The sequence below is a fragment of the Alligator mississippiensis genome, chromosome 11 (assembly GCF_030867095.1).
Source record: "Alligator mississippiensis isolate rAllMis1 chromosome 11, rAllMis1, whole genome shotgun sequence".
Classification (NCBI taxonomy): domain Eukaryota; kingdom Metazoa; phylum Chordata; order Crocodylia; family Alligatoridae; genus Alligator; species Alligator mississippiensis.
The window spans coordinates 59,965,249-60,035,326 of NC_081834.1; the positions used below are offsets into that span (position 1 = coordinate 59,965,249).

The following is a 70,078-nucleotide window of genomic DNA, read 5'->3' on the forward strand; positions in this document are numbered from 1 at the left end:
ACCCTCCCTTAGATAACACGAATCAAAAATATGTGGAAGTGTATTTGAAGTCTTGTGGGAATATTACCGCTCTCAAGATTCATTAAAAAAAACAACACAGCGATCAAGTTTATAAATGCCTTAATAACCCACACTTGGCGTTGTATAGTACATAATGACATCTGGAAGGGCTTGTGATGAAGCTAGTAGGGTCTTCACATGCAAACAAGATGCACGTGGAAAGGAAATACATTACCGGTAAAAACTGACAATAAAACGGAGGAGGGACAGAAATGGCAGGTGCTTTGTGGGAAGAAAAATTACTGAAATACATGAGCAAACCTGCTTTTCCCTTAGCTTCCCGCAGGAGCCATGACTCGGTTTTACCTGCACTGCTGCCGTGCCCCGAGGTGTCACAGGGCTGCCCTCTGCCGACACGCGGTGTTCATCCACCCGGAGCTTAAAAGAAGAATTCAAATCCATATCACGCAAAACTAGTGTCACAGGCTTACTGAGACTACCGGAGTATGTAAGTGCAGGACGGGCTTTGCAAGAATTGAATCTCAAAGGAGCATCTCGGTTAGACACCTGTAGCAGGACTACAGCTCACTGGTTCAAACTCAGCTGTTTTGGTTTTTCATTCCAGTTTATACTTGACTAACACAGAGCTTGGACGCTGGAATGACATTTAAAACGAGGAGTCCAGCCATTGACCACGAACTTGGAAAAAACTCAGTTTAAGCAGAAGTCTGGGGGCAGAAGGATTAACATTTTATCTTTTGTATGTTAGGAGCTCATCTGACTCCATTACCATTGCACCCACGTGCCTTACAGCCTACGATGGATGTATCTTCACAACTTCCCCGTGAGGTAGAGAAGGAGCATTCCCACTCACGGTCAGGGCACTGAGGCACAGAGGGACAAAAGGATGTGCCCAAGGTCAGCAGGGCAGGCTGTGGCAGAGGGTGGAACGAAGCTCAGCTTTCCAAAGTCCTTAGGTAACCGGTGACTGTGTTACCTCTCGGTAGAGCTTGCGTCTCCTCTCCTTTGCATGAAATGTAGGAGTAACCACAAATGCATGAAATACACGCCAGAAAGATAAGATTGAGGGCCAATGTTTCTATGATGAGGAATAGGAATGACTGGATCATTTATTTTAAAAATTAAGGGAAAAACATCCATACGTTTCTCTTTCATACACCTCACTGCAGGATCACCATGCAATACAGCACAGCTTTGCTTCCCAAAGGCCAAAAAAACCCAACAATCTTTCTGCCTGCAAAACAATACAATTTAAGTCTTTTCAAAGGTTTGGCTTCATTCAAATGATTTACATGTGTTGTTTCAGTACAAGACACAAGAGGCATGCAGAGGAAATGTATGAACTCAACACAAGTCGCACCTTCGGCTAATTTAAGTTATAAAGTTAAAGTAAAAACAAAGAAAATGTTTTCTATCAATGACTAGACAGAGATCAATAGGATAATCAAGCTGCTTTAAAAGCCTACAGCAATCAACAGTAATTGAATATACTTTTGCTGTCATTTCATCATCTCTCATATTTTTAATTAGTCACCAAACTTCAACTAACCTTCAGCTGGCTTCTGGGTAAAAATTAACTTCCTTGGAAACCATGACAAGGTGGCTGACTGGTTAAGGCGATGGACTGCTAATCCACGTGTGGGTTCAAATCCTCGCCTTGTCATGCGTTACTTGTATAAGTCAGGGCTGAAGCACTAATGACCTGATTGTCCCTCTGCTCACCTCCCCGGGTGTATTGCCATTGACTTCGCCAGGGGACAGATTGTCAAACAGTGAAAGCTGGGCAATTTTGTGCACTGTGAGACCCTGGGCGTGTGTGTGTTTTGGGGGCTCTGGGCTCCAGGCAAGTGGGGAAATGTTAGCAGCAGGCTAGTGCAGCCACACCTGCCATGCCCACACCAGGCCAGCCCACATAACAGACATCCTACCTCAAAAAGTAGTCACTTCACAAGAGGTTGTGGTGGAGCAGCGCAGTGGGAACACCAAGTGGGCACTGTGCTCCCCACACACCTTGTCATCCCATTCCCAGTCTGGCCTTTCCCCTGGCGCGGCTTAGAAAGCCCCAGGAGTTTGGGGGATCTTGGGGCAGGGGGCACTTGGCAGCAAGCTGAGCAGCTGCCTGGACAGGCACCAGGAAGGAACAACCCTCCCCAGGAATGGGATTTCTCTGCCCTGCGGGCGGCAGGTCTCACCCAGCAGTGTTTTATCATGCACCCGCGTTCACCCCGCTGACCCTTTTGCTCCAGCCTGACCCTCTGATCCCTGCGCGGCTTGGGAATGTCTTCCATTTTCTGCCGCCCAGGGGGGATTCCCTACCCAAGACGGCTCCCGTGAAGAGCACGATACCGCGTGGATGAGCCCCTGTTGGTGATGGACAGGAGGGGTTTCGGAGCAGGGCGGACCAAAGGGGTCACCTCGGTGCAAGTCCTCCTGTCCTTCCCACCAAGGGGCGGAGAGGACATTGTGGGATGAGGCTTGTTCGGCTGACTGTTTAAATCTTTGACCTCAGAAAGTGCTCCCCAAACTTTGCCTCCATATGAAGGACGCTTACACCAGGAAACTACAGCTGTGGCCAGATTAACGGGCGCACTGTTGGACACAGGGTGAGAAGAGGTCTTGCCCGCTACGATTCAGCCGGTCTCTTGTCCTGGTAACGTCTGTCTGCTCCTGTCACCGAGCAAGCGAAGCTGAACGCTGGCAACTTGACCCAGGGCAGCTTACTTGTGAGTGACACGGGCTAAACTTGCACTTCTAGCAAGATTCATAGATTCATAGATTCATAGATGTTAGGGTCAGAAGGGACCTCAATAGATCATCAAGTCCGACCCCCTGCATAGGCAGGAAAAAAGATAGGAGGGGACAGATGACACGGGTAAATTCAGCTCAAGAGTGGTACATTCCTGACTTCGGACTTGCAGATCTGTCCACCCCCGAATATTCTGGTTGCTTTGTTTCTTTTCTTTCTTTTTTTTAAAGAGCTTCCCCACATCCTTTCCCAGCAAACCTCACCCTTGACAGTTTTGCCAGGCAAGCTTTTCCATTCAGGACGGACACCTGTCCAGTGGGAAGTGCACCAAGACGCTCCCCAGGGCGCCACGACAAGGCCCAGACAGCCATGCCTTTGGGGTCTCATTGACCTGCATGGGACCCCAGCCCTGAGCCAGAGGTGAACGTTTTTATAGCCACGTACTGAAATCCCCGGAGCCAGCCACCTCGCCTGGCATGAAACAACCTCCCATCCCACAGTATACTTTTAAGAAAGAAGAAAGAGTGGCTGGCTATCAACACACACTGCATCTCCAGGAGGAGATACCTACCCCTGCGCAGTGAGCCATGCATTTAGGTGCTCCTGTTGTACCAGACGATGAAGAGGGGATGAGTAAAAGGCAGCTGTTCGAACTCCAGCTGGGGAGCCTGGTCTCCTTTCCCGCCACCAAGGAAATCTAGGAATACACTGTGAAAATAAGAGGGGGAAAACATAGTGGAGCAAGACTCCATCCTTGGCAAAGTCTTTAAAAAATTATCAAGGCTCGCATATACGAGAGCCCGGCAAGACAAATTATGCTGAGGAGAAACCAGCACGGGTTCGTGGCAGACAGATCGTGCCTGCCCAATCTAGTCTATTTTTATGACCAGGTTACGAAACGCCTGGACACAGGAGGAGGGGTGGATGTCGTATACTTAGACTTCAGGAAGGCCTTCGAAACGGTATCCCACCCCATACTGGTGAACAAGTTAAGAGCCTGTGACGTGGATGACTACACAGACCGGTGGGTGGTGAATTGGCTGGAGGGTCGCACCCAAAGAGTCGTGGTAGATGGGTCGGCTTCAACCTGGAAGGATGTGGGCAGTGGGGTCCCGCAGGGCTCGGTCCTGGGACCGATACTCTTTAATGTCTTCATCAGCGACTTGGATGAGGGAGTGAAATGTACTCTGTCCAAGTTTCCGGATGACACAAAGCTATGGGGAGAAGTGGACACGCCGGAGGGCAGGGAACAGCTGCAAGCAGATCTGGACAGGTTCGACAAGTGGGCAGAAAACAACAGGATGCAGTTCAACAAGGGGAAATACAAAGTGCTGCACCTAGGGAGGAAAAATGTCCAGCACACCTACAGCCTAGGGAATGACCTGCTGGGTGGCACGGAAGTTGAAAGGGGTCTTGCAGTCCTAGTGGACTCCAAAATGAACGTGAGTCGGCAGTGTGACGAAGCCATCAGAAAAGCCAATGGCACTTCATCGTGCATCAGCAGATGCATGACGAATAGGTCCAAGGAGGTGATACTTCCCCTCTATCGGGCGCTGGTCAGACCGCAGTTGGAGTACTGCGTGCAATTCTGGGCGCCACACTTCAAGAGGGACGCGGATAACCTGCAGAGGGTCCAGAGAAGGGCAACTCGTATGGTCAAGGGCCTGCAGACCAAGCCCTACGAGGAGAGACTGGGGCACCTGGACCTTTTCAGCCTCCGCAAGAGAAGGTTGAGAGGCGACCTTGTGGCTGCCTATAAGTTCATCACGGGGGCACAGAAGGGAATTAGTGAGGTTTTATTCACCGAGGCGCCCCCAGGGGTTACAAGAAATAATGGCCACAAGCTAGCAGACAGCAGATTTAGATTGGACATTAGGAAGAACTTCTTCACAGTTCGAGTGGCCAAGGTCTGGAACGGGCTCCCAAGGGAGGTGGTGCTCTCCCCTACCCTGGGGGTCTTCAAGAGGAGGTTAGATGAGTATCTAGCTGGGGTCATCTAGACCCAGCACTCTTTCCTGCCTATGCAGGGGGTCGGACTCGATGATCTATTGAGGTCCCTTCCGACCCTAACATCTATGAATCTATGAATCTATGAATCTGACCCCAGCCTGCTGTGTAGGGCTCTGGGTTTGGGAATTTGGCAGCAGGGGCCAGGGTGGCACCATTTATTGTCAGTAACGTGTCCTAGGGAGCAGCCACGGCCTCACTCACTGCGGTCACCTCTAATGAGACGGTGCGACTCTATGGCTTTCCTGAGACAGACTTTTAAACTGGGACAAGAGCCCCATTTTTTAAAGTCATTTTATGTGCTGAGATAATCCTGGTTTTTCAAGCCAGGAGTGTCTCAGTGGAAGCAGCGCACTTAGCTTTAGCCAAGATCTCTCCATTCCCGACACAAAAGGCCTCTGGTTTCCTTTATTCCACATGTTCCCATCACGAGGTCTGGGGTCAGACGGCCTGCTCGTATTGAAGATGGCCAGGATTTCCCTGCAGCTTTTCAATTTGGATGTGAAGCTACACCCTTGAAAAGACAGATGTCACCTCCCACCCACAAGCAAACGCCTGCCCTAAATTCTCTGTCTGAGTGAAGCAAGGCACGAGACTCCACTGAAAGACACATTTCACACGGGACCTTTTGAAAGCCACTTGGCATTCATCCCAACCATCAGGGAATGGCCTGGAAAGAATGGTGAAAACCTCACTGATCCTGGGAAAAGGGGTAACTGGAAAGGAGTAATATAGGGGAGGGTGTCTCCTGGCCTGAGGGAGAATCTGCAGTGAAGTGGGAAGTTATTCTGCAGCTGGCCTGGGAGAGAAATGCAGGGGGAGGGGAGTGGGGGCGGGAAGGAATTGAAGGGGCTTCAGTCAAGGGCATGCCCTGATTTGACCAGATTTCTTCCCTTCCTGTGACAATCCTTGGTCACAACCTTCCCTACACACTTTGGGCCCTGCCCCGTGATGCCACGCAGCCCCTCTGCTGTTCAGCACATCTCCCACGATGAGCGGAGCACGCTGGCCTGGGGGCAGGCGGCACTGCGGTGGTTGCGCTCCTGGCAAAGCCGGGGCCCCTTGCCCAGACAGCCCGTCTCACTGCAGTGCTGCCTGCTGTCCTCCTGCTGCAGGGTGCATTATCTAAGTCAAAATCTGCCTTCTTTAGATGTCCCCTATTTGCCTTTCCAGCTTTACTCAAGCCAGGGCCGTATGGCAAGAATATGGGTGTCTTAGTATTTTCAGTCTTCCCAAAATTGTCCCTGCTGAAATCCCTTTCCTTCAGCAGTGCAGACACCAGGCAGGGGCAGGGACTGGCTTTTCCTCTCTGCTGCTCACAGGACAGTGCTTCTCCCAGGCTGGCTACAGAGCAGGGGCCTGGGCCTGGGCCAGGCTGGAGCTGGCCACTTCCCTCCCCAATGCCTGCTCCTGCTGCCCCGTCCAGCCAGGCTCTCCCTTCCCATCTCCTTCACCCCAGGCTGGGACATCTCCGCCCTTGCCCATTCCCGGGGATGTCCACTTCCTAGGACCTAGGTCAGCTCCTGCCAGGGCTACTGGGAACAAGATCCTGAGTGCACGAGTGGATCTAGGATTTTGAAGAGAGCGATGCAGACAGTGTGGCACGTCATCACACGGTACACGACACGCATTTTCCTCCAGCTAAAGCAAAACAAGAAGCTTCTCTAATACGGTAGGGCAGAGGTTCCCCAATTTAGGATTCTCCGGCTCAGGAGCCGGCGCCGGGCTGCCCTGGAGAGCTGGATCCAGCCAGTGCAGGAAGGCCCAGATGCCCTGGGCTGGGCACCGGGGGCTGCAGTGCAGGCGTCTCCCGGCATAGCCCCAGCAGCACCTGCCTGAGCACAACCCTGGACTGTGAACACCAAGGGACTTCACAGGCCCAGGCCCACCAAGGAAACTAGAAGGCCGCACGTGATGTGTTCCTGTTAGGACAGAGGTTCCTAAACTTTTTCTTATTGCGCACCCGCTTCCAGATTGACCAGCTGCCTACGTACCCTATCAGCATGCATTTTATAATTTAACCCCTTCGATGTCAAGGATTATGAGAATACACTGCTCTGTCCCCACCCTCCTGTGCATACACCCTAGCCCCTTTCCAAGTACCCCTGAGGGGTATGCATGCACCCAGTTGACAACCCCTATGCTAGAATATAGATCAGGTTTAAAAAACACAACAAACCAGGTTAAATTGTCAAAGGTCATTGCATCAAAAGCCCTGCTATCATTAAATTTAAATGTACATCATTTATTCAGATTCATGAAACAAAATCTAGCTTTCTTGAGGATTTTGACAGGGCCTCCAATACTTCACGGTCAGTCATTTCTACACCCAAGTTAAAATAAGATGTCCACACCTGAGTTGAAGTTTTTAGCTAATGCTAAACACAGTCTGCAGGGCTGTGAAACAGAAGAGAGTGGCTATCAGGCAGTGACATTGCAGAAGAAAGGATAGTTGGAAAAGTGGATCTTCAGGACCATTAAAAAGGAGAGAGGGTCATTGACACTTGTGGAGGGGAGGAAGATTAACAAGAATTAGGAAGATGATTACAGGCCATGAGATAGGTTGAGTCTCTCTGGGCAGATCTACATATTCATCAGTGCATGTTACATACTGGGCATTTAGGTTAGTACTTGTTTCTAAAATACTAACTAAAGGCACAGGAGCTAGCGTTACTGTGCAGTCGCACTGGAGCACGGTTATTTTGTGATGCTTCCTGCGCATGAGCCTAGTAATGCTGCACAGTAGGTTATTAGTACGGTTTTTAACCATCGTGCTACTGTGCAGTTTTAATAGGCCAATGCACAATAAGCACCTTGTATAGATGCACCCTCCAAGTAGAAATGATGCTGCCTCTCCCAGGCAGCTGGTTTGAAAGTTTGGGTGGAACAGGAACCAAAGCAGAGCAAGTGCGCCGCCTTGGATCTGCCCGTGCCCTGTATATCAGTGAGGGCAGCAGCTCTGGGATGCGCAGCCGTGCGGGGACCAGCGATGGGTGTGGAGGGGCCGCGTGTGCAGAGCCCCTGGGCTGCCAGCCCCCAGGTCTCTCCCCATGACTTGGAGTCTCTGGCTCAGGAGCTGGTGCCGGGCTGCCCGGGGCGCTGGTCCCAGCACTGCAGAAAGTGCCCCCAGGGCTGGGCATCGGGGGCTGCAGTGCAGGCGTCTCCCAGCACAGCCCCAGCAGCACCTGCCAGAGCACAACCCTGGGCTGTGAACACCAGGGGATGTCATAAGCCCAGGCCCATGGAGGAAACTATAAGGCCCTATTACTACTGGTGGCAGAGTGACATGTTACTAATACTTAGGACAAATTATAATGAAACCAGGCCCCAGAGTGGGGGTCAAAGGTTCAAAACCAGACTGCCAACACGGTTGTGTCTGGTTGTGTTTTCCTTGCACTGTCCCTTGAAGGCTAAAGCCTCATGCTCAGCACTGCAGGGCTCAGTTGCTTGTGGCACTTTTGCAGCACTGGGACTCCCTGTTCTCTGCCATGAGGAGCCAGAGGCATTTCTTGTTTCCTCTCCCTCCACAGGACTGGACTGAGTTGAGGCAGAGCAGGTCTCAGATCTGCATACATATACGGATGCAAATGTTAAGATCCACCCTGGATATGATTTCAGAGAGTGATAATAATAAATGACTCTTAGTTCAACACAGCAGGGTCCACAGTGCTGTTGCAGAACCCACAACACATCAAACACAGTTAAGGAAGCAGCCGCAGCAGCCGCTGAAGGAGGCTCAACTCCGGTCTCCTGAGCAGAGGCAAGGCAAAAGCAACCTCATCTCCTTCAGTGGCAGCCAGAGCCCCCTCCCCCACAGAGAGAGGCCAGCACTGGAAGCAGGAAGCAAGCTGGACCCCAGGGCACCCAGCTGGGCATGGGCTGGGAGAGCTGCCAGCATTGGGGTTGGCATTTTGAGTGGCATGGACCTTTTGCCCTGGGCTTTGCCTTCTGGGGTTGCTGGAGCAGCCCGAGTGAGGCTTTGGGGGCAGGGCTGGTGCACAGCCCTGTGCCTGGTCCCCTGCATCTGTTCGCACAAGGGAGCACAGAGCAAGCCCAGTGAGCCCGGCAGGGGTGCAGCTGTGAGAAGAGCCCCAGTGCCATGCGCACAGCTCCACACAGCGCACACCGTGCCTGTTTCTCGTGTTGGCACCAGTGGAAAAAAGTGGCTGTGGCAAAGTGGGCGACTGCACTGGGCATTTCCTCCCCTTGCCCTTGATTTGGGGAGTGCCCGGGCTGCCCTGAGGGACACCCAACCCCAGGTGCATGGGCAGTGGCCTCTGAAGAGCTGGGAATGTGATGGTGGTCTCCTGGGCCTGACCCCAAATAGAAGAAGTCTGTTCCCGTCCCCTCTGCCTTCACATGAACAAGGGACTGTGCCCCTGTCATGGGTGGAGCCAGGATCTGGCCAGGATTTCTTCTCATTGGTACCACTAAGGGGAGCTTGGCAGCCATAAAGAGAAAGGGATCCCAGGGCCAGAGCCTCAGGACAGATTTGGGAGCCTGAACCAAATGCAAAGAGGATTCGGAGACCCAATGTAAAAGGAGACGGCGAGTTCAGAGCTTACCATCAAGTTGGACAAGTTTAGCAGATGCCTTGTTTCTTTATTTGCTTTCTAGGGTCAAGAGCTGTCAGGGGCAAGGTTCCTACTGCTGCTGGTGCATTGCATGAGATGGGAGCTGAGCAAGGGGCCAGGCTGCAGCCAATAAGAAAGACCGGGAAGAGGAGAGCGGTGGGTGCAGATGACTGGCAGGCCTGGACGGCATATCATTCAAACTGCTGTGCTGAACTGGTCAGGAGGGTGCAGCAATGGCCAGGCTTGCAGAGATGTGCCGTGCACTTGCTGGACCACAGAGGCCACCAGCGAGGCTGAGGCATGGCGAGGCAGGCTGTGGAGATGCTGCTGGAGAGGGAAACGTAGCAGTCTCATAACAATCCTTACCCAGGAGTGCTGACCATCCTAAAGAGGTGCTTTGTATTAGCTCCCGTGCCCATACCTTCTTCCCTCTCCAGGCCCAGGCTGACTTACCCCAGGGTCAAGCTCAGGTTTCCCATGCTAGGGCTCGGCTGTAGTCAGCTTGCTCAGGGGCTCCTGCCGGAGGCTGCTGGAGCAGCCTGAACTGGGGCAGGGGCAGGGGCAGGGGCTGGGTTTTGGCTAGGGACTGAGAACAGGCAAATGTGGAGCTGTCTGTCTGCTCGGGATGAGTAGGACTCCCTGTTAGTGCTGTATTGCAGTGGGTCGCCTCCTCCACGCTGCTAAGAAGCTGGATGGAGCCTGAGGGCCCCACCTGGAGTTGGGTCCGGGAGGTGTTTTGGCAGCAAGGCAATTTGCAGCAGGACCAGTGACGGGGTTTTGGGACTTCTAGGCCAGTCACTGGAGCCAGGCTGTGCGGGGTCTCCTGCAGGAGCAGCTGAGCGCGGGTTAGGGTCAGGTTTGGGACCAGGGTTAGGAGCAGGAAAGGGATAGAGGTTTCTTCCTGCTTGGAGTTGGTTGGTCTCCCGGAGATGTATTTAGGGCACGGTGGGAGAGGGCAGCCCACATGCACAAGCTGGACCCTAGAGCACCCCAGTGGGGCATGGACTGGGAGAGCTGCCAGCATTGGGGTTGGCATTTTGAGTGGCAGGGGCCTTTTGCGGCAGGGCTATTTTTGCAACTGGAGATGTATCGGCTGCTGTCTCCCATGCCACCTGTGGGTTTCCCAGGACAGGTCCTGTCAGGAGGTGTCTCAGGCGCTGCTTCCTGGGGTTGCTGAAGCAGGCTGAGCAAGGCTTTGGGGGCAGGGTTGGTGCATGGCCCTGTGCCTGGTCCCCGGTGTCTGTGCAAAGAAGGGAGCACAGAGCAAGCCCAGGGAGCCCAGCAGGGGTATAGCTGTGAGAAGGGCCCCGGTGCCGTGCACACTGCTCCATGCAGTGCGCACGGCAAGCCTGTTTCTCGTGTTGGCACCGGTGAAAAACAAAGTAGTTATGGTAAAGTGGGAAACTGGGCATTTCCTCCCCATGCCCTCAATTTGGGGGAGCACCTGGTCTGTCCTGAGCAACACCCATCCCCAGGCACGTGGACAGTGGCCCTGGGGGACATGGCGGTGCCGCGGGGGGCTGCGGCGCTGGGTGCGGGGTGGGGGGCGATGGAGCTGGTCCCCGGGCGTTGCCGCGGCAGCGTTCGTATCATCGCGGCGCCGCGGGATTCCAGGCAGTTGCCGGCGGAGGCTGGAGCGGTGCTGCCGGGCGCCCGGGGTCTGCACAGACGGGTAAGTCGGCTGCGGAGAGCGCTGCCCCTCTTGTGCCCCCGCCTGAGGCAATGCGGGTGTCGAGAGGAGGCCTCTTGCCCCAGGGGTTGTCAGAGTCAGACGTGAAAGAGCCGCGGGGCCGGCGCCCTCCTGCTCCTGGACGAGGTGTCCCAGGGGGACGCGGCCCGACGGGGTGGGATTTGCACCAGCCCCACCAGCGATGGGACCGGGAAGGGCAGTGGGACCCGATCCTGCAGGTTGTGTTCAGCCAAGAGCGGGCACCAGGTCTGCGCCTTTCCCTCGGGGGTGGTTTGTGCCTGTGTAAAGCCCGGAGGGAGGAAACGGAGCCGAGCCCGGCCGAGCTGCCCCAGCCCAGACACCTGGAGATGGGGTTTCTCCTCCTTTTTAATGAAGGGGAGAATTGAAGAACAAACCCATACCGATTAATTTATTCCTTGAAATCACAGTCCAGGGGGAAGAGTAAGTATTTCCTCCATGTTCATGTGATTTTAATGTCCCGTCTTGTTTCTGTTAGTAATCATCAGGCGCCGTTTGGAGAGCGACAGCAGAACCGGTTTCGTGGAGGATTTCGCTCTGCGATCTCTCAGCCCGGAGTGAGCAGGTCAGGATCGGTCCTTGGGCAACGCTGCCGGAGACGCCGGCAGGGGTCGAGCTGGGAGGGGAGCGAGGGGCTCTTGTGCTTTCAGGCCTGTGGCCCGCGTCCAGAGAAAGTGCAACGCATCAAGACGGAGCCGACAGGACCCTGCCCTTGGCGTGAGGGGCTGAGTAACGCTCCCTGCAGTCATGTGTGTAGGGTGCAGGAGCTGGGCATGCTCTGGATGCCACCCCCTGCTGAGGCCATGATGAGAAATGTTTCTCCTTTAACTCTGCATGTTTTATCTCCAATCCAGAACATCATTTCTCACACCGGTGTTGTACCTCTTCCCAAAGCTACCTGGGACAGGGCTCCCCTCCCCGCCAGGATGGCTGGAGCGCGGTGCACAGCCAGTGTGGACTGGACCCCGGTTACAATCCACTTAGAGCCACCAGTCTTGATGGCGCAGAGCAGGACACTTGGTCTTTCCTGGGCACCAACACGCATGGAGTAAAGCTGCAGGCACAAGCCAGTAGCGCCTGTGATGTGGAACAAGGCCAGCGCAGGGTGGCAGGAGTTTCTGTTGGGTGGCAGGAAAGGGCCAGGAAGAGAAGATCAGGGAAGAAGAGGGGTCCTGGCATGGGCAAACAGAGAGGGGAATAGGCGGGGGGGAGGAGAGGTGTAGTTTTGTTTTGGGGGAAGAGGCTGTGCAAAAGGATGGCTTCCAACAGGATGGCATAGTCCCTTTCAGGGGTAGGCGTCCCCCCATCGACGGCAGCGACTGCAGCTTGAGGCGGCGAGGGACATCCATCGGAGGAGAGGCAGGAGACCTTAGTCCAGAGCCGGAGGGAGGAGTGCGGCGTCACCAGGGCCTGTGAGCACCCGCCCAGCAGCGCTCCATCCCCCAGGGCAGGTGAGGGGCCTGCAGCGCCGTGGGGGCTTCCCGTCTCTGTGCAGGAACTGTAGAAACGGGCAGAAAATCCAGCCCCTGCAATGTGGGCACTCAGCCCCTGGTGCTCCCTCACACCACTTCCAGCGGGTTGGAGACATCCCCAGGTGCTGAAGCTCCCCACCCCTCCCAGCCCAGCCACTGCTGCCCAGACTGAGCGTGCAGGGAGCCCCAAGCCGTGGCGCTGCTGGGCTCCTGCAGGTCCCAGGCAAATGGCCCCTGTCCTCCTCTCCTTGGCATTCCCAAATGCATGGGCACTCAGCCCATGGCCAGTCACGTGGGGTGAGAGGGGAGTAGAGGAGCAGGGAGCTGTGTGTCCAAACCAGCTGCAGGTCTTGGACCCTACGACAAGGGCTCTCCCCACCTGCCAACCCTAGTGCCAGGGAGGCTGTGGATATGGCTGTAACCCAGGGTTCACCTGCCTGTGTCTTGGATGAGCAGAGGAGGGGGTGGATACGTGTGAAGGGGATGCTTTGAACCCCAGTGATAATTGCCCCTGTTGGGTGCCAGGATGGACAGGCTGCGGCAGGTGCTCAGGAGGAGGTCGGCCAAGGTGCTCTCCATGGGAGAGGAGAGCAGCAGGGAGCCTGGGCAGGAGGAGCGGGGCCCCACCTGCCGTGATGAGGAGGGGCCCATCAGGGCAAGGAGGTGGCTGTGCCCCATCTGCTGCCGAAGTAAACTGGCAGCTCCCAGCGGCAGGGGAAAGGAGGGAAAGAAATCAGCCACCTCCAAGTCCAGATGGAGGTGGCCATGGGTGCACCTGGGCAGGCGGGAGCCAGCGCCATCACAGCTCCCGGCACCCGAAGAGCCGTGCAGCTCCCCTCCTGGGTCATGGGGCAGCCTGGAGCCCGGCCCTGCAGCCCCGCAGCAGGAGGCAGCCCCGTGCCAAGCCGGGGACGAGGGCCCAGCTGCCCTGGGGCAGGAGCTGAGCCAGGCCCACAGCAGCCCCTGCCTGAGCCGCAGCTCCTCCTGGGATGACTGGCACACGTCCCAGGAGTCCGGGAGCACCAGCCCCAGCACCAGCTCCTCCTCCTCCTCCTCCTCGGACTCTGAAAAGTCCCAAGAGGCCCAAAGCACCAGCACGAGCAGCAGCTCCTCCTCGGAGGACAGCGATAGCTCAGAGGAGTCCAACACCACCAGTTCGACCAGCAGCTCCTCCTCGGAGGACTCCAGTAGCTCCCTGGAGTCTGGGACCAGCCCGGCCCCCGGTGCCACCTGCACAGGTGAGGGGAGCCGCTGGGGCCAGAGGTCTCAGCACCTTTCACTAAGCGAGGCCACTTGGACCCTCCATGGGGCCGGGCAGGGGCATCCTGGCCAAGGTGAGGGGGCTGAGCCGCACACCTCCCTGGCACGTCCTGGGGCAGACAGGGGACCCTAGTGCTGGTGGTGGGAGCACGACACCATCTCTTCCCCCGACACCCACTTCCCTTCCCCTCAGGGGCACACGAGTGACCTCTCCCCTTTCCTCCGTGTGCAGTGATTCCCAGCCCAGCCGGCGAGGAGCTGGAGGAAGAGGAGGAGGAAGAGGAGGAGGAGGAGGAGGAGGAAGATGGAAGGTCCCCGGAAGAAGCTGCCCTCCTCCTTGTGAAGAAACTCCTGCAGGACCCCGGGGAGGTATGAAACTGCCCCAGCGGAGCCGGCACCCAGTCAGTCTTCCATTCCCCCATGCGGCCCATGGCAGGAGGTCACCCCCTGGGACCCAGAGCCCGCAAGGGAGCCCCGGGGCGCTGCTCGAGGTGGGTGTTTGTGAAGCCCCAGCTGGGTCCCTCCCTCCACGGACACTGCCCTGCTCTTTACAACACCTGCCCCGAGGAGATGCATCTCAGCTCCGTGGGGGCAGAGGAGGCCTGAGTCCCACAGGGGGCTTGCGGAGGAGCAGGAGGCTCCTGGCTAAGAGCCTGCTTTAGCCCTGGTCTCGCTCCTGGTAGATGCTGGACGGGAAGGACAGGCAGCGCTTCCTGCTGGCCATCATCAGCCTGACCATCGCCGCGGACCAGAGCAGAGAGGTGGCTGTGGAGCTGGAGGACCTGAAAGCGGCCGTGCTGGAGAGGATCGTGGTGAGTAGCACGGGATGGTGTGGGGAGAGGGAAGGAGAGGAAATGTTGTCTCGTGAGACCAGGAAGGAGGGGAGAGGTGGAGCGGGATAAGAGAGAGAATGGCAGGCGCGCCTTTTCCTGGGCATGACATGGGGGTACTAGATGAGGGAGATAGTGGTCGATTCCTGACCTGGATGTTGAGCGTTGGGCAATCCTGCATCTGGAGGGCAGGGGAGGGTGGGATCAGGAGAGGTTTGAGTGCCATGCTTGCAAGGCCGTGGGAGGCAGAGGGCCAGCCCAGCTGGGTGGGTGGGAGGGGGCTGGTTGGGATCCTGCTGCCTGCGCCTGCAGCACTGGGTGGTCTCCCGTGGGGGATGTGGCTGATCCTTACCTCCCCGTCCCCTTTGGGGCTCACAGGACCTGATGGAGACCATCTCAGTGGAGGGCGACCGAAAACACATCCTGGCGTACAGCATAGACGCCATCCGCTGCCTCAGGTACAGGGACCTCTGCCTGACTCTCCTGACTTTGCTGTGGGCCAGGGGGATCCCCACTGCTCAGGCCCAGCTTTCCAGGCTGTTTCCTGCCCACCCCAGTGCCACCGCCGCCCCACATAGCTCAATCTGACGCAGGCTCCTCTCTCCTCACAGCGACCCGAAGCTCAGCCTGGAGCCAGCGCTGGAGTCGCGCCTCCTGCGGGCCGCCGTGGAGAAGAGCTTCCTGGCCATAGGGCGTGAAACCCATCGAAACCAGGTAGGTGCCCCTGCCACTGCCAGGTCCCACAAGCCACCCCTGGCAGGAGTGGCCCCAGGCTCCGTGGCACTGACCCTCGGGTCTGCCTCCCCTTTCAGGTCGTGCAGCGACTGTACGAGGAGTACCTGGAGGGCCTGCTGTGCTGCGTCTTGTCCAGCGCCCCCAGCCTGGGCAAGCTCTACTCCATCTGGGAGGTGAGCACCGTGCAGAGGGGCTGGGCTCGGGCCGGGACAGCTCCTGCCCTGTGCACTGCAGCAAGCCTCTCTCAAAGCAGAAGGAAGATGGTCAAGCCCGAGCTTGAAACCTGGGTCCTGAGGAGGAGGACCCCAAGGCTGCTGGGTTCAGCAGGGCATGTGCCCTCATCTTAACATCTTCCTCCCACAGCACTTTACATCGTGGACTGAGGCGCCGGATGCCCAGCACCGTGCACTGGGCATGAAGATCATGACCGGCGCTATTGCCTTTGCTGTGCAGCTCCTCCCACAATTTGAGGTCAGTGAGCCCCTTCCTTCCCCAGTGTCCTGGTCCCCTGCCTTTGCCAGGGCCCTCCTGGGAGAGTGGGGTCAAAGCTGGACAAGGAGCTTCACTCCAGGGCTTTGCTTCTGCCTTAGTGGTGCCCCTGACTCTTTACGGGTCTCTTTTCCATGGCCTGCTCTGGGCATGGTCAGCCCTGGACATGGGGCCTACTAGCCCTGGAGCATGAGGCACGGGGAGTGATCCTGGGGCCCCGAGCAAGTCCCTGGGCTGCAGGTTCCCATGGGAAGAGAGGGCTGTCATGCTCTGGCACTGTGGTCTCTGCCTTCCTGCCCTCCTGCTGGGTAATGCGGAGAGGTGGAGAGAGAGAACTGTGCCTGGGGATGTATTGGGGAAGGAAGGTGGGACATGCATGAACTGCCTGATCCTCTCCCCCTGCTTAGGGCTCCCCTGACATACTGGAGGTGGGGGACATGGCAGCCCGCCTGGGTCTGTCCATCAACGACCCGGAGGAGACCATCAGCTGCGAGGCCAGGGCGTGCATGTATTTGCTCGCTCAAATCCTCCTTCATCAGAGGGGTAAGGAGACCCAGCTGGAGTACAAGGCTCCGATGCCAGCAGTTTCCCTCCAAAAGCCTGGTCCTAGGTGCTGGGCCAGACGCTTTGTCTCCATCTGTCCATTCCCAACCTGGGAACAACTCAGGGTGTCGGCGTTAATGATTTGGGCCTCTTCACCTCAGCGCCGAGCTGTGGTACTGCAGCCTGTGCTAATGCACCCATCCTGGGTGTCTCATGCGGGAACCAGGGAGCCCATCCCCAGGCCCCCAGCCCAGACTGGTCCCAGGACACGTGGTGTCCATTGACTCCTGCAGAACAATGACCTTCCTGCTGGGGCCCTGCCCTTCATGGTGCCAGAAGGGCAGCCAGAGCCCCACTGGGTGGACATTGAGCACCAAAGCTAGGATGGCAGCTCAGAGCCATGTGTCTCCACTTGTCCTAGGCCAAGACATGCGAGGGGCAGAGGAGCTGCGGTGCAAGCGCCAGAACGATCAGAGCCAGGTCCAGAAGTACAGGGACCTGGCGAGAGTGGGAGAGGTGAGGCTGGTGTGTGTGATGAAGGGGTTCGGAGAAAGGCTTGGTGCTTGTCTCCAGCTGGCAGGGGTCTTCCTGCGGTGGGTTACAGCCTTGCAAGTGTCCAGGGCAATGTGGTGCCAGCGCCAGAGATGGAGCCTGTGTGTGGGTTGTAGCCAGCCTTGTGTTCTCCTGTTTCAGGGGCTGAGAAAGATCTTGCTGGAGGAGCAAAGGAGAGCTTTCCTGCAGAGGGCCCTTCATGCAGTTCGCAATGGACCGATGCACATCAGCCAAGCTGGGCTGGTTTTCCTGTATGCAATCTTGGGGGAAGCCGGCCGCTTGATGGGGCACAAGGTCAGCAGCCACGTTGGGGAGTGCGGGGAGGGAGGAGAGTGAGCTCACGGCCCCTCGGCTCTGTTCCACGTAAAGTTGCTGTCGTCCCATCACGACCTGTTGTGTGGGGACAATATGGAGCAGAGAGAGGTCACTACACACCGGAGTCTGAGCTCTAGCTCACGGTGGGGTCCATTTGTACTTCGCAGACTAACTCAATGAGTGACCTGCCCTTGTCTGTAAGGTGCAAATCTCCCTTGCCTTCTGAGCAAACTGGCCTTGAGGAGAACGGGAGGCCTGCCAAGTGCCTTGGAGAAAGGAATGAATTAATCTGCCTAGGCAGGATGGCACCAGCCTGTCCTTTGCACATGTCATGCCCCTGAGGGTCAAGGTCTCTTGCCAGGCCCAAAGATACACAGCGTGTTCCCTCAGGACAAGCTTCCCATTCCCAGTCTGCAGTCAGGAGTCTTTAGGAGGTGCACAGGTCCCCGCATGGCTCCATTTCTTCTCCTGCCCACGATCCTGTGCTTGCTCTAGGGAGAACGGAGGATTCAGGCACTTGGCGCTGCTGATCTGCCCCATTGCCCAGAGCTGCCACCCTCTGTCTTTACCGCGATTCTCAGAAAAATGTTGCTCAAGGAACCTGCCCCCCATTTCCCTGAGCTGTTGCCAAGACCCCTTGGTTTCAGTCCAATCCCTGCCCCATGACCCCTCCCCACATCCCCTGTCCTTTCTGGGTGTAGGACAGGCTATGACCAGCTCTTGTACCTCTGCAGGAGAAAGAAATCCCCATCAGGGTCCTGAATAAGGTCTTCATTATCACCTACCTGAAGGAGCTGCCTAAAGATCTGCAAGGGCACAGCCTGCTGGTCACCTCCTCCAGCGCCATCGCCTCTCTCCAGCCGCCCACACTTGCTCCTGCAGGTACTGTCCTGTCCCCTCTGCCGCTGGGGAGCAGGGAGCAGTGGGAAGGGAGGGGGAGGCTCTTGGCACTAACACAAACCTGCTCCCTGCCGCGTGTGGGCAATTCTCCCCTCTGCCCTACAGAGTCCTGTCCTAGTATCCGTCCTCCGCAGGTCTTTCCTTTCTTTCCTCTCAATGGCAGGAGCCTTTCCTCGTGCCCTGCTGCCCCCGGGTAAACCTGCCCTCTGCCCCGGGTGGCATGGGTGGGCCTGCAGGGTGTTGCCATCTTTCATGAAGGAGCCCCGGGACCTGTCCCAAGTGGCTGAGCCACCCCAGGACAGGGGGGACCCTCTGCCTCCTGTTAAAGGCTGCTGTCACTCCCACAGTCGGAGACCTGCTTTCCCTTGCTTGTAGCTCTCTCAGCCATGGTCTTTTTGGGGCTGGGGTTGTCCATTCAGAGCATCTACCTCATCTTGAACGTGGCTGGGCAGTGATGCCTAAAGATGTTCAGCTTCTTCCAGGCAGGAGGCTAAGCACCATCTATTTTTTTTCCCCTCATTCAAATGTTCAGGCCTTTGTGTCCTGGGAAAGCTCCCAGTCCCCACTTCCTCACATCGCAGCCTTGTATCATGGTCCCAATGCATGGATTTAATCTTCTGCTGCTTTTTCTTACGCTGCGTAGCAACACCTGCAGACCACCTCAACCCTGACAGCACCTCCATGAGAGAAGATGACCTCCCCAACCTCACCGGGAGCCCGATGGCTACAGAGAAAAGCTGCAACAGCGCTGAAGCCACCACACACGTCACCGACTGACAAGTCATCATCCAGTCTGAGCCGTCCGCCACAGCCAAGTCAGCCTCTGCAAGAGGAGCAGCCTGAGAAACCCTCGTGGTGAAGAACTTGAATATCTTCCAGACCAGCTCTGCAAAGGGCTGGGGAAAGACCAGGCACCATGAGTTTGTAGTGCCCAGGTTGCCAAGTGGAGGATGCTCTTGTTGTGTGGATGGCATTTTGTGACCCCTGCCTCAGGGCTTTGGCCGGTCGCCATTTGGGGCCAGGAAGGAATTTTTTCCCCCTTCATTTATGGAACCAACTTCGGGGGGTTTTTCGCCTTCCTCTGAGGCATCGGGACATAATCAGACCATCCCGGCGTCTGTTGTGTTAGTAGCCTGTCCTTGAATCCATCGAGAGCCATTCAGGGAGTGAAGAGAGCAAAGGCATAAACCATGTGCACTGTTGAACATAGATTTAGTGTAATGTGTCATGTTGAACATAGATGTTATAGAAACTAAGAGGAGATGTAGGATAATAAAGTTAAGCTTTAGTTTTCTTTTCTTATAAGTGTTGGTGTTCGTCTCAAATTCCTGTGTGAAATACAAGCTCATGACATACAAGGTAAGAAAGAAGACAAGATGATCCATTGCTGTAGAGAACAGGGTCTACAACACACAGGAGAAACCTGGCATGTTTAGCTCAGAAAGTCAAGGTCGAGCTGCCTGAGAAACTGCTAATACTGTTCAATGGGAAACCACCTTTATTCCTCAACAAGTCAACATTGGGTGGTCAGGAAGGTGTTTCAAGAAAGTGGCAACGGGAAAAGTTCTCTCTGCTCCAGGTTGCCGAGGTGCTTTGGGTAGATGTCATATGTCTTAGGAGATATAGTTGGAAAAAATGTTCTTTGTAAGCTTTTGGGCACAAACACCCACTGCCACAACCAATAACTGTTCTCTAGGTTGGTCTTTGTCAAGACCAGAGGGAGAAATAGAAGAGAGATGGGGATGGGGAGTATGTTTCAGGAGCAATGGCTTTGTGGTGCTGAAGGCACTCAATGGGAAGGGAAGGACCCAGCTGTGAATCCCAGCTGGAACACAGATTTCTCCAGAGTCTTTTCATTGGAATAAGCAGGGCCCTTCGCTACGCAGTATATTTTTCTGGTGAAAGTACAATGTGTACAAATGGCCCCTTGTAACAGGCTTCTCTGAATAGCAGGGGACAACCCCCTGCCTGCCCCACTCCCCCTGCGCGATCCATGGAGCCCATTCCAGGCTAATATTTGTACCAAGTCACTGGAGTCAAGATCTCTCAGTCATGGGGGCTGTGGGGTTTCTGGGGTTTTGAGCTGTGTTTGTTTGGTGTGGGTTGGGAAGACCCAGCTCTGTATCCATGCTGCAGCACAGGGAGCTTCCCAGTCTTTTCCACTGGAATAAACAAGGCCCTTGGGAATAAACCCACTTAGCCCCCCCCGGCACTCAGGGCTAGATCTGGCTTGCAGGGATCCGCGCAGTCTGGATCCAGACCCCCGCCTGCAGTTGTGGGAGCAGTGGCACCCGTGGTCGGAGCAGATCGGCGTCAGCTCAGGGAGCCTCAGGGATTCACGCAGCCGTCAGTCACCCCCCAGCGCTGCAGCACACGTCCATGGCGGCTCCGCACCCTGCAATTCAGTGGCGGTTCCTCATCTTGTCCCACCCCAAATCCCTGGCCCCTCCAGGAGCCCTGCAGACCACAGGACATGGCTCTGGGGACTGGATCCAGCTCACCGGCCGTATTTTTGACACCCTGCTAGGAGCTGTTCTCACCAAGCTTTGAGTCACTGCTTTGGTTCTTATTGACGCCTCTCTCCTCTTCCCCCTTGTCCCACATGCGACCCCCAGACCTGGTTATGGCTCCCAGTACTACTCACACTGACACTGTACAAAAGACAGCATCCCTGCCTAACTCTGTTGCTTTTCCCTCGTTCAGCGTCCCTGGGACATTTCCTCCCAGCGTTGCACTGGGAGCTCCTGGCTGGTTGTTTGCCCCCCTGACCTCAAGCACGTGTTCACAGTCACTGCTCTCGTGTGACATGTGAGGAGCAGGGGTTCAATGCCCACCCAGCCCCCTTCAAGACCCAGGACACCCAAAAGAAGGGAACGGAAAAGCTTGCAGTTGGTATCCAGGCCCGTGCAAAATCTCTGCTGTGCTGCTATGTTTTCCCAGCACATTTGCACTGGTCCAGACAGATGGTGAATGAGCACAGGGAACAGTCCTCTGTGTCTGAGGCAGCTCAGCAAATGCATGGCACACCGCGCACCAGCCTCCCGCACCGACCGGAGCCTGCAAACACTTTCTCATCTCCTCAGGCGCAGCAGCCTTGCCCTGGGCTCCCCAGCACGGTGGGTGTGATCAGTGTTGGTGGGGGAGGAGGAGGACGTCCTCGCTGAGGTGCTGCAGTGTCCTGACACGGGAATTATATCCCTGGGTGCACATTCACCCCAGCCCCATGGAGGGGCTGTGCCTGCCCCAGGGATGTGCTAGTGCCCAGCCTGACACCTCGGGGCCACAAGTGATGTCCAACCAGCCCAGCTCAGCTGGGACTGATAGCGGCTCTCAGCCCTGCTAACAGAGGCTGGACTCGCTGGACATGACATGTGTGTCTTGGGGTCTCAATCCCGTGTCTCCCAGCACAGGGGCACTCCCTGGCGCTGCACTGAATGGCCGTGTGTCCCAGTGTGGCACCGGCATCTGAACCTCTCATAACAGGCTGTGCTGAGGGGATGTGGAAGGGGAGACTGGAGCCTGAGACTCTTTTCCTCCGAGGAGCAAACAAGAAGGGCCCTGACAAAAGCTTGGCACGTGATGCACATGGGGCTGCGGCTACGTGGCCCAGCCCTGCCCTAAGGAGGGCCCTGCCTGGATGCCAACAGCCCACGGCAAGCAGCTTGTCAGGGCGAGGGGTTGTGGGGTGGGGGAGATCCCCCAGGGAAACTCCAACTAGCAGCTGCAGAAGTGCTTGCCCTGCTGCTCCACGTGCCATGGGGCCAGCTGCGCTGCTGGGCTTGGCCTCACCCTGTGCTGCGTGGCACTGGCTGCACTGGTTCCTCAATTGAGTCCCTGCAAAGAGGATTTCTACGGAGGAGCTGAGCCCCAGGGGTTGGGTGTAGCAAACATAGCCAACATTTGGCTGAAACTGGGCATCCAACATCATTTTGCAACACTGTACGAGATCTGCAGTATGAGACTTACCGGGTGGTCAAACACTGGAACCAGCTACCTAGAGCAATCAAAAATTGATTGCTTATTCCCAGTTCCCTATTTCTTACTCCCAGTGCCCAGTTCCTTTTTCAAAGCTCATCGAGACCTAACAAAAGCTTGTTATTAATGAATTAAACATCTGAAACAGAGAGAATGTCATTAGCTATGCACATTTACTAATTAATATTGATAAAAATATTCTGCATCAAGTACAGAGCCCTAAATGATGGGTAGGTTTAAATGGGATTATGGGGCAAAATCCATTTTGGGACACCTCAGACTTCCTGTTGACTCCACTGAGGGACTGCCCTTGACATCTGTGACCAGAGACTTGCCTGGCTCAAAGCGTGGTTTGGCCGTCCCAGGCTGCTAATTGACAGCAGGCTAGCCACTGTGCTAAGTAGATGGACCTGAAAAAGGACCTGGATTTGGGGCTGGGATTATAGCTAGATATCCTGTTTTGGGCAACCTCATGGCACATCTCTGTGCCACTGGGGAACTCTTCTGGACATCTCTGACCAGAGACTTGCCCGGGCCAAATGTGGTTCGGCCATGGCAGGCTGCCAATTTACAGCCCCCTGCATTGAAATGGGATTATTTGGGTGCACAAATTTCTCCATGTGGGTAAACTGAGAAAAGCCACTGCCCCAGGGCGCTGGGAGCTCCTTCTGCAGGGATGCACGATACGAGTGCTGCTAGATTTGCAAACACCTACGTGAGTCCAGATAAACCCAGAGATTTTCACTAGGAGTCCACAGTGTGCAAAACATTTGACTGTTTGGAGTCTTCCTGAGTTCTTTGCAACTCAAGAATTGCTCCGTTGCTTTGTTCGAGTCCAACAGTGACTGAAAGCTGAGAGCTGGCGTATCATGCCATTAATTGAATGTGTGGCCAGGCATCCCTGACTCTTGGAGCCCTGTCAGGTAATCTGGGCTCTCAGCGTTGGGGGAACACCGTGCTGCAGATCACCATGGTGTGGATCAGCACTAGATCACCTGACAGGGCTCTCAGCTGTGGGAGATGGCTACTGGACACACCGGGCTTCCTCTGCATCAGCACTGATGCTCGATCCCACAATTATACCTTCTACTCTGCATGTGGCATGGCTAGAAGCACAGTTGTGTGGCTTGTGCAACAGATGTCCTTGTGCCTTTACTGAACATCTGGCAGGGGTCTTTTGGTCAGTTGGCAGCAGCAGTGGACTCCACATCCTGGGTTAGGAACAGAGGCTCCTTGTACAAAACCCAATGAGGGGTAGGAGATATTGAATACAATCTACAACAGGCAACACTGACCAGAGAGCTGTTGAGGGACAGCGAAGCATTGAATCTGCCCTCCTGAGCGCTCTCATCAGCTCCCAGGTCATTGTGCTGGCCATTGTGGAGTCCACTCCATGTGTCTCAATATAGAGAGAGCCCCTCACTCTGGTTGGCTTTTACAGGCTAGAGCCCATTGCTGCAGGTTGGTGTCTATGTGCTTTGGAAGGAAGGGAGCAGAGGTCAGTCTTGTGAGTAAAAGAGGGCCAGACGTGGTGGCCAGACATGGTTCCAGCCCTTTGCCCCTTTTGTCCAATAGTTTCCTGGTCTTGCAGCACCTACCCTGGGTGTGGGAGACCATGGTTACATTCCCTTGTCTGCCTGTTCATTGAAATAAACCAAACTAAATATTTTGAAGTCCTGTTTTTTTCCCCAAATAAAATAAACTCAGGAAACAAAAAACTTTTTTTCCCCATTGCATTCCTCTTCATTTAGTAAGTTTGTTTTAATTGAATGATGGTATAATAAAACCCAGGAGAGGACTAGCAAGTTGCAAGCTGCTTTTGCCTTTGACTATTAACTTTTTTTTCAATGAAATGCTATAGGGATTCAAAGCCAGTTTTGAAATAATTTTTCAGTGAAATCATAAGCTTCACAGTTTATGCAAAGATCAGTGAAACAGAGAAGAGAATGAATCTCTTTAAACCTGGGTTCTTTGCCGAGGAAAAACAAGAGAAGTATCGTAATTGCAGAGATTGACATACGGTGACTTAAACGACGTTAAACCAGCTTCCCATGTGCTTTTAATCTGATCAAACTAAAAGTTAAAAATGTTACTTTATGTTCATATTCTTTTCAAACAGAATGTAGAAATGTAGTTGGTTATGTCTTGCTATTCAATTTTAATTTACTGGTGTGTCTAGTAGCATCCTGCTTAATTTCTCATTTTTAATTATTATAATTTTTTCTTGAACTGCGGAATGTGATTGGCATCCAGGCAAAGCTTTTCACAAGTAAAGAAAGCTTTAGCAATGTGTGAGGACCATTTTCTCCTTAGCCTGAAGGATTAATTTATGAAGATCTATTGTCTGGTACATCTGGATCATGAATTTTGGTAGCTGAAGGAACGATCCTGCTCTCTTAGGTGGAAAAGGAGAATGAAGGCAAGTGGCATTTCCTATGAGCTTTGTTGGCATGAAAATACCAGATTGAGGGGTGTAGACATTGAACAGTAAGGGTAGAGAAGAAACAAATCGTTGGCATTAGTGAAGATGAGGGACAGAATACAAGCCTATCTCCAAGTATTGGTATTTAGTATAGGTTTTCTTTGTGACCCTCTTGCTCCATAACTGTCCCCTCGTCCACATCCATAATTGTCCTCCTTCCTCTCCTGCAGCTGGTACTGGCTACAGTTGGAGGCAGGCAATCAGATAAGATAGATCAGTAGCTTGGTACAATTTGGGAATCCCTGTGCTCCTGCAAATAAGTAGTGAGGAGCTGGAACGGGCGGATGACTGGTCTAATCCAGAAAGAAAGGGCAAGGGGAGATGGATAGTGCTGGAGTGAATAAGCACTGGAGTGAGTTTCAGTACTGAATCCAATGGAGTGTATGTCCTTCATTAGCGGGTCTTCCATTGAGCGGCCAGCTAGTCTGATTTATGTTGCTGTTCCTTGTGACCACTGCGGTGCCTCTCTGCTCTACTCAGCATCCTGTTAACAGTTTCGTGTACTTAGGTGTGTTTCTGCCCAACTGCAATCCTACATCGTGGGTCAGAGTCAGTGAGAAGTGATGAGTGCATTGATTCACATCACTGTGCCAAGGGAGCCATGACCTAGCTGTTTCTGAGACAGGTTTGCAGCTGCTTTGGGTCAGTGGAGAAATGTAGGGACCCCTGAGGAGAACAGGGAACTGGCTCCACTTTGGTTTGCTGTTGACCATCCCAGCAATGGAGTTAAGACTGTCAAAGTGGAGATGTCTTTAGGGAATGATCTGCTTAAAAGCATGGAAAGACTGCAAGACTATAGCAGGTCAGAAATACTCCAGTAGCAGTTGGCGCATTTGCATGTTCCCGGGACTGCGCATTTGGTACTGCACAGTTCTGGCAGTGCACGGTTACTTTTAGATGCTATGTTGCTGTAGCAATGAGCTACGGTGGTGTAGCTGACCACTATGCGATGTAGCATTGGCATCACGGTTTGTGCCTGCCAATGCTGCATTGCCATAACTCGTGACAACAATGATGTAGTGTCTCATGTAGTCACTCCCAGGTAGTCTGTTTTTTTTTCCTTCAGCAGTAAATAGCATGATTTTTGGAGGAATTCACGAACAAATTAATGAATCATTTAAACGAAGCAATAGCCACAATTTTTTCAAGGCATATATGCTTTCTCAAATAGCTCTAGGAAGACCTGGCGTGCTGTTGTGGCTACAGTAGTCCAGGATATGTGAAAAGCAAAGTCTTTTTTGGTAATCTCTTTTACTGGACCAACTACTGTATAGTTGAAAGAGCTGTTAGACAAGCCTTTGGGCACAAAATCAAGTTTCTCTGACATTTCTTCCAGATATGCCGTTGGTCCAATAAAAGAGATCACCGGACAAGCCCTTGAATCTAGGAAGAAGAACTTTTTCAGGATGATGCGGGACAAGATTGTATTCATTCTTTTGTAGCTATTCAATGTATGTGTACATTTTTCTGAAAAGACAGCTCTAAATGACCTGATAGACTTTTGTGCCTGACATTCTGCTTTCTATCAGATTGTGTGCCCATTTGCCCAGGCACCATCATCATGGTATCTGAGTGCCTCATGAGGCTTCAGCCAAGGTCCAGATGTGAAAAAAAATCCAAGAATAGTAGAAAACATTAATTCAGCATCTGTCCCCACCAGCTAAATTTGCCTCAGGGAAATGACTGAGAGGAGTGGCACTGGAATGGGACATTGGAGACTAGGACGCTGCTTGCAGCTGTACTAGTGACTTTGTGTGTTTCTTTCCTCTCTCATCCTTTGACTTCTGTCAGGTGAGAGAGTGAGCTCTTTGGAATAGGAGCTGCCTATCTATGTCCAGGATCTGCTGTGGCAAGGGTTTGAACTTTGTTGGCAAAGGAAAAATTGCCTTAACTATGGCATGTCTGGCACTTCATCCACCTGATACCTCAGTACCTCAGAACTGAAATGGGCTGCTGGGAAGCTGGGACCCATTGCTAAGTGGGAGTTAGTTACTTGGATAGAGGCTGTAGTCTCCTTGGGCTTATTCCTGCTTTGCTTTGCATGGCTAAATGGCATGTATGCAGCTGTGTAACTGCAGCTTTGGGAACTTGTGCAGAGTTTGCAATTCTGTTTCCTACAGAAATGGGGGTTGGAATTGCCCTCCATGTGTACTGTCCTGAAGGAAGTTCCTTCCTTTTTTAACCCCCAAACCTAGTTATTAGGCTATTAACCCAAGAAGCAGGAGACCCCAGTTTAAACTTCCTTCCCAGTGTCTCTCAGCACAGTCTAGAGTATTTTCCATCTACCCTTGAGCTGATAAATAGCACTGGGAAAATGTCTTCACCGGTTGCTTTCTTCCCATCCAGGAAAGCAGCCACCTCACTGACCACTGCATTTTTTAGCTAGCTGGCTTTCTTCTGGTTTCCTATGTCTCTTGGCTGCTTCGTGGGCCAGCAGGATTGGAGAGGCTGGACACGTGTCTGCATTGTACTATCTGGTAGCTTGGTGGCTAGAGCCGCATCAGGCTATGGGCTAGTACCAGTGGGAAATGCAGATTCCAATCCCCAGCTTAAGGGCAGGCTGAGCACCAAAGACTCCTGATCACTGAGTGAGTGCTTCAGCTGTGCAGTTAAACCATGAAAGAGCCCTTTGTGAGTAGTCAGTATGCTTAATGGACATTTGCATAATTGCAAGCCCAGAGGTGAATTTCAAACTGTGCATAAGTGCCCAAATCCGTAGTCATGCAGCTGTCTGCTATCAGGGGTGCAAAGAACAACAGAATCTAGCCTTTTTCTACTGTATCCTTCTGAGTAATTGCTTTTCTTATTGCTCCCTTTTGTTCCTAGGTCGGACGTGATGAGGAATCTCTCTGGGGGAACAGCACCTCGGTGTCGGAGTTCATCCTGCTGGGGTTCTCCAGCCAGCCCAAGACGCAGCTGCTGCTGTTTGTGCTCTTCCTAACTATCTACCTGGCGACCCTCTTTGGGAACAGCCTCCTCATCACACTTGTCATTAATGACTCCCGTCTTCACACACCCATGTACTTCTTTCTGGCCAACCTTTCCTTTGTAGACATCGGCTACACCACCACCACTGTACCCCAGATGCTGGTCCACCTCTTCTCCACAAAGAAAAGTATTGCCTATACTGCCTGTGTTGCGCAGATGTACATCTTCCTTTGTCTGGGGATAATTGAATGTATACTCTATGCTGTAATGGCCTATGACCGGTATGTGGCCATTTGTCACCCTCTGCGATACACGGTCATCATGAACAGGTCAGTTTGTGTCAAGATAGCCATCAGCTCCTGGGTATCTGGCTTCCTCTCTGCAACGATTCACACAGGCTTCACCATGAGGTTGCCCTATTGCAGCTTCAGTGAAGTCAATCACTTCTTTTGCAAGGTGCCAGCCATCTTGAAGCTGGCCTGTGCAGACACACACCTCACTGAGCTGGTGATTTTTGTGATGGCAGGTATACTGCTCCTCACCCCACTGTCTTTGATCCTAATCTCCTATGTATTCATCCTGGAAGCCATCCTGAGGATCAGCTCAGCTGAGGGGAAGATCAAAGCCTTCTCCACCTGCACCTCACACATCACTGTTGTGACTCTCTTCTACGGTGCTGCCATGTTCATGTACGTGCGCCCAGCCTCCAGCTACTCACCCGAGCGGGACAAAACGTTTTCCCTCTTGTACAATGTTGTGTCTGCCCTCCTGAATCCTCTTATCTACAGCCTGAGGAACAAGGAGGTCAAAGCCGCCGTACTCAAAATGACGGGCAAGACGGACCACTGAGTTACGGTGAAGGAGGAATGGTCCAGTGGCTCTACAGGATGAGAGTGGAGGGGAGGGGATTTTACTAATTCATTTCCAGTGGAGAATAAAAGTCATAATGTGTGCCTATCTTTCCATTCCTGGAAGGTAGAAAGTAGGGCTGTGTGAAGCTTCGGGTGGTGACTCGATTCGGAGGAGATTCGGCCCGATTCGGTGGCCAAATCTCCAAATCCGAATTGAGTCAGGGGACCAATTTAAAGGTATGAATTGATCCAACGCTCTCCGAATCTTCGGCAAAGATTCAGAGAGCTTTGATGATGTGGACAGTCTCTGGTGACAGCAGCAGGAAGCCGCAGCCACTCCGAGCTGGTAAGTACTAGGGGCAGGAGAGGTGGGGGCTGGGGGAGAGGGGAGGGGACCATGGGGGGACCCCTGCCAGCCCCCCGACCCCTGTCCACTCCCCCAGCGCCCCCATGGCTGCCCCTGCCCGCCCCAGCTCGGTACTTTTAAAAAAATCCCCGGTGCCCAATTTGATGCTCCTGGGCGGGGGGTGATCCTCACTGCCCCACGCTGCATGGGGGCTCTGCATGAGCCCCCTCAAATCCCCCAGCCCTGCTCCTCCGGTCCCCCATGGCTGCCCCACCAGCCGGGGCTTTGGCTTCTTAAGCAAAAAAAAGCCAAGAAAAGCCCTGGGACTTAGCGCTCCTGGTGCAGCCTTGGGGCTTTGGGGGCTGCTGCAGACCCCCCACATGGAGGGGGGCAGCGGGGATTGCCCCCCCCAGCAGAAGCAGTGAGTCCCCGGGTTTCTTCAGGTTTTTTTTTTTTTTAAGGGCCGGAGCTGGCCTCTGTGGGACACCGGTGAGGGGGCTGGGGGTGGGGGTCTCATGCAGAGCCCCCCATGCAGCGTGGGGCAGCAGGAATCAGCCCCCACCTGGCAGCACCAGCTGAGCTGGGCCTTTTTTCCCCCCAAGTGCTGGGAGCTGGGGCGGGCAGGGTGGCCATTGCCAGGCTGGGAGAGGGGCGGGGGGTGGACCTGGCCTGGCTGATTCGGAGATTCAGAGAGTTTCAGAGATTTTTCATAGAAAATGAGGATTGGAAGGGACCTTAGGAGGTCATGTAGTCCAACCGGCTCAAAGCAGGACCCTCCCCAACTAGATCATCCCAGCTACGGCTTTGTCTAGCCGGGACAAAGGATGGAGCTTCCACCACCTCCCTGGGTAACCTGTTCCAGCGTTTTACTACCCTTCTAGTGAGAAAATCCTTCCTAATATCTAACCTACACTTCCATTGCTGCAACTTAAAACAGTTGCTTCCTGTTCTGTCATCTGTCACCACTGAACAGTCCAGCTCCATCCTCTTTCAGACCTCCTTTCAGGTGAAGGCTGCTATTAAATCCCTTCTCAGTCTTCTATTTTCTGGACTACATAAGTCCAGTTCCCTCAGCCTCTCCTCATAAGTCATGTCCCTCGGCCCCCTCACCATTTGTGTTGCCCTCCACTTGACTCTCTCCAATTTGTCCAGTTCCTTGCTGTAGTGAGGGGGCCCAAAACTGAACACAGGACTCCAGATGTGGCCTCACCAGTGCTGAACAGAGGGAAATAATCACTTCCCGTGACCTGCTGACAACACACCTGCCAATGCAGCCCAGTATACTGTTAGCCTTCTTGGCAACAAGGACATGCTGTTGGCTCATATTCAGTTTATTATCCATTGAAACCTCCTGGGCCTTTTCTGCAGAGCTGCTGCCCAGCCAGTCAGCTCCCAGCCTGTACCGGTGCATGGGATTCTTCCCTCCTAAGTGCAGGACCTTGCATTTGTCCTTGTTGAACCTCCTGAGAGTCCATTCAGACCTATTCTCCAATTTGTCTAGGGAACGTGTAGATGAAACGGGGGTTTACTTCATCTGAAATTTAAGTGGTGGGTTTTTAGAAACACCGCTTCAATGTAGGGCAAAGTAAACCCCTGTGTCGTGTACACCCATGTCTTACCTGCCTCTCTGGCGGTGGGTAGTGGAAGGCGAGCTGCTGGTGGGTGGAGAGGTCCCTGGGTTCGGGGGGGGCGAGGGGCAGGGCTACTGCTTCCCTCTGTGGCAGTGGCGGCCCCCCCCCGAGGCAGCACCTGCTTGTGGGCACCCGGCTTGGGCGGTCCTGGGGCGCACCACGGCCGCAGAGGGAGGGATCAGGTGCCTGCACAGCTCATGCAGACAGGCAAGCTCCAGCGGGAAAAAACAAAGAAGATCAGGCTTGCCACTTTTTTTTTTCTTTGATGGAGCCTGCCTTTCCAGACTGCTGCGAGGCTGCCTGCATGGGCTGCCTGCACTGGTCCTGAGCCGCACAGAGCCCGGGGCTTCTCTCCACAGCTGTAGGGCAGCAAACTAAAACTCTTCAGATGTGTTTTAGTTTGCTGTGCCCCAAATAATTGAATGCACATTATGCCTCTGAATGTGCTACAGCGGCTGGAATTAATGTGCAATACGCTGCCAACGCATGCAAACACCAGCGCCATTGAAGTGGTACAAAAGCATTTAACTCACCTTCAAGTGTTGTGCACACATGCCTCTTGTTTCATCTACACACACCCTAAGTCACTCTGAATCCTAGCACTACTACCCTCCAGGACATCTACTACTACCCACAGCTTTGTGTCATCTGCAAGCTTGCTGAGGGGGCACTCTATGGCATCTTCCAGGTTGTTGATGAAGGCATTGAACAAAACCAGCCCCAGGACCGATCCCTGGGTCACTCCACTTGATACCAGCTGTAAACTAGACATTGAGCCATTGAGTACTACTCTCCAGCCAGTTTTCTACTCACCTTACAGTTCATTCGTTTCACCTGTACTTCCTTAGTTTGCCTGCAAGAATGTTATGGGAGACTGTATCAAAAGCCATGCTAAAATCAAGGTACACCACATCCATTGGTCTTCCTGCATCCACAGAGCCAGTCATCTCATCAGAGAAGGCCATCAGGTTGGTCAGGCATAAATTGCCCTTGGTGAATCCATGCTGACTGTTCCTAATCACCTTCTTCTCCTCCAAGTGCTTAGAAATGGATTCCTTGAGGATCTGCTCCATGATATTTCCAGGGACTGAGGTGAGGCTGACTGGTCTGTAGGCCCCTGGAGTCTCCTGTTTTTCCCTATTCTTTAACATGGGCACTATGTTTGCCCTTTTCCAGTCACGTGGGACCTTTTTTGATAGCCATGAGTTTTCAAAGCTGATGCTCAGTGGCTCTGCAGTCACATCAGCCAACTCCCTCAGCAACCACGGATGAGTCCCATCTGGCCCCACTGACTTGTACATGCTCAGGTTTTCTAAATAGTCCCTAACCTGTTCTTTCACCACAGTTGGCTGCTCACCTCCTCTGCAAACTGTGCTGCCAGGTGCAGTAGTCTGGGAGCTGATCTTGCCCGTGAAGACTGAGGTGAAAAAGGCATTGAGCAGTTCAGCCTTTTCTGCATGGACCTCGACACAGTTCCAGTGTAACTTCTTATCTGATGCTTGCTGGTGCTCAGGGCACAACTGGATGCCTAATGGATGCCTTTTCTGCATCCTTTTCTGCATTTGGTGAGCGTATAAACTTGGGAGCAGAATTAATGTTTGGGTCCCGTTGCCATTTGTACAATCGTTTAAAATTGACATGAGGGAGCCAGCTGAAAACCATCTAAGGCAGAACTGTTAAGTTGCAGCTCCTGCTTTTCCTCTTAATCCCTCCAGATTCACTTTTTGCTTTTTGGCATGTCATCTTGTTATTCCCCCTTTCATTGACTGAATAGGAGTGTAGGATCTTGTTGGATATGAAAACAGACGCGTTACATACAAAGAGGTGCTAAAACAGGTCACAAACCCTTTAGGGCTTTTGATGTTTGACGTAAGACTGAATTCCATGGAGACATACAGGATTTTACATGCAGTCGCACCCTCAGCTACTAGACTGGGAACCGTCCCAGGAACAGCAGATTGTTTCATGCCTAGAGGTAGGACCTGATGCTGAGTTCCTTTGATTGTCTGTGGTTGAATTAAAGCTCTTCAAATCCAATTCTGCTAGGTGTTATCAAGCAGGGAAATGAATTCCTAAAAAGTATTCTAGTGCTGGAGAATATTCAAAAATGCCCTGGTGTGAATACCTGCCTCCAGGCTGCTCATTTCATTGCATTCTTGGTGTATTACGTGTGAAGCAGTGTCATAAAACAAGGAGGATTACTGACTGAAAATGATATGGTAATGATTGCTGGCATCAATATGTGTGAGATCACATACCTCACAAGTCTGACTCCCAGCTTATTTTGAACTGTGCCTAGAGCTCAGGCCTCTCACTTCCGGAGAAAATGCTCTAACAACTGGCCCGTGGTGGGAGGGGTGATGGTAAGCAATGGTAGCTTAGGGCCTATTCATTAGAAGACATAAAAAAGACACGACAAGCTCAGACCAGTGCTTTTGCTAAGCAGTTTTTGCTCTGCAGTGACAAACCAGTATGGGAAATACAGAAATTCAACTTGGGTGACTAGGGGATGAAGACATGCAGGAGATGAGAATGGATGAAGTTCACGGAGGCAGCCCGGCATCTCTAGGGCCCAGAGATCTCAGTTACTTACTTAAAAGGGAAATTTAGAAAGAAAGCCGAAGTCCAGAAAGGGACTTAAACGTCTTGATGTTGAGCTGTAAAGTGCCTGCCTTTGGTCTCTGCCACATGTTACACTTAAGACATGATTCACTAGTTTATCACATCTTAACTTGTAACCCGGTTGCATGTTAAAGAAATAAAAGGCGCCATAAAACAAGGAATGAACCACAATATAATGCCACAAAAATGTGTAATAATGTTATGGCTGGTTCCTATCATGCCATTAATTGAATGTGGATTTCACACTGTGGGTTAGGAATGGAGGTTCCTTGTGTAAAACATGGTGAGGAGTCGGAAAATGAAAGCTCAAGTCCAGAAAGGGACTTACGTGTCATGATGATGAGCTGTAAAGTGCCTGGCTTAGGCCTCTGCCACATGGTATACTTAAAACATGATTCACTAGTAAATCACATCTTAAGTTGTAACTTGGCTGTATTTAATAGCATCGTAAATCAAGGAATAAGGCACAACGTTATTCCGCAAAAAATGTGTAATAACTTGATGATACACCAGGCTCCCCCTCCATTGTTAATTTTGCATGATGGGGTCTGATGTTCGATCCCACCATCACACCTTCTGCCATGCATGTGTGTCATGGGAAGAAGGGTGATTGTGTGGCTTGTACATCAGGTGCCATTGTGCCTTGACCTAAACATCTGGCAGGGGTCTTTTGGTTAGCTGGCATCAATAGTAGATTCTACATCCTGGGTCAGGAATAGAGATTTCTGTTTAAAACACAGTGAGGGGTAGGAGACAGCAAATGCAGTTTACAACAGGCAGCACTGACCAGAGAGCTGCTGGAGGCAGAAAAGCATTGAGTCTGCCCTGCTGGGTTGCTCTCTTCAGGTCCCAGGCCTGGGTGCTCGCTGTTGTGGAGTCCACTCTATGACTCTCCATACAGAGAGAGCCCCTTCATCCTCCTGGCATTTACAGCCCAGAACCCACTGCTGCAGGTCGGTGCCTATGTGCTTTGGAAGGAAGGGAGCAGAGGTCAGTCTTTTCAGTAAAATAGGTTCAGACATGGTGGCCAGCCATGATTCCAGTCCTTTGCTCCCATTTGTTCCATAGTTTTCTGGTTTTGCAGCACCTACCATTATTTTCAAGCATCTAGTTGGTCTAATAAAGATATCACCTCTACCATGAGGCCTGATTCCTTTTTTTTGTTTTGCCATTGCATTCGTCTTAATCTAGTAATTTTGTTTTAATTGAATGATTGGATAATAAAACCCAGGAGAGGACTAGAAAGTTACAAGTTGCTTTTGCCATTGATGACTGACTTTTTTAAATAAATGACTTAGGGATTCAAAGCTAGCTTTGAAATAATTGAAAACGTTCTTGAGTTAACTCATAAGCTTTCCAGTTTATGCAGAGAGCAGTGAAACTGGGAAGAGAATGAATCTCTCTAAACCTATATTTCTTGCTGACGAAAAAAAAGGAAGGATAATAACCCCATAGATTCACATACAGAGGACTAAAATTGCTAGCTCCCCAATATGCTTCTAATTGGATCAAACTAAAATTTTTAAAAGTTATAATTTTAACTTTGTGTTCTCTTGAAACAAAATGTGGCTATGAAGTTAGTAATGAGTTTGCCATTCAATTTTATTTTACTGGTAGATCTACTAGTAAGCTGCTTCATTTATCTTTTGGAATTATTATTATTTTTTCTTTAGCTGCCATATATGATTGCCATCCAGGCAAAGTTTTCCACAAGTAAAGAAAGATTTAGCAACTATTTTGTCCTTGGTCTGAGGAATTCATTTATGGTGATCTATTTCCTGGTACATCTGGATCATGGATTTTGGTAGCTGAAGGAAATATCCTGCTCTCTCAGGTGGAAAAGGAGAATGAAGGTAAGTGGCATTTCCTGTGAACTGTGCTGGGATGAAAATACTAGACTGAGGGGTGTAGATACTGAACATTAAGGTTAGAGGAAAAACAAAGAATTGGTATTAGTGAAGGTGAGGAACAGAATACAAGCATATCTTCAAGTATGGGCATTTAATATAGGCCTTTTCCGTGGCCCTCTTGCTCCATAATTGTCCTCTTGCCTCTTCCTCTCATGCGCTGGCACTGGCTACAGCTGGAGGCAGGCAGTCAGACAAATAGACCAGTAGCTTGGTCCAGTTTGGGAATTCCTGTGCTCCTATGAATAATCAGGAAGGAGCTGGAATGGCTGGATCATTGGTCTAATCCAGAAGGAAAGGACTAGGCGAGATGGATAGTGCTTGAGTGTAGGTGCATTGGAGTGAGTTTCAGTACTGAATACCGTAGAGTGTATGTCCTTCATTAGAGGATCTTTCATTGAATGGCCAGCTAGTCTGATTTATGTTGATGTTCCTTGTGACTCTTGCAGTGCCTCTCTGCTCTACTCAGCATCCTGTTAACAGTTCCTTGTACTTAGGTGTGTTTCTGCCCAATTGAAATCCTGCATCATAGGTCAGAGTCAATGAGAAGTGATGAGTACACTGATGCACTTTGCTGTGCCAAGGGAGCCATGACCTGGCTGTTTCTGAGACAGGTTTGCAGTTGCTTTGGGTCAGTGGAGAAACGCAGACCTGGACCCCCAAGCAGAACAGGGAAGTGGCTCCACTTTGTTTTGCTGTTGACCATTCAAGCAATAGAGTTAAGACGGTCAAAGTGGAGATTCCCTTAGGGAATGATCTGCTTAAGAGCATGGAAAGACTGCAGGACTATAGCAGGTCAGAAATTTTCCAATACTAGTTAGTCGGTTTTTTTCCAGTAACTATCTTGATTTTCTGAGGAACTTGTGAACAAATAATGAATCATTTTAATTAAGGAATAGCCACAATTGTTCCTTCAAGGAATATATACTTTCTCAAATACCTCTAGGAAGACCTGGAGTGCTATTGTAGCTATGAAAGTCCAGAATATATGTGAAAAACAAGGCTTTTTTTGTTAACATCTTTTATTTGACCAACTGTATAGCTGAAAGAGCTGTTAGACAAGCCTTTGGGCACAAAATCAAGCTTCTCTAACATTTCTTCCAGGTATACAGTTGGTCCAATAAAAGATGTAACTGGATAAGCCCTTGATTCTAGGAAGAAGAACATTTTCAGGTTGACTACCAACAAGGTTGTATTAATTCTAGCATATCTATTTAGTGTATTTGTACATTTTTTCTGAAAAGAGAGCCCTAAAGGACCTGATAGAGATTTGTGTCTGACATTCTGCCTTTCTGTCAGTTTGTGTGTCCATTTGTCCAGGCACCCATCATCATGGTATCTGAGTGCTTCATGAGGCTTCAACCAAACTCTAGATGTGAATAAACGCAAGAATAGTGGAAAACATCAGATTGGCATCTGCCCCCACTACCCACATTTTCAGCAGGAGAATGACTTAGACGAGAGGCACTGCAATGGGACGTCGGAGACTAGGTTGCTGGTTGCAGCTGTACTAGTGATCTGGTGTGTTTCTTTCTCCTCTCATTCTTTGACTTCTATCATTTGAGACAGCAAGCTCTTTGGAACAGGAGTTGCCCATCTAGGTCCAGGATCTGCTGTGGTGAGGTCTTGATCTTTGTTGGTTAAAAAAAATAGCTTTGACCATGGCAAGACTGTCACTTAATCGGTGCAGTATCTCAGAATCGAAATGGGCTGCTGGGAAGCTGGAATCCTTGCTAAGTGGGAGTTAGTTACTTAGATAGAGGCTGTAGTTTCCTTGAGCTAATTCCTGCTTCGTTTTGCATGGTGAAATGTCATGTATGCAGCTGCATAACTGCAGCTTTGGGAACTTGTGCAGAGTTTGCAATTCTGTTTCCTACTGAATTAGGGGATGGAATTGCCCTCCATGTGTACTGTCCTGAAGGAAGTCCCTCCCATGGTTTACTCCCAAACCTAGTTATTAGGGTATAAGCCCAAGGAGCAGGAGACCCAAGTTTAAACCTCCCTCCCATCTTCTGTCCTTCAGCATTGCCTAGAGTATTTTCCATCTACTCTTGAGTGGATAAATAGCACTGGGAAAGTTTCTTCACAGGCTGCTTTCTTCCTATCCAGGAAAGCAGCCACCTCACTGACTACTGCATTTTCTAGCTAGCTGGCTTTCTTCTAGTTCCCCATGTCTCTTGGCTGCTTAGTGGGCCAGAAGAATTGGGGAGGTTGGGGAAGTGTCTGTATTGTACTATGTGGTAGCTTGGTGCCTGGAGCAGCAACAGGTTATGAGCTAATACCAGTAGAAAATGCAGATTCCAATCCCCAGGTTCAGGGCAGTCTTAGCATGGACTGAGTGCTCCAACTGTTCAGTTTAGCAATGCACAATGTCCAAATTAGAGACAAGAGATAAGAGACAAGAGCCCCCTGTAAGATTTGAAAATCATAACCTGGGGGCTTCTCTGATAAGATTGCTCCTTCATTTAGGTGGACTTGTTAATCAATGAAATCAAAGTCCCCCTGCCCCAAGAGTCAAAGTCTAATTTGAACTTTGGCCATGGGAGAGCCCTTTGTTATCATTTGTTACTGATTAATGATACATTTTTCCCAGACTACTATTTCGGGCTTTCCAGGCTATGTGCATACCTGCATAAGCATAGGATACTGTGCATGTGTGTAGTTAGGATGCTCAACACACATGTGCACGCTTGCAAGTCCCAAGGTGAATTTTAAACTATGTAAGTGCCAAAATCTGCAGTTACATGGGTGTGTAAATGCCATTGTGGGATGCAAAGCAAAACAGAATTTAGCCCTTTTGGGTTTTATCCTTCTGCGTGATTGCTTCTCTCACCACTCCCTTTTCATCTTAGGTGGGAAATCATGAGGACTATTACTGGGGGAACAGCACCTCAGTGTCGGAGTTCATCCTGCTGGGGTTCTCCAGCCAGCCCAAGACGCAGCTGCTGCTGTTCGTGTTCTTCCTAACTATCTACCTGGCGACCCTCTTTGGACACAGCCTCCTCATTGCCCTTGTCAAGACTGACTCCCGTCTCCACACACCCGTGTACTTCTTTCTGGCCAACCTCTCCTTCCTAGAGATCAGCTACACCACCACCACCGTTCCCCAGATGCTGGTCCACCTCCTCTCCACAAAGAAAAGCATTTTCTATGCTGCCTGTGTTGCGCAGATGTTCATCTTCCTCTCTCTGGCAATAATTGAGTGTATACTCTATGCTGCAATGGCCTATGACCGGTACGTGGCCATATGCCACCCTTTGCGCTATACCATCATCAGGAACAGGTCAGTCTGCGTCAAGATGGCCATCAGCTTCTGGGTATCTGGCTTCCTTCTTTCCATAATGAATACAGGCTTCACCATGAGGTTCCCCTACTGCTTAAATGAAATCAATCACTTCTTTTGTGAGGTGCCAGCCATCTTGAAGCTGGCCTGTGCAGACACACGCCTCACTGAGCTGGTGACCCTTTTGATGGCAGTTATACTACTCCTGACCCCATTGTCTTTGATCCTAATCTCCTATGTATTCATCCTGGAAGCCATCCTGAGGATCAGCTCAGCTGAGGGGAGGTTCAAAGCCTTCTCCACCTGCACCTCACACATCACTGTTGTGACTCTCTTCTACGGTACCGCCGTGTACATGTACATGCGCCCAGCCTCCAGCTACTCACCCGAGCGGGACAAAACGTTTTCCCTCTTGTATAATGTTGTGTCTGGCCTCCTGAATCCTCTTATCTACAGCCTGAGGAACAAGGAGGTCAAAGGAGCCGTACTCAAAATGATGGGCAAGACGGACCACTGAGTTACGGTGGAGGAGGAATGGTCCTGTGGCTCCCAGCTCCTCGGTTCTGGATCCTGGTCTGGGAGGGGAGTGGGGTTTAGTGACTTATAGCCAGTGGAGAAAAAAGTCAGGACGTCTGGCTATTTCTCCGTTCCTGGAAAGTACAAAGGTCTCATGAATGAGGGCAGGGTGGGGATGGGAGTCAGTACTGTTGGATTGTCTTCTTCAAAATGAGAAAGAAATTGTATCTTACAGGCTAGAGTCACGGGGACTGCAAATCAGATCACCTAGATCTGGGCCAGACTGACAATAAAACTTTCAGAAAGATAAAAGTCTACCTTCAAAACCCAGGAGTCCTGACTGGTTATGCCTGTGAACCACACTGATCCTCAGGCTTGATCCACTCAGGTTAAATGATTTGAATCGTTATTCAAGTGGTAGAACATTTTCAGAGAAACTCTCAGGACATATGAAAATCACTACTGCAGTCATCTCTTTTAGACTTAGGTAAGGTCACATTTTTGCCAGTGTAGCCATGTTGGCTGGGGATGCAAAATAATCATAAGCAAAATCCCTCTTTAGGACACAGGGGGTGCATCTACACAAGACACTTAGCGCACAGCAGCCTACTAACACTGCGCAGTAGTGCATCACAGCATGGACAGTGCTAATACGCTCCTGTGCAGTATTATTAGGCTACTGTGCAGTAGTGTCACTAAAAAGGCATTCGCTGGCACTCCTGCACAGTTCCTCTAGTTTCTGCATGTTTAGCTAGTACTTCATTAAGCAAGTACTAAATTAAATGTGCAGTAACTACTGAGCATTAATGTATGTGTAGACACACCCAGAAATGCTTCCAAAAGAGGGCTTTTTCCCAGCTTTGACTGAAGTTGTTCAAAGACGTTGTGTAGCCAGTCTGGTGATAAAGCCTCTTCTGTCAGTATATGCTCTGTCCTCACAAACCAACACCAGCCACTCTCAAAATGTCTCTCTTTGATATGCTTGCAGGCTGCTAAGGTGAGTGGTCTCACAGTGGCTTCACTGCTTCATTTCTGGGTTTATCGCATGAGACTTGGTGGGATGACATTATCCAGGAGAGCGCCCCTGGTAGTGCCAAGGGTCAGGTGTAGATGCACCCATTATGGCACAATATAACTGGGCAGGTACAGCTACTGGGGCCAAGGCTTTATACTGAAAGCAAACTCTGGAGAGCCTGAGTTGGTGTTGGAAGCAATATATGTCCTTCTTTGTTCCCCCAAGGCTGAAATTCACCCTTCTGCTAAGAACCCAACAAGATATATAGTCCATTGACAGGGTTCTGCCCACCCAGAACTTACCTTGTTTTATAATAGGAGGAAACTGCTGCATGGACACAAGGCATGTTCAAATTAATGCAATGGTGCCCATGTACGAAGTTAGACCACAGTTACTAAGCATGTAACCAAAGTGGTGCAACTTTCTGTGTTTATTGGTTTTGTATTTGTTCAGACATAACTTCTCAGAACAGGAGTAGTATGGTACCTAGTCTTTTTTTTGTGCTCTTGAAGAGGGAAACACATTAATGAAGCTGAACTTCATGAAAAGAGAAATGTCCATTAATATATTGGTTCAGTTTATTCTAGTTGGTTTCTGAGACTTTTGCTAAAAATGGCACAATTATTTGGTATTTGTATGTTGCAGCCACTTGTGATGTTGCAGCCAGGTATTTGTGATGTTGCAACCATGATGATCTAGGAATTACGTGAAAGGCAAGGGTTTTGGAGGGTGATATCTTTATTTACTGCAGAGTTATTCCAGATGATTGTTATGCATATCCTTGGGCTATTAAAACACGAAACATAATTTCATAATTGCCAGGTGAAAAAAATGTTTTCGAAATGTACTAGCTATTATAAAAGGTCAATTTTTCACCTTTTATATTTCCTCCTTTTTGCAATTCAAGGTAGTGGTAATGATGGGGAAAAATGCAAATGCAAAACTTGAAATGAAAATAAAAAGTGTTTTGTAATCTCAAAATGAACTACTTTAAGTAATGTTGCACAAGTTTGGGGCATCGTTTGAACTTCATTATTGGTGCTTGTGCATGGATGACATTTGCAATCAAGAGAGCTCAAAGTAAAGGAAAATACAAGAAAATCTCAACTGGTTAGTGAACCAAGAAATGTATATTTCAAGTTGTGTTTTCTCAGAAAGGGCACATACGCTACCCTAAGGATGCTGCAGTAGAAACACCAGTAGACTAACTCCTTCTTTTTACACAATATAAAAAAGAGACATCACAGGTAATTATTTCCTACATATATAATTCCAGTGTTGGTTACATTACATATTCAGTGCATTGGCCTTTGTTAATTTTTCATATGCCTTCTCCAACTTCATGATGTATCTGTAAAAGCCTTGTATAGGGAGGTATTCGCTTTTTAGTGGATGCCACTTTAGATCAGGGATGTCAAGCATACAGCTCTTAGGCTGGATCTAGCCTACAGCACCACTCTATCCAGCCTGCCCAGGTACTGTAGACTGTAAGGTGGATAGAAAACTGGCTGGAGCATCAGGCTGAGAGGGTAGTAATAATGGCTTGATGTCTAGTTGGCAGCCAGGATTAAGTGGAGTATGCCAGCGGTCGATCCTGGGGCTGGTTTTGTTCAATATGTTCATCAATGACCTGGAAGGTGGCACAGAGTACACCCTCAGCAAGGTCATAGGTGACACCAAGCTGTGGGGAATAATAGATATGCTGGAGGGTAGGTCTAGAATTCACAATAACCGAGACAAATTGGAGGACTGAGCCAAAAGAAATCTCATCTGGTTCAACAGCACCAAGTGCCACGTCCTGCACGTAGGACGGAACAGTCCCATGCACTACTACAGGCTGGGGGCCTTCTGGCTGGGCAGCAGCTCTGCAGAAAATTGCCTGGGGGTTACAGTGGACAATAAGCTGAATGTGAACAAACAGTGTGCCCTTGTTGCCAAGAACGCTAACGGTATACTGGGCTGTATTGCTAGGAGTGTTGCCAGGAGGTCAAGGGAAGTGATTATTCCCTCTATTCAGCACTGGTGAGGCCATATCTGGAATAATGTGTTACGTTTTGGTCTCTCCTCTACAGAAAGAACGTGGACAAATTAGAGGAAGTCCAGTGGAGGGCAGCAAAAATGGGTCGGGGGCTGGGGCATATGACTTCTGAGGAGAGGCTGAGGGAACTGGGCTTATTTAGTTTAGGGAAGAGAAGACTGAGAGGGGCTTTAATAGCAATCAGTAACTACCTGCTGGGTGCTTCTAACGAGGATGGAGCTAGCCTGTTCTCAGTGGTGGCAGATAACAGAACAAGGAGCAACAGTCTCAAGTTGCAGCAAGGGAAGTTTGCTCTGACTCTTATTCACTTGCACAGTTATGACTTGCCACTAGAGGTTTGGTGAGCAGGGGCAGGACTTGGAGCAGGACCCACTCACTAGTCCTGCTGGACACGGAGCGTACCCATCACTGCATCAGTTGCAGTGAGAGAAGCTTCCCTGGGGCTCTCTGGTCTCACTGAAACCAACTCAGCAGCTCTGCACTGAGGGCAAGGCTGTCAGGACTTAAGCCTGCCGGCCCTGCTCCCATTACAGAGCCACTGGACTGTTTCAGCCAGACCGGTGTGCTCCGGGCTTGCTGCCCTTTATCGTGCTTGCTCTGAGCTTCATGTAGCCTGATGCTTTTTTCTTTGGAGCTCAGGTAGTGCTTGTCTCCCGTGCCTCCGCTTTTGGGAGGCACCACTCTGCCCAACCTCCCCAAGGGGTGAGGCGCTGTGCCCAGCTCTGCTGTGCCCCAGCATCTCTGCTTGCCGTGAGTCAGGAGCAGCCACTGCATTCTGGGATACTGGTGGACTTAAACTTGGGCAGAATAGCTGTAGGAAGTGGCTACACAGCAATGGAACAGGAACAACATTAGGCGGATTGAAGATAATCCTGCCCTGGAGTTTCATAATTGTAAATGGAACAACGAGTGCTTTAAGCCACTATAAGGTATTAACATGCGGCCAGCTCAGGGGTTCAAAGATCTAGATGGGAGAGTCCTGAAATGTAAACATCAAGTCCTGGCTAACTGACCGCAGAACAGCATTTGTCCCAGATTTCCCTCGACGCAGTTCAGCTGGAAGACGGTGCTGGAGGGAGCGAGTGCCAAGCCCAGCGCCAGTGGCGGTGGCAGCCAGGAGGTTGCAGAAGCAGCAGTAAATGGGGCTGGGGTCAGCTGGGTGCAGAGGGTGCCCTCTGGGGTGGTGGCTGTGGTGCGACCTGTCCCTGATGGCTGGGACACTGCCCCTGACTCTGCTGTGTCGGCAGGTGGGCTCTTGCTGCCCGCCTGCCCACCCCTATTGCTTTGTGTGCACTCAGGTGGGTGGCATGGCGGCTGTGGGCAACCTGTTCCCCTGGGCTGGCAGCAGCAGTGACAGCACGGGGGTGGATGGGGGAGATGTGCTCCCCTCTGCGGGGGTCAGGGCAGGTAGTGGGGTGGCACCGCATGACACCCCTACCTGGCCACTGGCCTCATGTGTCCCTCTTTTGCATTTTGAAAAGGCGGTCACTCTAAAGACATGTTCAGGAACAGAATTCCCTGGGCGTGTAAGCATCTGAAGTGCCACACAGATGAGCACAAACAGCCACTGAGATGACCCAGGAGGAATAGACCGTCACCCTTAGAGCCCCATCACATCAAACTTTGAGCGCATGTTTTATCTGAGATGACAGTAACCATTACCGGGCCGTATTAAATGTTAGAACGTGTTCTGAATGTTTGCAGGGGGGCACGTACTATGATTTCAGCCTGTTCTGGGCAGGGCTGGAGCCAGCTGTCATGTCCCCCTCGCTCCCCCTGGACACTGAACCCAACACAGGTGCCACAGCTCTCACATCTGCCTGTGAGGATGTGCAACCCCTGCACCCAGAGCCCATGCTCTCCCTGCCCCATACCCGGCACTGCCCAGCCTAGGAGTGCCTTCCCTGGCACACAGGGGCAAGATGAGGCTCTGCCACTGGTAGTCCTGAACTGGCTCAAGTGAGGTGGCAGATCTGGAACTGACAATCAGGAATTCAAAACTCTGATGCTGTCCTAAGCCTGGTATCGACCAAAAAATATAAGTCAGGAGCTTGCATTTCATAGATTCATAGATGCTAGGCTCGGAAGGGACCTCAATAGATCATCGAGTCCGACCCCCTGCATAGGCAGGAAAGAGTGCTGGGTTCAGATGACTCCAGCTAGATGCTCATCTAACCTCCTCTTGAAGACCCCCAGGGTAGGGGAGAGCACCACCTCCCTTGGGAGCCCGTTCCAGACTGTGGCCACTCGAATTTAGATGAGAGAGACAATTATAACTACAGTTAGGCAACAGTGGTCAACCAAAGCCGTCCTGCTTCAGTCTGTTCCACTGTTTCAGCAACAACAGACACTTTTCCTAATTCTGAAATGAACTCATTCGACTTTACTGCAATTTCAAGCCATTGCTATTTGACTTGCCCTCTGTTTTGATTTCATTCTTCATTACCAACCCTTCAGACATTTGAAAACCGCTCTTCTGCCTCCCTTCAGTTGCTTTTTCTGCAAGCTAAACATGCTTATTTTTCTCAGCCTCTCTTTGTAGAGCTTCCCTTTCAAACCCTTTATTATTTTGTTGGGCTTTCTTTAGCTTCTCCACATCCTTTTGAAAATGCCCAGAACTGCATACAAGCCTTCAGATCAGGGGTGACCAATCTATGACATGAGTGCCAGAAGTGCGGTGGGTGGCCTCTATGTGGCATGTGGCAGATCGGGGGGGACAGGCAGCAAGCACAGTGGTAGATAGGGCAGGGAGCAAAAAACAAAGCAGCAAACTGGGCAAGGAGCACAGGAAAGGAAATAGAAAGCAGAGCAGCAGATCAGGCAGGGAAACACAGGCCTGGGAACAGAAAGCAGGATAACAGACTGAGCAGCAGGAGAGGACTGGCAGGTGGGGAGGGTGTGGGGGTAATGTTGTGGCATACTTGCCCAAAAGGTTGTCCCCCAGTGCTCTAGATGAGGCCTATCCACCACTGATTAGAGCGGCACTACCACCTCCTGTGTCTTAGAAACTTTTATGCAGCTACATCACGTTGTTGATTCAGACTGGATCACAGGATCCACCAAAACACCAACTCTTCTCAGCAGTGCTGCCATCCAGCCAGTTTTTCCTGTTCTTTATTTGTGCTTTCAATTGTTTTTCCTCAGCTGTAGTGCTTTGACTTGGTCTGCTTTGAACTTCATTCTGTTGTTTCTAGTCCAGATCACCGATCTATGAAGATTTTTCTGAATTTTGCTCCTTCCAGGGTGTTTGCAATCCTTTCCAGTTTCAAGCCATTTGAAAATTTGCTCAGAAAGCTCTCTGTCCCTGCATTCAAATCATTAATACTCCTTTTCAGCAGCACTGGATGCAGGATGCAGTTGTAAGACTGCTCAAAACCTCCTGCTGTTCCAGCATCGATCCATTTATAATTACTTTTTGCTTGCAGCTTTTAATTCAGGTGTCTATCCACCCTGCAGTAAGTTTACCTAGTCCATGTTTCCCTGATTTGTCTAGGAGAAGTTTGTGTGGAACTTTGTTAAAAATCTTACTGAGATCTGAACACAGCATGCACGCTGCATTCGCTGCCCTCACCTAACTAAATACTTTGTTGAAGAGGGAGATCACATTTCTTTGATGCCATTTGTTCTTAGCAAATTGATGCTGGCTGCTTGTGATCAGCCTCTCCTCCAGATGCTCACATATTAACGTCTTAAAAATGAGCTCCAGTAACTTCCCAGGTATTGAAGTTGGGCTGACCTGTGTGCAATTCCATGGGTCCTCCTTTTTTAAAGAAGGGAACAAAGTTGGTCCTTCTCTAGTCCTCTGGTACTTCACCTGTTCTGCCTTTTGATAAATATAATAATTGCCATGGGCTCTGAGAGCTTTTCTGCCAGTTCCTTCAGTAGCCTGGGATGAAGTTCATCAGGTCTGGCTGACTTGCTTTTTTTTTTAAATCAACCAAAAACTCTCTTGTTATCCCTTAACTTTTTCTCTCGTCTAATTTTTATTAGCTGTCTTGTTTCAGATTTTTTTTTTTTTTTTTTAATAAGAGTGAGGCCAGGTAGCTTTTCAGCACTTCTGCCTTATTTTCAGCCTCTGTTAGTAGCACAGCCTGGCTCTTTAGCAATGGACCGACAACTTGCTTAGTTTTTCTATTCTGACCAGTCTATTTTTAGAACCCCTCCTTGTTGCCCTTAACTTCCTTCACCAAGTGTAACTCATTTTTCACCTTTGCCTCCTTGATTTTGCCCATGACATTTTCTGCTAGTTATTGCTATGCTTCCTTCGTGGCCTTCCTGTCCTTCAGTTGCCTCTACATTTTCCTTTTGATTATAAGGCATCTAAAGAAGCTCCTTGTGCAGCCACATTGGTCACCTGCTGTTCTTTTTATGCTTCCATCATGTCAGAATAACTTGTTATTGCGCCTCCGATTCATGCTCTTTAGAGTCTGCTAGACATCCTGGGCCACCTTATCCTTCAGTCTGTCCTCCCAAGGCATCTCACATACTATTTCCCTGAAAATTGCCCTTTTGCAATCCAGTGTCTTTATTCTGCTGACCTCGTGCTTTCCCTGTCTTGGAATGATGAAGTCTACTAAACTCCCATTATCCTCACGTCCTCAGCCAATTCTTCCCTGTTGCTCAGGACAACCTCCAAGAGAGATGATTCACTAATCATATCCTTCACTTTTAGGAATAGAAAGCTGTTTTCCAAATAATTTAGGACCTTGCTTGAGATTTTACGTTTGGCTGTATCATTCTTCCATCAAATAACTGGAAAGTTAAAACCTGCCATGAGGGCTATGTAACAGAGCTGGGGGTGTGCTTTGTTACTCACAGGGCCACAAGCAGTAGTAGGGCAGCTGGCCACAATCCCAATTAGGCAGCACTGCCTGATTGGGAAAAGGGCCCAGCTGTTTTCTATAAGAGCAGGGCCCTGAGAGGAGTGGTTAGCACTTTGCTGTCAGCAGGCAAAGAGACACCGTCTGGCCGGAGCAGCTGCTGGTAGGAGCACCCTCAGAGGTCTGGGGTGGGGGGACTATGGGGATGGCAGGAGGTTCCCTGCCCTGAGTATGACATAAAACTGCACCCTGCTGGGGTAAGGTGGTCTGGTGGGTCTGCCTGCGGTGGGGTAACCTCTGGAAATGCCAGGCTAGTTGCCTCCCCAGTGAAAGGCAAGTCTGGGGCACCTTATAACCCCATGCCCCCAGAGCCCTGTGGGTATTAGGGAGCCCTAAATGCTGGGTGTGAGGTTCCAGGGGAGTTGTGAGACCCTGTGTAGGACAGGGGATTGTAGCCTGTGGGTTTGGCAGGGCTGGGAGCCTGCAGAGAGCGCCCCCTGGCATCGGGGCACTAAAATGGGCGGCCTCCCGCTTAATTGACATCTGTAATTGAATCAATTAACATGAAGGCGTGGTGGGCAAGATAGTGGGCCTTTGTCCAAGGACAGGTGGGCGGGCCACAGAGATTGGCCCCGAGGAGCTCCCTGCCACAGAGACCTTCAGTATTGTCCATCCAGTTGTGGTAGGTGAGGTAGGTGGGTGATTTGCCCAGAAGCAAGAGGTTGGGCCTACATTGAGACGGGCCCCAGGACACCCACTTGCTACAGACTACCACATAAGTTTGGGGCAATTTTATCGTCTTGAAGAATGCCTTGTCCACCTATTCTCTCTGACTTGGTAGGCTACAGCGAACCTCTACCATGGTATCACCACCATGCTTCCCCCCCCAGATGCACTCGGACCAGGACCAGAAAATAAATGCTGTACCACTTCCTTTATGTTTTTGCAAAATTTTTAAGAGCTAGCTGTTTTCTGTGAGGCATGTATCAATTGGTAAAGTCTCATATATTTGAGGACTCAGTTGATCATTTGAGTTGAAACATGGACACTTCTGATGAATAGAAATTTTTCTCTGGGGCCTTTTGTAGAAGAACACGGCACAGCTTTCTTGATCAAGTTACTGGTATTCAGCTCTGTTTCTTGTTTCACATGATGGGTTTGGTTTTTTTTTCTTTCTCCATCATCTTCCTTTCTCACCCCACTTCTCCATCTCTCTTTCAATTAATTTCCCCCACAAATGGTTCCTTTTATTTAAACATGGCAGCACAAATTTTGGGGAGAACAAACATCACTGTCATATTTTGGGTTACACTTCTTGGCTATTTCCATGTGGGATACAATTTTAATAGTGCTGTTGAAAGCCTTGACACAGTCCTTGAATTCAGCTGAGGTGGTCAAAAATTGTTGAGGGATGCTCGGGGAGGGAGCATAGCCATAATAACTGTTTTTCATGCGTGTTCATGAGTGCTGTCATGTTCCCACAAGTAAACTTCAAATTCATGGATAAAGACCAACTGAATTCATCCTTTCCAGCCTTCACAGTCTTTTTGCCCCTTCTAACTGGAGTTCTCGGCAGTGTAGCAGTCAGTATCCGAGCCACTCTCAGTCCTTCTGTACTGGTAAGGAATAACTGAATCATGTCGGGGCCGAGGGGCTGTGGCCAGCAGCCCGGGCACGTGGGCAGGGAAAGCAGGCACGATGGACTAGAATTAGGCACGGACTCGTAGCGGTTGAACAAAGAAAACTTTACTTACATCGTAGGTGGTCGCGGTGCAGGCTGCAACGCAAGCAAGTCTTTCTGTTACAGATGAACACACGTGGAGTTTGCTAGGCTCCACCGAAGCTGCACACAAACGGAGTTTGCTAGGCTCCACAAAACGAACAGAGCTCTGGATAACGAACGAAATGAGAGTCCGAAATATGACTCTCGACGAGCGCGCAGGGTAGGATACGTTGGGATGGTTCGGTGACGGGGAGTGATTCTTGGTAGCCGATCAGACCACCAGTCGGTCCGAGATTTACGTAGAAGTCCACGAGGTAATCGTGGACTCCTTGCCGGAATTCTCTCAGATTTCTCCCGCAATTCTCGGAATTGGGCTTCTCAGGATCCTCCTGAGAGTCTCGGAGATCTCCGGCTTGGGCGGAAACTGCTCAAGCCTCTTGTACAGCTAGCAAGCCAATCGCCACGTGGGAATAATTTAGAAACAGCCAATAATGAGGTACGAATTTGCATGTGTGTGGTGGGAACTCCTTTGCACCGGGGTCTTCTCTATGCAACTGAGAACTGCACCGTGCAAAGAAAGCTCCATGTGGCAGGAAATAATTCTGCAGTGCCGAAGCGCGCGCACAATCATTGGGTCATGACATTCCCCCCCCCCCCCCCCCCCCCCCCGTTGCTGAAGGCACAGCTGAATTATACCACATGCTCGTCATTCAGGTCGCCAGTAGCTCTTACAACGGGTTGTTGAACTAAATGGGTAAACACAAAATCAGACAACATAAGAAGTTCGTCCTCCAGGGACCGAATCAAACAATAGCCGACACACACACACACACACACACACACACACACACACACACACACACACACACACACACACACACACACACACACACACACACACACAATCAGGTTCATAACAAAGAATTGAACTATCAGGGCTTCAGTGGGTGTCATGGTGAAGTCGTGCGTCAAGCCCTCACTTCTTCGATGATGTCGTCCTTCTTGGGGCTTCTCTCCGCCACGCGCTCTGAATTCCGGATCTGTGAAAAGAATTCTCTTAAAACAGTCATTTCACTAATATTTACAAAATTCACATGGAACCGCACGACAAGGCGGTCAATTAAACTCACTATCACTCCTAAAACATATAATACAGGTGTTTGGACACAACTCTACTCTGGACAACCCTCTCTTGAATCCTCAACGCTTTCATCTTGTTGAGTGTACGTCATCCAGTTCTTCTAAATAATGAAAACCTCTCTCATACGCCAGTTGCCATTGGCCTGTGTCCCCTAAAATCCGAAGTTGCCGTTTACTGAGTCCAGAACGATGTAGGAGAAATCCAAACATGAATCGCTCCTCTGGTGTTCTCTGTGGCAACGGTGGGAGATCGGATTCAAGATGTCTTGCGCCTTGAGCCTCGATCGGGTATCCATGTTCCCGATCGCTGGATATTCTTGGCTCCATCAGGATACGCAGTCGTGACAACTGACGAAGAAGATTACCCACAGGTTGATTAACCATTGGGTTAAGCAGAATCCAAAGGACAACGATGTTCTTTCGCCCATAAACCTCAAGACAACTATCTATGCTGTGAACGGTTACTGGAACGGCTCCAGGGTTTTGTAGATGACGGTGAGGCCATGGTCTTATTTGCTGAAGTGGTGTCAGTCCCAGCGCACATGTTCTGGGATTCCAGGCACAATACGAGACTCCGATAATCGCTAGCATAAGTTGCTCTGCGCCGGTATGTTCTGGCCGTCCGTCATGCCATGCGTGGGCTTTTTGACCAATCAGTCCTGCAACAAGCGCTAGAAGCGGAATAGGCCAGTGAACGCTAAACGTCACCATGTTGATGTCAGTGACATGGTCAGACAAGCTTCGTGGAGTAGAAGACAAGAAGCTTGCTTCTTCCCGGTTCAGCAGGTCGGACCCAAGTTCCACAACCAGACGTCCCAACCATACAGCTAGAGTTTCTTCAGGTTGGATTCTTGATTCTCTGCACAACTCCTGTCGTTCAGTTCTGGTGCGAGCGTCATAGGCAGTGGCAACTCGACTGGTGGTTGTTCTAGGACGAACTGCTTCTGCGGGAGTGGATGCTGTTATTGTTTCAGGCAGGAGGGGCGGATGCACTCCTCCGCTCGATGCTGCCTCCCGTCAGCAAGAAGGCGTGGTCGCCGGAAGGGATGCGGGGTCGCCGGCCGAACTCTCGCGTGCTCTTCCGAAGCTCCACCCTTCTCTTCCAGTTCTTCCATGTGGTCTCCCTCTTGCTCGGCGCCATCTTGGAGTGGCGTCTCAAGATTTTCTTCCGCAGCCACTTCTTTGACCGCTTGAACGGCCATACGCAGCTGGGCTCTCAAACTTGCATTTTTCTGCATTAGATCAGTTGCAGTACGAAAAGTTGCAGTTAACATTCTCCCCTTGCCATACCTCGGGGCTACCCTCTCATCTGCGGCGCGCTCCTCCATCTCCAGATCTTCGCGGAGCTCAGATAGAAGCTTGCAACCCCTCAATCTAGACACCATCATAAAGGGGGTGAACCGGTCGATTGGCACCGTTCCTCACTCTCCCAAGCACATAGCGAGCAACAGGCATGCTCCTGGGTGAGGGCTGGGTTTACTGCGCCTGCCGGGTTGACTCTGGCGAGGGACACAGTCTCGAGGGGCCTAAACAGAACCCGCTCATCATTCATGATACACCCGAATGCCGTGGGGTGAAGATACACTTCCCTCTCTCTTGGGGCTCCGTCTTCGGAAGCTCCCTCTTCCTTATAATAAAAGGTGCCAGAGGCTATGTATAATTGCAGGGTGGCAAGTATTTAGCCCAGCCCTTCCTGGTTTTCCAGTAAGAGTTTTCCAGGTGTACAATGATATGTATGAAATATATTTTACATTTCCAGGTAAATTTCTCAACTGGGCTGGTAGATACCAGTTCAGCATGATCAACAATAGAACCAAAAATGTTTTTGTTGACCTAGGAAGTATTTCAGAGAAGAAAACATCTGTTTTCTCTCATTTTTTTTTTCATGGGGAAATTATAAAATATAATTGCAACAACAGGGGAGAAAATGTTTCATTTTTGAGGGGATATTTAGCCTTTCAAGAGAACTAGATTTAAATGTGCATTTGTGTTGACTTTCAGAAATTGGTAATAAAAATCAGTTTTCCAATTGTATTTTTATTGGATAGATGGTTTTCCCTCCCCCCCCCCTCCCCGTTTTCTATTTTTAGGAGAAAAAATTCTCTCATTTTTCCCCCTTCTTTGTTGCAAACAAAGAAATGGAGGGCAAGGTACACAAGTGGGGAGAAAAAGAAGGGAAACAGAAATGTGTTTTGGGGAATACAGATATACCCAGTGTCCCACTCCTAGCTCTCCCCCCAACAGATCCACCCTCATGCTTTAGGAAGGGATTAAATGTATAAGTAGCCCTACTCCTATTCATTCTACCCAGCATGAATATAGGAGTCCATATAGGACTGTAACATCCTTCTACTCCCCTCATCAGGTAAGAGGTATGGTGTAGCCTTAATCATAGCCTAACCAGTGGTTCTCAATATTTTGAGACTCCACAACCCTTTAAAGTTTGCCTTCCCACGTTCTAGCAACAGGCAGACCTGTGGACAGCTTATTACACTTCTGTCAGGTCACAAACCAAGCTGCTCCACCTCACTGAGTGAGGAGGTGCTCTATTGGGTTTCATCCAGAGGGTAGTAATTGATGGAAGTCACTCATCGTGGTGTCCTGTGACCAGTGGGGTCCCCCAGGGCTCTGTCCTTGGACCCATACTGTTCAACATCTTCATTAATGATGTGGACACTGGAGTCAGAAGTGGACTGGCCAAGTTCGCCGATGACACCAAACTTTGGGGCAAAGCATCCACACCAGAAGACAGGCGGATGATCCAGGCTGACCTGGACAGGCTCAGCAAGTGGGCGGATGAGAATCTGATGGTGTTCAACGCCGATAAATGCAAGGTTCTCCACCTTGGGGGGGAAAAAAAAACCCGCAGCATCCTTATAGGCTCGGCAGTGCTATGTTGGTTAGCACTATGGAAGAAAGAGACTTGGGGGTCATCATTGACCACAAGATGAACATGAGCCTGCAATGCGATGCTGCGGCTAGTAAAGCGACCAAAATGCTGGCTTGCATCCATAGATGCTTCTCAAGCAAATCCCGGGACGTCACTCTCCCCTTGCACTCGGCCTTAGTGAGGCCGCAGCTGGAGTACTGCATCCAGTTTTGGGCTCCACAATTCAAAAAGGATGTGGAGAAGCTTGAGAGAGTCCAGAGAAGAGCCATGCGCATGATCAGAGGTCAGGGAAGCAGACCCTACGATGACAGGCTGAGAGCCCTGGGGCTCTTTAGCCTGGAAAAGCGCAGGCTCAGGGGTGATCTGATGGCCACCTACAAGTTTATCAGGGGTGACCACCAGTATCTGGGGGAACGTTTGTTCACCAGAGCGCCCCAAGGGATAACGAGGACAAATGGTCACAAACTACTACAAGATCGTTTCAGGCTGGACATAAGGAAGAATTTCTTTACTGTCCGAGCCCCCAAGGTCTGGAACAGCCTGCCACCGGAGGTTGTTCAAGCGCCTTCATTGAACACCTTCAAGATGAAACTGGATGCTTATCTTGCTGGGATCCTATGACCCCAGCTGACGTCCTGCCCTTCGGGCGGGGGGCTGGACTCGATGATCTTCCGAGGTCCCTTCCAGCCCTAATGTCTATGAAATCATGGGTGACTGGTGCCACCTTAGTTAGCGGGGGGGCATGTGCCGCCCCCATGACTCTCGCCACCCAAGGGGGAAGGTCCCCCTGCAGCCAGTCATGCTGACAGGGAAGTGGCCACGGTGCTTCATCCGGCACTCCCACTCCCCAGCCAGTGCTTGCAGGGGGGACACCGGTACTCCCGCCTGTTGCCTAAGTGGGGAGTGCGGCCTGTCGGGGTGCACCTGCACTTTCGGGGTGGGGGGGTTGCATGTGCACCCCCTACATGTCGCCACTGGGTTTCATGCAGGGAAGGGACTAGTCATGGCACCAGAGCACCTGACGGAGAAATGGTGGAGAAGGAAGACACGCTCCCCTTCCTCACCCCTTGTGATGTGGGCACTTGTCCGCATAGTGGGAGACATGAGTCGGGCAGGATTAGGGGTTTCTATTCCTGGCAGCAGCACAGGAACCCCTCCCAGTTGATTTCCCCCTCCCATCTGAATGCCCTAGCTACTAGGTTGCAGACTCGGGTCCTCTTGCTTTCTTCCTGCACTGTTTATGCATTTTGCATTATATAGTGTAACCCTAGCCGTGGTGCTACCCGTGGCCACATCTGGATTCAGGGTCCTGGGGTGTCGAAGAGCCTCGGCCATCCTCCCAGCCCCTAAGGCTGGGGCCACCTCTCGGTGGAGTGCTTTCTTGTGGTTTCCCCACACGCTGGAGTACATGCAGTTTAACTGTTTACACAGTTTATTATTTATAAAACAGCCAACTAGTGAATGAGGTTAATAGGACAGGATATCAAGAGTCTAATTGTCAAAGGTAGGTATCAATGAACTAAAACGCTCTATACAAATTGAATTCAAGACACCCTCAGTACAAGTCCTCAGCTTAAACCTTCGGACTCCAGTGACTTTCAGGAGGAGCACACAGGGTTAACAAGATATCAGCTCTCCACACTGGCAACACAGTAACCATGGCTGGTGCTGCTGCTTCAGAAAGTCCTGCTCTTTGCATGGGGAAGAGCAGCTCTCCTCTGCTCCAGCTGTCTGTGGGATCACCCTTTTTCCTTCACACAGGTCCCTCTGCCTCATGGAGAGAAAAAGGATCCCAGGTTGGTTATCTTCTCCCCATCACTAAGTGCTGGTTCACTTCACAGGCAGGCTGCAGGATCCTCCTCCCCAAGCTCTGTGGTCCCTGCACCTTCCCTTCTCTGAGCCTGGCTGAATCCTTGGGGCTGAGTTCCCTCCCCTCTCCTGCCTCCGGAGCCAATCAAAAACGTGTATATGCTCTGGCAAGCAACAACTTTCTGTAAACTTTCCTGCTTTGCCCTTGCAGGGATCCTGAGCCCTGCTGCAAATCCAGCAGCAGCTGTTAAAATAGTTATCGACTAAAATACATAACCAGTATTGGGAGCAGGAGCTAGAACCCAGGAGTCCCTTCCTCCAGCTCGCTGGGCCATTAAGTTTCTGCTTGTTCTCCTTCTGGCCCCATGGCCATCTCACTCTTGCCTGTCCAGTGGCCCAGCCTTAATAGGAAGTGAGAAGGATCCTTTCCAAGCTGCCTATTAAGACACTGTCATAGGAAGTAGGAGCTATGGCTTCAAATCCCCCTTAGGATGTGAGAGGTCTGCAACCAAGGTCTCCAGTCAGCTACAGAAATGCCCTAACTACCAAGATCTTGAGCAAGAGTGGGCAGCACTTCTTGCCATACACTTAATTTCACTGTCAACCAGTCAATGTGTACAGTCCTCTTCCATGAAAGCATTCTGGGGCTTGCATGGACTGTACTTGCATTCCTGGATTCAGTGGAAGTGGAAGAGAGTACAGGTCCAGTTAGGCACCCTGGTCGGCTCCGAGTGTTGCGTTCTGAACTGTATGGTTGCGCAGACTTCCCCAAGACACTCGGAAACATTGTGGGATGAGGCTTGTTGGGATGACATTGTTTACATTTTTGACCTCAGGAAGTGCTCCCCAAACTTTGCCTCCATATGAAGGACGCTTACACCAGGAAACTACAGCTATGGACCGCACCCAGAGTGGTGGTGGATGGGTCCTTCTCGGCCTGGAGGGAGGTGGGCACTGGGTCCTGCAGGGTTCGGTCATCGGACCGATATTATTTAATATCTTCATCAGCGATTTGGACGAGGGTGTGGAGAGCACTCTCTCCAAGTTGGCTGATGATACCAAGTTATAGGGGAAAGTTAGTACACCGGAGGGCAGGGAGCAGATTCAGGCCGACCTGGACAGTTTGGATCAATGGGTGGAGAGAAATAGGATGCAATTTTAATAAAGATAAATGCAAGGTACTCCACCTGGGAAGGACCCCCAGCACACCTATAGGTTGTGGAGTGTCCTTCTCAGCAGCTCGGAGGCAGAGAGGGATCTTGGAGTCATAATTGACTCCAAGATGAACAGGAGCCGGCAGTGTAACGAGGCCATCCACAAGGCCAATCGCACCCTGTCGTGCATTAGCAGGTGCATGACTAATAGCTCAAGGGAGGTGATGCTCCCCCTCTACGCGGCACTGCTCAGGCCGCAGTTGGAGTACTGCGTCCAGTTTTGGGCGCCGCACTTCAAGAGGGACGCGGGGAATCTGGAGAGGTCCAGAGGAGGGCCGCTCGCATGATTAGTGGCCTTCATGATAGACCCTACGAGGGGAGGTTGAGAGAGCTGAATCTCTTCAGCCTTCACAAGAGACGGCTGAGGGGAGATCTTGTGGCCGCCTATACACTTATTAGTGGACGTCAACGGGGAATGGGGGAAGCGCTGTTTCCTAAGGCGCCCCAGGGAGTGACTAGGAATAAACGGTGTAAACTAGTTGAGAGTGGATTTAGGTTAGATATTAGGAAGAAATGTTTCACAGTAAGGGCGGCCAGGATCTGGAGTGGGCTCCCAAGAGAGGTGGTGCCTTCACCTAGCTTGGAGGTCTTCAAGAGGAGGCTAGATAGTCACCTGGCTGGGGTCATCTGACCTCGGCCCTCTTTCCTGCCGGGGCAGGGGGGCGGACACGATGATCCATTGTGGTCCCTTCCGACTACAATCTATGAATCATCTTCTCTCCAACAGGCCATGGTTTGCTGTCCGGTGAGCCCACACAACCCCAGACAGCCTCAGGCTTCCTGGGTATAAGCAAGAGTGGATTTTGGCCAAATGAACATCTCTCTTCACCTGCCGGGCCAGTAGAAACACATATAACATGTTCCTGCCCCAGCAAGTTCCCTTCTCCTTCTTTGCGTGGAGAGGACATGAATCCAGGAAGATGCGGAGAGACCCAGAGGCCAGCTCTACGCTGGGCTCCAAGCCTGCGCCCCAAACCCTGCAGGATCCCTCGGTGCGGGTACTTAGGTCTCAAGTGGACTGTGATCTTCAGGGTTCAGTAATGTTGCCGAATCTGGACTCCATTTCCTCGTGGTTTACCCTTGAGGTTTCGAACAAACTCCGCAAGAGTTCATGTGCGACGTAGTGAAATATCTTTGAGCACGCTCGGTAGTTTCCCCGCGCGGTTATGCGCTTTGCCGTTGTAAACGACAGCTTCACCCGAGAAGATCAGCTTGGGCTGAATTTGAGAGCACCTGTCCAGCGCGCCCTGAGGAAGAAAGAGAAAAGAGACAAACAATTGCACCATGAATCGCTGCAGGGGGATCCACTGGTGCTAAATCCAAAGCCAGTCTCAAAGGAGCAATAAGGGAATAAGAGGGTCCACACACATGAATAACATTAAAGCACTGACTGCACCTGTTCTTTCCACCCCCGCCCCCAACGTTTTGATGACCAGTGGTTTGGTGAGGGCCAACCCTTCTCATGATCCAGCATCTGACTCAGCCACTTCAATACTGCAGGAATCGCCCAAGACCTTCCAGCACAGGTGCGGCTTTTTGGTATCGAGAAAGATTTTTTTTTTTTTTTTTTTTGTGGTGGGAGTTGTAACAGGCATGACAAGGTGGCCGAGTGGTTAAGGCGATGGACTGCTAATCCATTGTGTTCTGCATGCATGGGTTCGAATCCCATCCTTGTCGTGAGGCACTTTTGTGGAGCGAGGTGGGCACGCTGGAGGGGAGGAATAGGATCCAGCTAGCTCTGGACAGGTTGCAGAGGTGGGCGCATGAGACTAGGCTGGGATTCAACACAGACAAGTGCAGGGCAAATGAGCCAGCAGCACACCTATAGGCTGGGAATCACCCCTCTTGCCAACACGGTTGCAGAAAGGGATCTGGGAGTCATCGTTGACTCCAGGACAGACATGAGCCACCAATGCGAGGAAGTGGCCAGCAAGGCTAATCGCACCTTGTCGTGCATCTACAGATGCATCACAAGCAGGTCCAGGGAGGTGATCCTTCCCCTCTATGCGGTGCTGAGCACGCCGCAGTTGGAGTACTGCATCCAGATGACGGAGAAGGAGACGCATGCATGCATTTCCAAATCGCAGACACAGTGCGTGAGGCAAGCAGCCTGCACATGGAAGATCTTGCATTTGTTTTAATCCGAGAACATTTAACAAGGATGGCCGCATATGTAGGGAACAGATAAGAAAGGCTAAAGTGGCGACCAAACTTAGATTAGCAACAGAAATCACGGACAACCAGAAGTCCTTCTTTACGTACGTGGGGAACAGGAGGAAAACATGGGAGTGTGGGGCCATTGCTCAACAACACAGGAGAGCTGGTTACCAGCACCCAGGAGCAAGCTGAACTCCTGAATGACTACTTCGCCTCGGTCTTTCACTGGACCACGGGGAAAACAGCGCCAGGTGGAGTACAGGATGAGCACAGCAGGAATAACTGCCTTCCTACTATTGCCGTAGAATTGGCGTGTGATCAAGTAAAAATATTAGACATGGACAGGTCAGTGGGACCAGATGATCTTCATCCAAGAGTGCTGAAGGAGCTGGCCGAAGTCATTGAGGACCCCTTGGTGAAACTCTTCCACAACTCGTGACGCTCTGGAGAAGTCCCTGAGGGCTGGAAGAGGGCCAGTGTTGCGCCCATCCACACGAAGGGCAGGAGGGAGGACCCGGGTAACTACAGGCCACTCAATGACCTTCAGTCAACTGAAATGTCAGAGGTATTGCCAATTAGCAACAGATGCAATGAATCTCCTGCTCTGTTCAGCATTGCTGAGGCCTCCCCTGGGGTCCTGTGTCCTGGTTTGAGCCACACGATTCAAGAAGGGTGTATCGGGAGTTGATTATGCACCAAGTGCTGAGATGCAGCTGCTTGTGGGGTGGGGCATGCTGGAGGCTAGGTCTACAGCACCCCCTGTCATGAAAGAGCTAGGTGCCTGGCATGGGTCATGGTTGATGCTCTCCCAGGGTAACCCTGGCAGCATCGTCATCCTCTGCTGGGGGCATGGGGTAGAAGGAGCAGTTCTGCACAGGAGGTGGTAGGGATTGTTTGGGGTCCTGCCCCCCCCCCCCCACCTCAATGGCGTGGGCAATGCCTTTGGATCCAATGCAAGGAGGCCAATATTTCCCAGCTACCTCCAAGCCTTTTTAAGAACAGCAAAGCTCACAGGGATGCACTGTATTGCCCAAGGATGCATTTAGGGACACGGTTCAAAGGAACCTCAGCCAGCTTTCTCTTTTGTGTGCTTATAACATTACAAAAGTTACAAACATTATAAAAGTTACATTTTTATACCTCTCATGAACAAGATTCCATTGTGGCAATCTGTGATTGGCTACAGTTTCCCTAAAAATTTAGTACATGCGTAGTCCTAAAACGGGCAAGTAACAAGGGTTGCAAAATTTATGTGCAAAGCAGGCAGTAATTAATCTTTGTGTTCCCACAGGAATCAGCCTTATCGCAAACTGAACATTTGTTCGGACTGTTCCTTATTATGCTACTGATTATCTAATGCAGGAAGAAAGAAGAGAAAAAGAAACAATTTGCAGTTCTCAGCTGTGAGGCCTTTTGTGTAGTGAGATCATGAGACATTTTTGCCACAAGGGTGACCAATAACAGTGTCCTGGAGATCACCGGGGATCTTGCTCCAGAGGACCAGGCGCATGGGAGCTCTGTCACCCTTCGGACGTATGCAACCACTCGTGGAAGCGTGCAACCCCCAGCCGCTACACGAGCTGGGCCTGGGACCCGGGAGTCCAGGGGTGGGAGCTGCGACCTTGGTGCCCATCAAGGGCAGCCACAGCTGTCCATGCCCTGCCATCCCCATGGGGCCCCTAATCTGCATGGGCTTTGCTCAAGCCAGTGGGCACCAGCCCAGCGTGAGTCCTCACCCACCCCAGGCGATCTGCCCCAGCCCAAAGCATGCTGGGAGATTGCACCAGGCAGCAGAGCCAGGGGGCCTGAGTTATCTCCCTGCTCTGGGAGAGGGAGTCGGGGGCAGGCCAGGAGCCCGGACCCCTGAGCTCCCCTTGCTCTGGCAGGGGCTGGAGGGTTACGCGGGGGATCGGGGAACCCAGGCACCTGGGTGCCCTCCCGCACCCCAGCAAGCGCTCACCCACCTGAGGTCGGTCTTCAGCTCCCCCGCCACGTCTCTGCCCCCCACAGGGAGAAGAGAAGGGGAAGCAGAAAAGCTGGATGGGGAAACGGCAAGAGGGGCTGAGCCCAGGGCAGGGCACAGAGCACCTCTGCCTGGACGCCCTGCCTTGCGCTGGGCACCAGGGGCGCCCGCCCCAACTACATCATCCCAGCCAAGGCTTTTTCTAGCCGGGGCTTCAAAACCTCCAAGGATGGAGATTAGAGAGCCTCTGTGGGAGCCTGTTCCTGTGCTTTACTAACCGCCTCCTGAGCTTTTCCTCTGATCTAACCTAAACTTGGCTGGATGCAACCTGAGACCATTGCCCCTTCTTACACCTAGGCCAACGTCTGCCCCAAAGGCCAGCCACCTCTCCTATCCCCACTATACCCAGCCTGACACCCCCACAGCCAGCCGCAGCTCCTGTCCCTGTTATACCTAGCCTTACACCCCCAGAACCAGCCACAGCTCCTGTCCTCATTATGCCCAGCCCAATGCCCCAGAGCCAGCTGCAGCTCCTACCCCTGTTTTTTGCAGCTGGTCACCCCTGCCAGACCCACCTGCAGCTCCTACCCATTATACCCAGCCTGACGCCCCCCAGATCCATCTCGGGGCTGTCCTGGGAGGCGGACCAGCCGGGCCAGAAATCGGGGTTTGTTAAGCAAAACGGGATCGGTTGGGCAGGCGTGTGGATGGAGAGGCGGGACAGCTTAATGGTTTCAAAGAGATTTTACTTACGCCCTTAGATGGTTCTGGTGCAGGTGGAAGAAGCTTGCTTGTTTCAGAAAACGAGGTGAACGTAGAATACAAATAACTCAACAGGTAACAGGAACGACAATCGAACGGAGGAACGGATGCCCCAGGACAGCACATGGGCCTGACCCTGCATGTGCTGCGTGCAGAAGGCAACAGGGGCCCCGGGCCCAGGCCTGCCCAATGGAGGGCACTGGAGTCAGGCGTGGGGCCAGGAGCCTCCCTAAGGTGGGACCCCATTCCTCCAGCACTGTCCTGGTACAGGGCCTCTCTGGAGGTGGGGAGGGAATGGTTTGATTTGTAGGGTATTTTCAATGATGTTGGTGTCAGTAGAGCCAGTAAAAGGGCATTTACCTCCCAGTGTCCTGTATCTTCCTGCAAAGTAAGAAAAAGAAAATTAATGTAGAGCCCATGAGGTTCCCCTGCGTCCATCCCAGACAAGGGCAGCAGCATCTCCCTGTCTGCCAATACAGGAGCTAAGTGTGAATTGCCATCTACTAAACACGTATGCGAGTGGCGAAGACTTTTTGAGGATGGGGTGATGTCTCTTATTGAATGAACTGCACAGTTGGGATAAAGGGCAGCTGAAGAACAAAGTCCTGTGTTCAAAAATTTGTTTAACTGGATCCAAGCTATGGAGTTGGTCCAATAAAAGAAATCACCCCCTCCCACAATTCCTCACCTCTCACCTAAGTCTCGCACCATGGTGACTACAACACCACTGTAACACCACTGAGGACAGACGGTGACACAGAAGTAGACAAGTTGTGTTCAGCTCTCAGGCCTGGGGGCTAGACACCGAATCTGCACCCTGTGGAGGTGCTGAGAGCCAGAGGCAGCACCTGGACTCTTTGCAGTCCCCAAGGGCATCTATACATGTCCCCGGGGGTGGGGGCACTTTAATTCGAGTGGCTCAAAGGGTCACTCTAATTGAAGCGCCTGGAACCGCCATGCTTCAAAAGGGCGGTGGGGGTGCTTTATCTAAAGCTCGTCACACATTCAGGGTTTCTTCCTTCCTGTTCCCTTGGCTGACAGGACACACGGGTCTTCAAACAAAATGTCCTCCCAGTTCAACTATGCTGAGATGTAGCTGGGATTGGGAACTCATGAGGAAAGCACATTACAAGGAGCGTGTGTTTGGGGGAATATAGTCAGCTCCAGCCTCAGTGTTACATATCTAGGAAAGTTCAAGGCAACCTGAAATGAAGATCTACCATGTTAGAGGCTGGAAATGCTATTAAAGTACTTGAATTCCTTGAAGTTTGCTCTGCCGTGACACCGTGGGGAAAGGAAATGTCTACGTCATCTTTAATAACTTGATCCCTGGACTCCGAACTGCAGGCCCGTCCTGCACTGACCAGGGCTGACTGCAAGGTTGACTGCATGTTTCAGGGTAAAGGGTTGCCCCTTACGCCACTGCAGGCCATGGAAGGGCCAGAGCCCAGGGGATCCCATGCAAGGAGGGATCCTTCTAAGTCCTGGTCGGGTCTCCCAGTCTCCTGCAGTGATGTGGACCAGGCAGGGTGAGGGCTGTTCAGGGCTATGGGCTCAGGGAGCCCTTCTGTAACAGCCGCAGTGCTGATGAAGACACTGGCCCTTCCCCATTAGAGCTGGCCTGTGTCAGCAGAAGCAGCCCTTCTGCACACTGCTGGGGTCTGCAATGGGAATGGAGACACCCCTATATTGATGGCTACGATAAAGCAAACACTTTTGGCTCTCTCTCCTGCATGGCCAAGCATGTATAGAGCAGAGCTGGCCTGACTGAGTGAATGGGACTGAGGAAAGCACCTTTCTTCTGCGTCTGGACAAGGGTTCAGCAGAACTTCCCCTAGGACTGGCAGGTGCAGCCGTGTCCCTGGGGCGAGTGAGGGGGTCCCTGTCCTGTGTGGGGTGTGACATGGAGTCAGGGCGTCCCTTCAGCTCAGGTCCGAGCTCTTGTCTCCTTCAGCTGCAACCTGTTTCCAATCACCCTTTTTTTTTTTTTTTTGTTAGAAACTGGCACAGAAATGGTTTGACACATCCCATGTGTCCAGCACTCACCTTGCTCAGACTCCAGTTGAGACTGCAGGGCCGCTGGGGAGAGAAGGACAAGAGAGGCGAGATGTCACCCTGTCGTGTCCCTGGGAATCGTCCTCATGGTAACACACAAAACTGGCCTCAGACACTCACCTTTCTTATTTTCCAGCTTTGATTGCAGAGTCCCTGGGGGAGAGAAGGGGGAGAGGTGAGGTTTCTTCCTGTCCAGTTTGTAGTGAGGTTCCTGCCGTGAGTAGGGTTGGCCTGTAGTGATGCCCGTAAGATGGGCTGACACAGGCAGGTCTGTATTAGCTTCCCTGCACACCACATCCCTTTTGCCTGGGACTGACCTACTCCAGTGCGTGGTTCAAATTACCCCACTCTTTCCTATCCTCTTTAAAGATCTCTTCCAAAGATCCCACTGCCCAGTCCCCTTTAACTCCTGCCAGTGTGGCAAGGGGTGACTGAAGCTCATGATGTAGCAGCGGGAGATTGGCCCAGGTGGGCTGATGCCCCTACTGGTACTGAAGGACCTCCCAGGTCAGGTTGGCCAGGACCGTGGAGTGGCTGGTCCCACTTACTGGGATCATCAGGCATCTTTTACCCAACAATCCTAGCCCTGGAGGTGTCCAAGGCATTGGTGGAGCCCTCGTCTCTCCTGCTTTGGGGCAGAATACAGGTTTTACAGCTTGGTGAGGTTTTCTTCTCAAGGGAAACTGTCCCCAAGGTCACAGGTCTTTGTGGCAGTGCAGGGGAGGAGAGGGCAGGGGTGGATGTTATTGTGGCTGTTTGCCTAAATGTCCGTTCTGTGGCTGCCTGTGCTTACCGGGGACTGGAGTCAGGGGCCTTCCACTTCTGCGTCGCTGTGTCTCGCTGTGGCAACACCCTTTAAGCAGGATTATATATGGGATTCTTGCATGTGTGACCATAATGTTAATGTGCAACCGGGGAACTGCAGCCCTGATCTCCTTGTGCACCAACCCCGTGTACTCACTGTGCAACTCTAGAAGGAAAAGCCAGAGCACACACGTGCAGCTGGGGCTGGCTGAGGTGGCTGTGGACAGTCCAGTCTGTGTGCAGTCCCATACCGTGTGCAGTCCCATACCGCACTTGCACTGGACACAGCCTGAGAGGGTGTGAGAGTGGTGACGTGCTGAGCGCCTGCCTTTGAATAACAGGCTCCATCAAGTGTCTCAGGTGGGCACCCAAACCTGAGGCACCCCCAGGCCTCCATGGTTTCTGCAAACCTTGGGCAGCATTTACTGCTTGACCCCCGCCTGTGCTCACCCAGGCCCAGCTCTTGACTCAGCCACGAGGAGCTTGGCCTGAATCTTGATGTTGGTGATACTGCCAAAGCCGTGGGGCGGACCAGCTCCTCGGTCTGTGGGCTGAGTGTGCGAGTCTGTCAGGCCAGTGGTGTGACCAGTGGGAGGCAAGTGCGAGTGAGCTCCAGGTGTAGGTTTAGAGGAGGCACCACTATGGCAGCTCCTGGGGAGCCCACACTGCCACAGCAGCAGCCACGGCAAAAGGACACCGAGTGGTGGCGGCAGCAGGAGCAAGGGCCTTTGAATCTCTAGAGAAGGCAAGAAATGCACACACGTGCATGCATGCATGTGCTCTCTCACACATACATACATACACACACACACATGCAGACGCTCTCTGGCATCTCTGCCCAGGGTAGAAAAGTTTTCAGTTTTGCCTCAGTGACACTCCAACGCCGTGAGGGGTTTGGGGAAAGGTGAGGATGGGATGGCAGTCCCTCTACCCAGCCCCCTCTCTTCTCCTCTCCATCACTCACATTGATGCTTCCTCCTGGTGACCACATGCAGAACGATGATCCCAGGGACCAGGACTGCCAGCACCCGCAGCAGGACAAGCCCCTTGGTGCGGCAGTAGGACAGCGATGGGCACCTGGATAGCTCAATACACGTGTAGGAGTTAGGTCAGCTTGGAAACAAAAACCATGGAGGCAGCTGGAGCTCAGGCTCCAAAGCACTTGGCTCAGGCCAGGCCAGGGGCAGCATGGGGACTCCCAGGTGCTCAGTCATCAAATCCCTGCGTAAGCTGCTGCTGTGTTCGGGGTCTGTAGGGCACACCCAGTGCGCGTGCGGCTGACACGAGCAGCACTGAGGTCAGGACGGAGCACAGCACCCAGCACCCGCTAGGCAGCCGCAAGTGCAGGACGCGTGGGAACAGCAGGCTGGCAAGCAAAGAGTGTCCTTCTGCAGCCCAGTGATGTGGGCGCTCTGGGGGCTCCCTGCTAAGAGCAGCATTTCCACACTGTGTAATGGAAACAGTCCTGGCCTGACAGCCCGCGTGAGCCAGAAAGAGGCCCTGGCAGGCCCTCAGCATGATGACACTGTGCTGAAATCCCTACAGGTGCAGAGGGATGGCCACGGAGGTGGTGGAGGCGGTCAATGCTGGTCATGAGGAGGATGGAGAGAGAACTGGAGGGCAGCAAGCAGCAAGGGGGAGATTAAGATTATTTTGAAAAAAAAATATTAATTTTGTAACAATTTTTTCGTGATTCATTTTTGCTTGCTTGCTTGAACACTGGCTGCCTGGCACCTTGAATGGTGCATATCCTGGTTCAGGACAGGGCCACTCAGCTCGGCTGTGTCTGGTGCAGCTCCCAAACAGACACTCCAAACAGTATCTAACGGTGCAGCAGAGGATTGTAGCCAGGACAAGCAGGGTCTGTAATGCCTCCTGACAAGTGCCCTGCCAATCGGACCCACCTAAGGCTTGTCCAAAAAAGGGTGTGGACAAGCTGGAGAGAGTAAATGGCTGTGGGAACTGGGTTTATTGAGTTTGGAAAGGTGAAAACTGAGAAGGAATTTGATAGCAGCCTTTATCTACCTGCAAGGTGGTTTCAAGGTGCACAAAACTGGACTGCTCGCAGTGGCCACAGATGGCAGAACAAGTTAGATACTGTTTCATCAGTGACTTGGACGAGGGAGTGAAATGTACTCTGTCCAAATTTGCAGATGACACAAAGCTATGGGGAGAAGTGGACACGCCGGAGGGCAGGGAACAGCTGCAGGCACACCTGAACAGGTTGGACAAGTGGGCAGAAAACAACAGGATGCAGTTCAACAAGGAGAAATGCAAAGTGCTGCACCTAGGGAGGAAAAATGTCCAGCACACCTACAGCCTAGGGAATGACCTGCTGGGTGGCACAGAGGTGGAAAGGGATCTCGGGGTCCTAGTGGACTCCAAGATGAACAGGTCCAAGGAGGTGATACTTCCCCTCTATCGGGCGCTGGTCAGACCACAATTGGAGTACTGCGTGCAATTCTGGGCGCCGCACTTCAAGAGGGACGCGGATAACCTGGAGAGGGTCCAGAGAAGGGCCACTCGTATGGTTAAGGGCCTGCAGACCAAGCCCTACGACAAGAGACTAGAGAAATTGGACCTTTACAGCCTCTGCAAGAGAAGGTTGAGAGGCGACCTTGTGGCTGCCTATAAGTTCATCACGGGGGCACAGAAGGGAATTGGTGAGGTTTTATTCACCAAGGCACCCCCGGGGGTTACAAGAATTATTGGCCACAAGCTAGCAGAGAGCAGATTTAGATTGAACATTAGGAGGAACTTCATCACAGTTTGAGTGGCCAAGGTCTGGAACGGGCTCTCAAGGGAGGGGGTGCTCTCCCCTCCCCTGGGGGTCTTCAAGAGGAGGTTAGATGAGCATCTAGCTGGGGTCATCTAGACCCAGCACTCTTTCCTGCCTCTGCAGGGGGTCAGACTCCATGATCTCTTGAGGTCCCTTCCCATCCTAACATCTATGAATCTATTGAGGTCCCTTTCGCAACCCTAACATCTATGAATCTAGAAGTTGCAATGGGCTCAAGGTGCAGTTAAATTGGATGTTAGGAAATCCTCTCTGACAAAGGAAGCCTTTGAACTTCGTCTTTAATACTTTCCCACCCAGGCCTTGTTTAAAGACTAACAACCTTCACCCCAGGTGGGATTTGAACCCACAATCCCTGGCTTAGAAAGCCAGTGCCTTATCCATTGGGCCACTGGGGCTTCTTGGTAGCAAGTTTCCTGAAGGATGGACTTCCCTGCCTGCGCCCATGTGTTCTCAAAACAATGGTGGACAATGAATGCTTTTCTTCTGGCACTGCATAAGGACTGCCATTTACTGGGTGAGACCATATATCCTGCATGCCCAGCCTCCCATGTCACACGGTGCTAGACAGCGGATGCTGAAAGGCAGAGCAAACGGGGTCAGACCAGGGTATTTTGCACGGTTCCTCTTCCACTTGCAGCCTCCAGTGTTTAGGGTCTAGGACGCTGTGATTCAGAGGCTGTCTGCTCTAGAAGCAGCTCCTGGGTGGCACCATGCTGTGCTGGATGGCAACGCGCTTCTCTTCAACCCCAGAAGCCAGGTTCCTCTCCTGCTCGCTGGCCACCTGCTCCTGCTCGCCCACCTCTGCTGCTCACATGCCTCCCTCTCCTGCTCTCCTGCTCCTGCCACCGGGTGCCAAGCCGGCAGGTTGGCCAGCCACTCCTCCATGACGGTGCCCAGCTGCCCAGCAGGAGGGTGCTGTCCTACGCCTGGTGCTGGTGGAGACGGTGCATTCAGAGGGTCTGGTCAGCTGTTTGAGCGTGCCGAGGGGTGCCCAACCCACTATGCCATCCTGCTGCTGACTGCAATGATTGCCTGGGCGCACATGAGAACCTGGTGCAGGGCTCTGCGCTTCAGTGGTGCCCCGGGCAATCCCACACTTCCCCGCCGTGTGCGTCGCTGCTTGGAGGGCTACTTCTGCCTGTGATACGAGGCCCTGACCCCCACACCTGAGGTGGAGATCACCAGTGCCATCGGTGAGTTTCAGGGGACAGCGAGGCCAGGCAGGGAGAGAAGAGGGGAGGGCTGGGAGGGGATGGGAAGGGGGCCGTGTGGGGCCCCTAGAGCCAGGCCTGCAGCCAGGTGTGGGCCTGTGAGGTGGCATGGGCACTGGTGGCCACAGTGCCCCCCACCCCTCACAGCCATCCTCCACGCGATGGGCTTACCAGCTGGGCATGGCAGGTGGTCCTGGCAGGTGGCCTTGGCGCTTTGTGGCGGGGAGGCGGTCTGGCTGCTTGCGGGGTGCTGGGTGGCAGAGGCCCACCGCCTGCCACACGGCCACTGACCCCCTCCAGGAAGGAGCTGGAGCTGGCCGTGGGCCGTGTCCTCCCTCGCCTGTCCTCTGTGCTCTGGCTGTGGGGAAGATGTCAACAGAGATAGTTAGGTCCAAGGATGTGGTCGTCATGAGTGACCTAAACTTGCCAGACATCTGCTGGGAGGAGCAGAGAGCCAGGTCTGACCGCCCACGCAGGGTCTTCACTGACATGCAGGACCTCCATCTAGCTCAGGAGGTGCACAGCCCCGCCAGGGGAGACGCCTTGTTGGATTTGGTCCTGGCCGAGAGCGATCACCGTCTGCTGGAATTCAACATCCAGCGCAAGGTGGCGAAAGCCTCCAGCAAGGCAGCAGCCCTCGACTTCAGGAGGGCGGACTTCAATGAGGTAAGAAGACTAGTGGGGGAAGCACGGAGGTCCCAGCGCTGGAGGGAGTTGAGTGTCCAGGAGGAGCGGTCACTCCTTAAGGAGATGATCCTCCAAGCTCAAAGGGAAGTAATCCCTACAGAGGTCAAAGGGGGCAAGAGGCAGCAAGGGCCCCCATGGCTCACCAAAAGCATCCAGGAACGTCTCCAAACAAAACAGGAGGCGTACGTCCATTAGAAGCGGGGGCCGTCACAAGAGAGGGTGACACCTCGGTAGCTCGGGAATGCAGGGGGCTGTAGGTCAGGAAGGTCAAGGTGGAAATGGAGCTGGGACTAGCGACCCAGATCAAGGACAACAAGAAGTCCTTTTTCAAATACATAGGGGGGAAAAGAAGGTGCCAGGTAACGTGGGGCCTCTGCAGGACACGCGAGGAAATCTGGTCATCTCACCTGATGGTCAAGCTGACATATTCAACAATTTCTTTGCCTTCGTATTTCTGAGGAGGGACCCGGATATCTCCCCCACTGGCCCCCCCCAGGGCCTGTGGGTGGCACACCCAGGCTGAGGGTTAATGAGGACCTTGCCAGGGAACTTCTGGAGGGACTGGATGTATTTAAACCCGCAGGTCCTGACGATCTCCACCCCAGAGTGCTGAAGGAACTAGCAGGGGTCATTGCAGGACATGAACATGAGCCGGCAGTGTAACGAGGCCATCCACAAGGCCAATCGCACCCTGTCGTGCATTAGCAGGTGCATGACTAATAGCTCAAGGGAGGCGATGCTCCCCCTCTATGCGGCACTGCTCAGGCCGCAGTTGGAGTACTGCGTCCAGTTTTGGGCGCCGCACTTCAAGAGGGACGCGGGGAATCTGGACAGGTCCAGAGGAGGGCCGCTCGCACGATTAGTGGTCTTCATGATAGACCCTACGGGGCGAGGTTGAGAGAGCTGAATCTCTTCAGCCTTCACAAGAGACGGAGGAGGGGAGATCTTGTGGCCACCTATACATTTATTAGTGGACGTCAACGGGGAATAGGGGAAGCGCTATTTCCTAAGGCGCCCCAGGGAGTGACTAGGAATAACAGGTGTAAACTAGTTGAGAGTGGATTTAGGTTAGATATTAGGAAGAAATGTTTCACAGTAAGGGTGGCCAGGATTTGGAGTGGGCTCCCAAGAGAGGTGGTGCTGTCACCTAGTTTGGAGGTCTTCAAGAGGAGGCTAGATAGTCACCTGGCTGGGGTCATCTGACCTCGGCCCTCTTTCCTGCCGGGGCAGGGGGGCGGACACGATGATCCATTGTGGTCCCTTCCGACTCTACAATCTATGAATCATCATCTCTCCAACGGGCCATGGTTTGCTGTCCGGTGAGCCCACACAACCCCAGACAGCCTCAGGCTTCCTGGGTATAAGCAAGAGTGGATTTTGGCCAAATGAACATCTCTCTTCACCTGCCGGGCCAGTAGAAACACATATAACATGTCTCTGCCCCAGCGAGTTCCCTTCTCCTTCTTCGCGTGGAGAGGACATGAGACCAGGAAGATGCGGAGGGACCCAGAGGCCAGCTCTACGCTGGGCTCCAAGCCTGCGCCCCAAACCCTGCGGGATCCCTCTGCGCAGGTACTTAGGTCTCAAGTGGACTGTGATCTTCAGGGTTCAGTAATGTTGCCGAATCTGGACTCCATTTCCTCGTGGTTTACCCTTGAGGTTTCTAACAAGCTCCGCGAGAGTTCACGTGTGACGTAGTGAAATACCTTTCACCACGCTCGGTAGTTTCCCCGCGCGGTTATGCGCTTTGCCGTTGTAAACGACAGCTTCACCCGAGAAGATCAGCTTGGGCTGGATTTGAGAGCACCTGTCCAGCGCGCCCTGAGGAAGAAAAAAGAGACAAACAATTGCACCATGAATCGCTGCAGGGGGATCCATTGCTGCTAAATCCAAAGCCTAGTCTCAAAGGATCAATAAGGGAATAAGAGGGGCCACATACATGAATAACATTAAAGCACTGACTGCACCTGTTCTTTCCACCCGCCCCCAACATTTTGATGACCAGTGGTTTGGTGAGGGCCAACCCTTCTCATGATCCATCATCTGACTCAGCCACTTCAATACTGCAGGAATGGCCCAGGACCTTCCAGCAGCACTGCTACCTGCCGGGCGAGATTTGCAAAAGGTCCGACAGAATGGACTTAGTTGTTTTGTGTGTGTTGCGCGCGATGCGATATTATAACGGGTTCGGGTAGACAGCGGGGCTTCGTAAGTGTTTGTGTGTTACGGAATGATGATACAGAACAGATGTGTTTGTGTGTGTGTTACAGAATAACAAACAGAGCAGAAGCGTGTGT

At 51.8% G+C, this 70,078-nt stretch overlaps 3 protein-coding genes and 2 non-coding genes across 5 annotated transcripts; 4 read left to right on the forward strand and 1 right to left on the reverse strand.

Moving 5' to 3' along the window:
- Positions 1–12,289: 12,289 nt before the first annotated feature.
- Positions 12,290–19,457, forward strand: LOC132243719 (uncharacterized). Its single transcript, XM_059714113.1, has 13 exons — positions 12,290–12,507; positions 13,054–13,766; positions 14,021–14,157; positions 14,472–14,600; positions 14,997–15,076; positions 15,230–15,332; positions 15,431–15,526; positions 15,717–15,824; positions 16,250–16,385; positions 16,807–16,901; positions 17,079–17,231; positions 17,987–18,134; positions 18,796–19,457. The coding sequence occupies exons 2-13, from the start codon at positions 13,055–13,057 to the stop codon at positions 18,927–18,929; spliced, it is 2,031 nt and encodes a 676-aa protein (XP_059570096.1). The 5' UTR covers positions 12,290–12,507; position 13,054; the 3' UTR covers positions 18,930–19,457.
- A 7,768-nt stretch (positions 19,458–27,225) lies between these two features.
- Positions 27,226–28,386, forward strand: LOC132243720 (olfactory receptor 2K2-like). Its single transcript, XM_059714114.1, has 2 exons — positions 27,226–27,240; positions 27,436–28,386. Exons 1-2 carry the CDS (start codon positions 27,226–27,228, stop codon positions 28,384–28,386), a joined length of 966 nt encoding a protein of 321 aa, XP_059570097.1.
- A 6,448-nt stretch (positions 28,387–34,834) lies between these two features.
- LOC102565379 (olfactory receptor 2K2) lies at positions 34,835–38,694 on the forward strand. The gene is made up of 2 exons (XM_059714115.1): positions 34,835–34,840; positions 37,747–38,694. The coding sequence occupies exons 1-2, from the start codon at positions 34,835–34,837 to the stop codon at positions 38,692–38,694; spliced, it is 954 nt and encodes a 317-aa protein (XP_059570098.1).
- Positions 38,695–56,937: 18,243 nt separating this feature from the next.
- Positions 56,938–57,019, forward strand: TRNAS-GCU (transfer RNA serine (anticodon GCU)). The gene has a single exon. It is a non-coding gene; the product is annotated as a tRNA-Ser (tRNA).
- Positions 57,020–66,205: 9,186 nt separating this feature from the next.
- Positions 66,206–66,278, reverse strand: TRNAR-UCU (transfer RNA arginine (anticodon UCU)). Its single transcript has one exon. It is a non-coding gene; the product is annotated as a tRNA-Arg (tRNA).
- Between the last annotated feature and the right edge of the window lie 3,800 nt (positions 66,279–70,078).

What these genes read in the sequence shown, in the direction of transcription:
- LOC132243719 (XM_059714113.1), top strand. Translation starts at nt 13,055, where the DNA reads ATGGACAGGCTGCGGCAGGTGCTCAGGAGGAGGTCGGCCAAGGTGCTC. An exon ending in GACGCCATCCGCTGCCTCAG is followed by an intron (nt 15,077 to 15,229) that starts GTACAGGGACCT and finishes CTCTCCTCACAG; the next exon opens with CGACCCGAAGCTCAGCCTGG. An exon ending in GCCGCTTGATGGGGCACAAG is followed by an intron (nt 17,232 to 17,986) that starts GTCAGCAGCCAC and finishes GTACCTCTGCAG; the next exon opens with GAGAAAGAAATCCCCATCAG.